The 72089-nt window shown below is 37.4% G+C and overlaps 1 pseudogene; it reads right to left on the bottom strand.

Annotated features, from left to right (window-relative positions):
* Positions 1–25702: 25702 nt before the first annotated feature.
* LOC101549170 (pre-mRNA-splicing factor SLU7-like) lies at positions 25703–57870 on the bottom strand (annotated as a pseudogene).
* Positions 57871–72089: the final 14219 nt, after the last annotated feature.

The raw sequence follows: 72089 nt of genomic DNA, 5'->3' as shown, positions 1-72089 counted from the left end.
CTTTCCTTGTTTTTCCAATTATGCTAAAAACCTCAAAGAAAAGTATTACTCAAGGCTTTGTCATTCTACATATTCTTGTTTTTCCAAACTATAACTCTATAACTGGCTTTGTCGGCAATGTCCTCTTTTACCATGGAGTGTATATATATATATATATATATATATATATATATATATATATATATACACACATTTTTGAAAAGTGGCAGGAAATGCCCCAAAGTATGTTGTTTTGGTCTATTGATTTCTTTGGGCTTTAGACACTTGAAAAATAGCAGGGAAACAGGTTTTCACTTTCTGCAGAATTTCTCTTAAAATGCTTTTAGTTCCACAAAAGGAACTCAATAGATACCAATTTAGATATCATAAACATCTTTTGGGTTATAATCAGAAGATTTGAAATTTCATTCATTAGGGAAAACAGGCTCATTAGAAGATGAGAATAGAAGTGAAAGCTACACCCTAATTGGCATGAACTAAACTATTATTTACTTCCACATAAGAGCGATCATTCCACCAACAAAATGGGTCTATGAATAAATAGAAAAGTTCTTTCGTGGCAGATGCACTTTCCAAGGCTATTTTTTTTCTTTATATTTCCTATGGAGGCCTCCTGCCTCATTTTATAGAAAGCAGAAGCAGCAGCATTTCCTGGGGAAGTGGTTTGGTGGTGTAATAGTTTGCTGACTGTTGCAGTAAAGCTTTTCTAGGATCCTGACCTTATGTTCTTCATAGGAAAGCTGTATTGAATCCTGAATTATAAAGTTAGATCTTTTGGTTACTACCGTCCTCCTTGATACTTCTCCATGAAGATAATGATGTCATTCTAATACTCTCAATAATCTGTCTTTTATTACTATAGTCTCAGCCAGGAACTCAGAAAGACAGAGGGAAAACTATTTCCGCTCTCTTATAAAACCAACAAACACCAAATTTATAACACCTGAAGATCTCTGACACTGAGATCTATCTACATGCATCTGATTTCCTATTGAGCATTGCTACAAAGATCACTTCCTGTCTATTTTCACATATTCTGTGCAAATTAAATATGCGGTGCTCTTCATTGCTCTTCCAATTCTATTCTTCCTTATAATATTTTCTTTCTCCACTGATATAACTTTTTGGCACCACTCAATGATCATTCTCCTCATATTTATATTCAATTGCTGTGCATTATAATCAGAAGCATCAAACAACACTGTTTCCAATATGGCTCCAGTGGCCACTGAACTGCCTTCCACCATTATTTCCTATCTTGTTTTAACCCATTCATTGCTCTTAATCAAGACAATCTTAGCAAAGCAAGAAGAATTTTAGAAAAATAAAATTTGTAAAGTTCAGGCTGCCAATTTTCATCTAAGTTTGCTTTGACTTCCATTGATCTTAGGATAAAATTCAAATTAACCTAGTAGATACAACCAGATGGTCTTCACCACTGTCTAGCTAATCCGTTTCCTCTTAATTCTTACAGTAGTGTTACAGATACGCTCTAGTCTCAAGTTCTTTAAAATATATAAATTTATCTATATAAGTATAAATTAAAACATAAAATATATCTAATATCTATATTAAATACTCATGAGTTAATTGCATTACTAAAATATGCATGCACCTTATGAAAATAATAGGGTTAAAATTCTCAAACACATCCTTTTTCATGTTAGTTTTATAGGAATTAAGATACATGTCTTGCATGTGACTCACTCTGGTTCAATTCCCAAAAATCCATATGGTTCCCTGAACATTGTCACAAGCAAACCCTGGGAACAGAGCCTAAAATGGTCCCGGAGTACCACAAGGTGTGTCCCTGAAACTCTTCAAATAAAAAATAATGTGCCTCTTATATTTTCAGAATAATTAATGCTTATATTAATTGATATTTTATAAGCAAATATGCTGTATATATAATCATATTCTACTACTATATAAAATCTGTAAAATGGGATTCAGTAATAAAATAATCTAAATATAATATAGCACAGTAGTATGGCGTTTGCCTTGCACGTAGCCAACCCGGGTTTGATTCCTCTGCCCCTCTTGGAGAGCTCGGCAAGCTACTGAGAGTATTTTGCCTTCATTGCAGAGCCTGACAAGCTACCCTTGTCATATTCGATATGCCAAAAACAGTAACAACAAGTCTCAAAAAAAAATGGAGACGTTACTGGTGCCCCCTCTAGCAAATTTATGAGCAACGGGATGACAGTGATACAGTGAAATGATATTTTATGTGTTAAAATAAGAGATCTTAATTTTGCAATTAATGTTAATATTTTCCATGTAGATATCTATCAATTTAATAGTTTAGTACCTATCTCAAAACATCTTTTTTATAGCACAATAAACTAGAAAATAGGGTAGTAGAAACTCATTGGAAGTGTGAATCTATATTAAATCTCTAGCCTTATTAAAGACTTTAATAAAATAAATTAGAGTCATTGAACATGCTCTAGAGTCAATTAAACATACAAAAAAAATCTCAACACACAAGGTTTAGGACGACCTGCAGAATTTCACTGTACAGTCTATTTCAATACCTCTCCAGAATTATTCTTGTACAATACAATACTTAGGTTTATAAACTCAAATGCTTCCACTTACATTGAATTATAGGACTCTTCACATCTACCGCAATATGCTCATTTGAAGATATTTATCAATTATAATTCTGTTAGAATCGTGGATCGAATAACAACATTCTCTGAAAACATATCTTATTCTCAGAGAAGCATGAGCAGGTGAGTATTGAGTTTAGGAGTCAAACTTTGAAAAAGATTTTTGTCCTTGTAGCTTATTTTCTACATCAATGTATTTCTTAAGACATACTATGGAAGAGACAAATTTGGCATTCTTGAATGGATGAGTGGAGAACAGGTATGCCTGAGACACTATACTCCTTCCATGCAATAATTCTAACACCACAATGTTATTTCAATTGGAATCGAAACAAATAACCAATTTAAAACGGAAAGCTTCAGTCACTCAAAATTATTTCAAACACGAGTTCTCATCAATGAATAGTGGAGGAGTCAAATAAGTGATTCTATATTTTTTCCTGATTTTAGTATTTCTCGTCTTTAAAGTACCTAACCTTCTACTTTCAATAGTATGCCTTCTTTCACAGTGTGACTCATTAAACCTCTGTGATAATTACGCTCTGAAGCAAAGTTATGAGGATTTAGGATAATAAAAATAAGTTGATGAGCCATGGTTGGCCTATATTGGACACAAAATAAATGGTGTTTCCACTGGTGTTAAAAAGATTCTATATGTATCACTAAAAATGATATTTTTCATGTTTCCAAGATAGCAGAATATTTACCAAACAGAAATATTTGGAGACATTATAGAACAGAGAATCTTCCTCAAACAGCAAAATGAAAGAGTAGAAATATTTAAATTTTGCCAGTTTTATATTACATTATTTAGAACTTCTATGTGGCAAATTTTTCACAGATATCATAGGACAGATAATTAGACACTTTGGGGTGTCTATTCATAGGACACCCCGAAGCCCACATTCCTTCTGTTTCTGCCTATGCTCTGAAATCTCTGTAAAGTATACTATGGTTTGCAAAGGAGGATTTCACTTGACAAAATTTATATCTGGATTATTTCAGATTAGAGATTCTAGAGAGTGAAATCTGTATTTAAATTTCCCAGCAAAACTGACATGTGCGTTGAAGCAATGAGGGTTCTAATGAAGGTTCAAATTGTTAATGGGGCATAGCATTGTGGGTAGAGTTTTAATAATATTCTGATTTCTCTTTCTTATTTTGCTGGTATTCAAGAATGTGCTAATAGTTATAAAATTTGAGCCCAGTGTAACTCTTTTTTTTGAGTGTTCTTATATATTCGCATGGACATACAAATACTTATACACTAATAAAGCTCATACATTTACACACACATCACTTTCCAGTGTATACTTGAATGGAAGGAATCTGGACCAGAAGAGGAGCAGATAGAGTTTTCCTGTAAAGTAACTTTAAACTTTTGAATTAGATGAGGGAATATGAAAAAAAATGGTGTAGGAAAGATTTTAAATAAGACAATCTTGTGTTTCTGAAGAGGAAAATATACCTTAAAATCTCTATGTAGATTTTCTTGAGATCGTCAACTTCCTAATAAACAAGAAACTTAGAACACTACTTCCAGCTAGTTACCGAAGCATGCACAGAGAACAGAATCCTGAACTTATTTCACTTTTGTTCTCATTAATTAAGTTCAAAATACATGTTACCTTACATGCGCCTCTCATAATGAGAAACTAATGATACATGATATGATGAGTAAAGAAATTATCCTTAATACATGCCCAACTTTAATACCATCCGAATCATGCCACTTATACCTCACCCCTCAGTCATTCCTATTTTTATCCCTTAGTTAGCTCAAACCTTAAAATCCCTTAGTTCGAATCAATGGTTATCAACTATTTTTTCTTTGAGAGGACCAAACCCTAGTCCTAGGTGTATTCCATTGGCTTAATAAATCTTTCAAGATTAAGACGGACTGTCTTAATCTTGAGTTTTTCCCCTGACAAAGGCAAATAACCTGGCTTCCAGATAGAGGCTACTCTCACATCTCTTTCTGAACCTTAAAAATTAAATCTGGGTCCTGTTAGGTTTTAAGGATCCCCTTGGTCACAGAATGGCAAGGGTTAATTAGCTGGGCCAGTGAAGCAGAAATAAGTGTGACCAACTATGGCAGCTTTGTGAAACTGGCAGAGTGATTATCCTCACATGGTAAAAACTCAAGGGTGTCTTACTTGAACTCCATAATCTTCTTATTTCTGATTTCCAACAACATTTTGATACAAAAAACCCCACAAGATTCTAGCTAAAGTTAAGGAAAGGAATGTGTATAAAATTGCATAGAGGTTGAATAAACGTTCAGCAATAGAAAAGAGAGACTTGGAGTCTCACTTGAGAATCACAAAAATCATCTGTTTTTCATGCAGGTATAGTGTTTAAATCTAATAAGAACAGGCATTAAACATGTACAAAACCAATAAATTTTACTAGCAGGCATATTTTAAGATATCACATCTTAGTTAATATTAGTCATAACCCAACTTCTTGAAGAAATTCAAGTTATTTTTGATTATTAAAATACTTAAAGGGAGGTCTTGCTGTGCGTAAAGTTTTTTAATTGGTTGTTTTCTATGTTTTGTGAAATTCACTTTTAAGACTTTAGTCTTTAGAAGCAAAATTGACATTTTGCAATATATGTGAAACCGCTACTTTTATAATGAAACATAGTTCCTTTTTTGAGATAATGCAAACAATTCTTTTGAAGATTAATAATTTAGTTTTCTTAATAATTAAATAAGAATTGCATTTCTCAAGTTCAGTCAAGTCTCCTGTTGTCTCTTATTAAGAATTAGTTAGGAAGAAGAATAGGGATATAATTAAAGTCTAGACTATCCTGTCACCCTCATTTAAGGCAGTTATTCTCAAGTTGTCGTTTACTCAGCAGCCTCAGGACCTAGGAACCCATTAGAAATAAAATTTCTTAGATTCACTCTAGATCCCAGAACTCTGTCTGTCCTTGTCTCTGTCTCTTTGTCTCTTTCTGTCTCAGGCTCTGTCTCTGTATCTCTCTGTCTCTCTGTGTCTGTCTGTCTGTCTGTCTGTCTGTCTGTCTGTCTGTCTGTCTGTCTCTCTCTCTCTCTCTCTCTCTCTCCACACTCTTCCCCTCTCCTCTCCAGAAGGCTGTGATAAATTCTGAGAACCAGAACTTGAAAGTTTCTACTTTAATCTTACTCTAACTGGGTACTCTACAAAAAGAGGTCAAATACATCTAGGAGGTCCCTAAACATACTAATCATATTTTGGGTAAGGCTTTTGCAATGCTGTTGGTATTCCTTAGAAACCTGCGTGTTATGTCCTTTCTCCTAAAACACAATTTTTTGTCATAATCCTTGTCTCCTTCATTCTGCATCTGCATTACCTTCTTTTTGTTTTTTAACTCATAGCAATCTAACTTCCAATTCTGAAACTTGGTTTCGCTGCGATAATTTCAGTGATATTTCAATTATGTCAATATCAAAATATGATCTTAAGTCACATGATTATTTGCTACAATATGTTGTATTTCTCTTTCTCCTTCTAGAGCTTTATCTCCATTAATAAGATTATTTTCCTCTGTGTTGTTCAATGCTATATTTTTAGCACCAGAAAGAGTTCCAGTGTTCCTAGTGTAGATCTGTCACTTGATGGGTTTTGGTTTGATTTAATGTTGTATTCTTTATCCTACACATGCTTTATTCTTTATAGGACACACTTGCACTTTGCAAGGTTAACAGACTATTAAAACCAATATCAAAACTATTAAATATCAATCTTTTACTCAAAGCACATATCTCTCCCACTGTCTTAATAAAAATTTTTCTATAAAAATTCCTATGCAAATAAATGGCACAGAGGGAAGAAGAAATTATTACTAATTTGTATAAAACACAAATTAAACACTGCAAACTTCAAAACAACCTACAAAAGCATGCAAATAGAACATAAGTATTTTTGGGAGGGCAAACTCATCAATTCAGAGCAACAGAGAATGATCATAATTAAATAATAGGACTTTGAAATTTGAAGTCTAAATTCTTCCCCACCTGGTTTAAAATGTCATTTTTTTGTCTTGCCTTTACCTCTCTCTTTAGTTTCATCATGAAGTCTATACCTCTGGCTGTGTTCTGAGGTCATTACTGCATTGTTGTACTTTGTCAAAGAGGAGAGGCCCCATTCCTACCTATGGAATCCCACACACTTTTCCCACATGTGAAACTCTTTACAGTTAATCTTTAATGCTCATTCTGAGCTTTTACTTTTTCATTTATCTACATGACTGTGTGACCAATGAAAGTTACTATTTTATACTGTAAAGGCACAATGGGTAAAACAGTAGCACTGTAGTACTATCATCCTATTGTTCATTGATTTGCTCGAGCAGGTGCCAGTAACGTTTCCATTGTGAGATTTGTTGTTACTGTTTTTGGCATATCAAATACGTCAAAGGTAGCTTTCCAGGCTCTGCCATGCGGGCGGGATACTCTCGGTAGCTTGCTGGGCTCTCCGAGAGAGACGGAGGAATCAAACCAGGTTGGCCGTGTGCAAGGCAAACGCCCTACCTGCTGTGCTATTGCTCCAGTCCAGGTAAAACAGTAAATGCTCAAAATATTTTTTATGAAATTAGAACTAGTCAAGGCCTTAATAAGTAGTTTTTGTTGGGTTGGTGACCTAAGTGTAGAGTTTTTGATTTTCTCATTTCTCCCTTCTATCCTCTATACCTGCTGCTAAGAAAGGAGTTTTAATGCTTGCATTCTTTGCTCTGCCAACAAACATCTTCACTTGAATTTTCCAATTAACTTATATTTCCTAGTAAACCCAAGGTTAATTTGAAAATGACAAACCGTGGCTCAATTATTTTTTGTCCAAAATTCTTTATTAGTTTTCCCAGGCATAGAGAATCAACACATATATCTTTACATGTGAAGTATTGTCTAGTTCAAAGTCTCTTTATTCACCTACTTACAGTATATCCACAAAATGCCTCTAGTGTATAAAAATGACTAAAAAATGTTGTTAATCCACAGATAATCACGCTCCCTTCCTGAAGTTTTAAAAGCTAGAAAATGATTTTGATTTTGAAAATGAGTATGGTGCAGAATCAGAATTAGAGGGAACAAGAAGACATAATGTACCCAATGTACCAATGAGAAGTTTTCCCTGGATACACAGATTTTGCTCTTCTGTGTGTCTCTTTCTCTATTTAACATTATTTTGAATTTGTCTGAGTACTTAATTGCTATTTATTTTTACGCAGTGTAAAAATATCTGTATAAAATATCTACAGATCAGTAATGGTGTCTTATAGGAATCAATAGGCAAATCAGAAAATGGGAAACCCAAGTTTATGATTTTATGCAACTAGATGATAAGAAGAAGAAGAAGAAAATATTTCTTTACTGGTGCAACTTAAAATTACTAGAGCTAAGGAGAAAAGGTGTATAGAGTATTTGATTATGCAGCATTTAATTATTTATCACTTAAATACCTGTATACTCTTAAATGAAAGGAAGACTTTAAAGATAACTAGAAGTAAACATATCGTCCTCAAGAAGCTTCTCATTGGGCATGGACAAGTATAAGTTGCTTTACTTAATATTAGGCACATAGCATAAAGAGTCACAAGTTCAAGAAAAACTAAGTGCTTGGCAGAGTCAGAGAAAGAAATAGATTAATTGTTCCGAAGATGACTGGAGCTGACTTAATGGTACAAGTGATCTCTGCCCTGAGTTAAAGAAAGAGGACGCTTTCATTAGTCCGAAACAGGGAAGGAGGTCAGTTAAGGTCCATGGAAAAGTATGAGGTAGAGCACAGAGGCTCAACAGGGCATGATCTCCTTGGCAAAAGGCAGCTGGAACAACCGAGCCAGGGTTCAAGAGGTCTTTTTGCTATAAAGAGGTTCCTAATATGAGATGAGGCACAAAAGACAGATTGGGAAGTCAGAACTATCATGAAGAAATTTTTATGAGTGCAGGAAGGGGCACCGAGATATGTGACATTTTCTTCAATATTATTTGAATAGCACAAAGGAATTGGTTTAATCATATCTCAAGGTTGGTCATTCTGCGTTTACAGGTTATATATTCTTTTCTGTTATTTCTATGTCATTGGGAAGCACATGAAATTTCCTTTGACTCCATTTGTTAACCTAGAAAATAAAATTATATTTATTAAATGAATTTTTTTGAACATCTACTCAGTGTCACACTCTCCTCTGAGTCTCGTGTTATGTAGTAAACAAATGAATCCCATTCTTAAATTGAGATGGCAATCTTTTTTCTTTTTCTTTTTGAATCACATCCAGCAATGTGTAGAGATTACCCCTGACTCATGCACTCAGGAATTACTCCTGGCAGTGCTTGGAGGACCATGTGGGATGCTGAAAATTAAACCCAGGTCAGGTGCATGCAAAGCAAACATCCTCCTCACTGTGCTATCTTTCCAGCCCAAGCTGGCAATTTTGAAGGATGAAAATGATTTAAGAATAAATCTTTATAATATGCATTGCGGAATATAGCTAATGTAGGTCTAGAGAAGACTATTTTGATTTCATTAGGATGAATCTCACCGAGAAAGAACTTTGTAGTGTTGCCTTTGTAGTATTGAATGTTTAGGCAGAGAAGAGAGCAGGTGAAAACTACCCAAGGTGAAAGTGGTCTTGGCCACTTTACAGATGAACCAATAGAGCAGTGTGGTTGAGAGTGACGTTTGAGAGTGAGAAGGCTTAGATCCGAGAAGTTGAGGGGGAAAATCTTATAGATCGTAGAGAGGACTTGGGATTCATTCTGGTTAATACAACACTACAAGTATTGGATATAGGTTTGATAGATTCTTACTTTCATGTTAATAGGATTACTCTGACTATTCTGTGAAGAATAATGCACTCACATAAATGAATGTGCATGTAGCACCTCTATTGGAATAACCAATGTGAATGATAGTACTGACCTGCTTCAAAGTGATAGTAGAAGTGTTAAAAGTGGTTACATTGTGAAGTACAAGAAAAAGAAATTTCACATACAGGCCTATGAGATAAGAGAGAAAGAAGAGGATCTAGGGATAACCAAAGTTTTCTTGGTTTCAACATTTCAAGAAATGAAATGATTTTAAGAAATGAAACCTCTTATAGAATGAAGAATGTATTAAAGAGAACATTGAACAGAACCAACACATTTATTTGAGATATTTTTATTATTAATATTTGCAAGTAGAGATTCCAAGTGGTTAACTGTAATAAAAGTTCAAGAGAAAATTCACCAAATGCTATTCTAAACAGTCATGAGTTCACCCAGAGTTATAATGTAGACAACTGGGACTAGAAGGAACACAGGACATTTTAGTTTCATTTTAGTTTCTCTCAGTCTCCTGTCACCATGCCTGGCTGTCATCACCGGGGTCCCTTGGTAGGGGGGAAGGGTTGAGTTTCCCTCCCTGACCTGAGCAGAGCCCCAGCAGCTGAAGACCTCTAGAACGCAATGCTCAAGGACACCCTGGCCACTTTTTTTTTATTTGGAAAGTAAACATCTTAGAGGGATTCTATATTGTTCACTAATGTAGCCTTAATGTTTTACACATAATAGGTGCTCAATAAATGTTTATGAAAACCAATACATCAGTGAATTAATAACTATACGAGCTTGGTCTTAAAAGATAAAATTGAGTTAACCAAAAAAAAAAGGAAATTTTCATTGGCTAAAGTATGAAAGTGAATTACCATTCTACCTATCGCTACCGAGTGCTATTGAAAGTACAGATTTTGGCAGAATCTCCTGACCACACGCCAGGTTGTCTTCACCAGGGTACCTCGGAGGGGGGCGGGTTGACTTTTCCTCACATTCCCAGGCAGAACCTTATTGTCTAGCCGAAAACCTCCAGAACCCAGCCACAGCCTTGCTCAAGGCCACTCTCCAACACGCTCGGAGGAGCCTTACGCATGAAGGAACCGGCAGAGGAGCCCAGGTGTGTGAAACCTGGGGCTGAGTTCTCCAAGCCTGCTCTTGAAACTGGGACTGGGCCTCTGTCAGGGTCCTGGCCAGTCGACCCCGGCACGCTGGAGCATGAGCCCCGAAGTCACCGGACTTACTCTCTATGTGAGAGGGAGTAGAGGGAGTGGGAAGGGGAGAAGCCTCTGCCCTGGCCGTCTGCTCGCCGTGGGATTCCTACTACCGAGAAAGAGGCCGACCGAGAAGGTCACTGAGCAGAGCGGGGAAGCCTGGTGGTCAAGCAGACTCCGTTTATTGATTCTTACACAGGGGATTTTATACACACAATCTGGGGTAGGGGGACATTTCACGCATATATCACGTTTATCTCGTGGAGCACAGGACAGATGTTAGTTAATGATTTGTATTCCCCAATCTCAGGGCCGGGTTAACTAGCTCAGGCAAATGTTAACTGTCACACCCCTCATGCCATTGTCTCCTCAACCAGAGTGCCTGTGTGTGGAATGCAGGAGTGTATGGAATGCAGGGCCCCTGGGCCCCTATACACAGGGCCGGCTCTTGCTTTCAGGGGCAGGGGATTTAGTCAAAGTCTCAGGCTGGCTGCTGAGATCCCAACAGGCCTCCTCCACCCAGACCCCCTATTTTCCAGTAGCTTGGCTGTCACACACACAAACTGCTCCAGTGCCCCGTAATCCCATCAATGGCCAAGATTCAGAGACTATAAAACAAAACTCCTGGAAGAGAGTGGCTGCATTCACAGCTGCACAATCTCTTATTGTCTAGTTTTCTCTCTTGGAGAACCCGACAAGCTACCAACAGTATCCTGACTGCACAGCAGAGCCTGATAAACTCCCCATGCGTATTCAATATTCCGAAACCAGTAACATTGATGGGTCTCATTCTCCTGACCCTGAAAGAGCCTCCAATGCGGCACCGTTGGGAAGGACAAGTAAAGAGAAGCTGCTAAAATCTCAGGGCTAGGACCAATGGAGACATTACTGGTGCCTGCTCGAGCAAATTGATAAACAACGGGATGACAGTGATACAATGATTAGTTTCTCATGTCTCAGTGGAGATGACTGGGAGGATCCAGTCACCATAGGAGTGACCACTGAGGAAGGAAGAAGTGAAAGAGAATTCTTATCCTGGGAGAGAGGTGGAGAGGCAGTAGAATATGCATTATTTCCTTGCATCTGCAGGCCAGTAATTTTGGCCTCCAGGGGAAAAATGATACAAAACCAAAACTGAAACCTTTCTTGGGCTAAAAGCACTTGGATTTACATCCCAAAGACAAGGCTGGGCTGACACATGAAATCTACATGTCAATTACAAACTAGGCAGCACCTGAAATCTATATCCCAAAGACTAGGCTGGGCCAGAGTTTACAATGTACAATATCAAAGGTCAGGCCTGGCTAACACCTGGGATCTGCATATCAAAGACCAGCCAGGCTTCTGTGAGAGAAGGAGAACTGATCCTTTCAATATACTCAAATTATTTTCTGAAGGCAGCTTGAAGGGGGAAAATGTTCCTGTCTGTAGTACAGTCTATGTGGGCTCACCCTGATAGCTCAGTCCATCCCCAACAACCAAGGTTATAAAATTGTATGGAGTTTATTAGAAATACTGGAATTTAGCTTGAATCCCTGAAAATTTTAAAAACTGATGGTAAAGCTCACATATTTTATAACCTGGAAATATTCTTCTCAATTAGATCCTCAGCATTAATCAGTATTTAAAGTAATCCTGAGTGGGAGATGTCTTCAGACATTGAGATGGTGAATTTTGACAGGAATCTAAACATGGAAGAAATCCTATACATAAAATTTAAGGATTCGAGTCATTTATATAGAGAATTAACTTTTATTAGTAGCATGTAGTTGATGGAGAAAATTATCTCCTTAATTCAACTATAGTAAACATTTATTTGAAGCTAGAGACATCTACATCTTGATCATTCTTATCCTGATATTTTAAATAAAATCTCAGAATGTTTACTAAGCTGCTACTTATATAAGCCCTGAAATCCAATTTTATCCACCAGATATCCACATGATAGATTCTTCTCCTCCTTTTTAAGTCTGTGACTACTGGTTAAATAAAGAACAATGTTGAAAAAGTCTAGAATACTTGGTTCAACTCTCTGTGCTTCCTTTGGAGTTCTCTGCCTTTTTTAGCATTTTAATCCTTCCAAATTGACTTGTTTAAAATTGTTTTCGAACTCTTGTGTTTCCTTTTTCTATCTCCTCTAGTGGAATTTTGAAATAAGATATGCTGCTCTTTTCAGAAATAGAAATCTCAGGATATATCTGTGTCTCTAAAAGACAATTGGAAATAAAATCATAAAAGAGTGTAATCATAAAATAAAAATCCCAAGATCGTAAGATAATTCCTGATGCTCTGCTCTATTGCCTAACCTAGGGGACAGGCATTAATTATATTAATTTGATGCCAAGTATAAACATATTAACATTATATATTCTTTAGTGTGAAAGCTATTGCTTAAATAATAATTATTAAATTTTATCAAAAAAGTTAGATAGTGTTGAAAGACAGTTATGAAATCAACAAATATGGAGAAGTTGTTTTATTGTTTTCCATGGGAAGCAGATGATTTAGACATTATGAGAAAAGATTTGGAGTTGAGGGAAAAAGCAAGATATTAGATAATTAAAAAAAATCCATCACAAATTATGTTGCTGTGTGGTGGCACAATTACTGCATTGTTTCACAATGCACAATTGTGAATGATAAGCTTTTTTTCTGGCTATTTTGTCATGTAAAAATTCGAGGTCAGGGGAAATGTGATGGGTAGTAGTAAAAAGAGTGGAGTTCCAAAAACCCATTATGTATTCCTAGAAAATACAGATATAAAGATGAGAAAAAAATAAGCCAGGGAGAGAACTCAGTTTGCTGGAGTGCATACTTTGCATATAGAACATCAGGGTTCAACTCTTGGCTATAATAAATGAACCTTGGGTGTATGGCCAGAAATAGGCCTTACGCATTGCTAAATGTAGTTCCCAACTCCCCAAATGATGAAATGGTGTGCATGATAAGAACATGATGATAATTCTTGGATTTGTAATCTAATACTTGAAAAGAAAGTAAGTTAACAGTACACATCATAGGAAGTGCAGTATCATTTACTATACAAAAGCCCAATTCCAGATTCCAATAAGGAAATGCAGATCTATTTGGGAAATGACACTAATCCAGTTTCTATGTTGGTACTTGTGTTCATTGTACTTTTAGGATCCAACCTACTAAAATGGTAACTAAATCAGTGCATGGCCTTGGGAAAACTGTGTGCTACTTGAATTCAATATGGACAATAGTGAATCATGATTCATATAAGAAAAAATGAAAAGCAAAAGGATTCTCTTGCTACCATATTTAAATAGGCAAATCTCTATCCTTTAAAGAGTTCAATTACCCCAAATTTCAATTATCCAATATTGCAGTTCATATCTACATATATCACGAATCATGAATCACAAAATCTCATTGATTGTCGATTTCTCGAGCGGGCTCAGTAACCTCTTCATTCGTCCTATCCCTGAAATTTTAGAAGTCTCTCTCCACTCGGCCCTCCCAACAATGTCGCACAGGAGGCTCTTTCAGGGTCAGGGGAATGAGATCCAGCTTGTTACTGGCTTTAGCATATGAACACACCATGGGAAGCTTGCAAGGCTGTCCCATGTGGGAAGGAAACTCTCAGAAGTTTGCTAGTTTCTCCCTGAGGTAGAAGTAGGTTATAAGATATCTTCTGGGAGCTTCTTTTAAGTCTCTGGATATTGGCCATTGATGGGATTACACACACCTGAGTTCCTCTGCTGGTACCTTTTTGTGTGAGGCCCGTCTGAACGTGTGGAGAGGGGCCTCGAGCTTGGCTGTGGCTAGATTCCAGTGGTCTTCAGCCGCCAGGAGCTCTGCTCTGGCTGGGGAGGGAAGCTGGAGCCCATCCCCTCCGAGGGGCCCTGGGGAAGACTGTCAGGCTTGCGGGCAAGAGAATTTCTACATATACATAATGTATATCTATCTAAATATATACATATGCATATAATGTGTACAGATTCTCAGAACTAGGTAAATAATACTAACATAATCCAGATGATTATCTTATAGATCTGCTTGAGATGGGGGTAATTGATTATGTTCTGGATCCATGTCTATGTACAAAAGTGGAGACAATGTCATCCAAATTTTAGGTTGAATAGGTATGAAAGTATGAGATAAAATAAGAAAAATAATATGAATAATCTATTTTCATTTTCATGAAAATTTTACCTACAATTATTACTTTAAATGGGATAAAGCAACATGATAAAAGTTTTATGAAGTAAAATTACAGTAAAATATATGTGCCATATCAGTTTGTAGTTAGCTGTATGCTAGCACTATCAGTCTTATAATATAATAAATACCAGTTGCATTTTCCTTAAATTCCTACAATAACATTTTATATTGCTTGTCTACTGCCTGAAGGAGAAGGGTAAAATGCTATTTCAATGTGTCTTGTGTACTTAAGGAGACAAAGACTATTTATCACAATAGTCCCATTTTTACTATAGAGCAATATTTATCAGATGTGAAAGAAAATGAGAAGGATTTTTTTCTCTTTTTCTTTATCCAAAAAAAGCAGGGAAGAAGAGATGGAAGGTAAGGTAAAACTGAGAGGAGAAATACATTACAAAACCCTTGCTTGGTTTCTAAGTTGACAATTTCCACACTTGAGGAAAAATGTCCTTTGGTCCTGAACGAATTTTAAGACTAATACTATTAAACATTAGACTTACAGTTTTCTTTGTGGTAGTATATTTATAACCATGTCACCCTCAGATTTGCATAGAGCATTCTTTGAAACTATATGTTAAAGCAATAATATATTGTAAAAGCACAAAGATTTACTTATAGAATTAAAACAGTCTTTTAAAAGAAGCATTTCTATGAGGATAGAAATACACTGCACAGGATAGGAAAACATTGTAGAAAATGGAAGAATAGAATCAAGTGCATTTATATAACCTATTTTTCTTGTAAATTTGCATGGAGTAATTCACCATCAGCCATTCTTCTTGGTCCTCCACCAAAAAAAAAAAAAGCAACTTACTTAATTTTTACATTAAAAATGTTCAGCTAAAACTTGGTTAAAACTATATCACTGTTGTCCCGTTGCTCATCAATTTGCTCGAGCAAATGTCTCCATTGTTCCCTGTCGCGTTCACTGTCAGGGGAATGAGGCCCATTATTGTTACTGTTTTTGGCACATCGAATATACCACAGATAGCTTGCCAGGCTCTGCCATGCAAGATTCTGCTTTGCTCTCTTCCAGGAGCTTTGTTTCATAGTCTCTGGATCTTGGCCATTGATGAGATTACATGGTGCTGGAGGCAGTTTGTGGGTGTGACTGCCAAGCAACCGAAAAACTTGGGATCTGGGTGGAGGAGGCCCAGTCCCAGTCTGAGCAAGCTTAGAAATCTCAGCCATGGTCCGTCATACCTGGCCCTTCTCTGCAGGTTTCTTCATGGGACACTTGTCCTAAGGTGTGGAGAGTGGCCTTGAGCATGGCTGTGGCTGTGTTCCTGAGGTTTTCAGCTGCAGGGGGCTCTGCTTGGGGCAGGATGGGAGACTCAATCCTCCCTCCTCCAAGGGGGATCCGGTGAAACAGCCTGACATGGAGGCAGGAGATTCTACCACCGAGCCGGATTAAAACTAAAAGAAAAAACAAAAGTATGTGGGACTGGAGCTATAGTATAGTGGGCAGGGTACTTGCTTTGCTGAGCTAGAACATGAATTTAGAAGCAATTTCAGAAGAGATTAAGAGGAGGACCTCACAGAAGTGTGTCTTTCCTTAGTGTCCTTTCGATTACCCTTAAGATGGAGTTTGCTGGTGGGACATGGTAGATTGAAAGCTCTGAAAATGATATACACTACACACACTTTTTCCTCCCCCTTTTGGTGTATATTGTATTTTATTGTTTTGGTGATTACAGAGTAGCTCTTCAGAGTTCATGTGTGAATATTGTGTAAACTAAGTTATAGCTGCCATCAGATAAGTATTTGCAATAGCTCTAGAAAGTTTCTATACAATGTTCTCTATTAAACTTAAAAAATTTCTAATTGAGTTCATGACTTGTCCAACGATTAAATGCAAAAATGTTTGTGATTTTTCAAGTTTAAAGTAATCCCCTTACTTGAAAGGTGTAGTCTATGGGAGAAACACTTCCATAATTAAAGTTATTTAGGATCAAAAGAATTTTATGCCTCAGAACAATTACTTTTTTAAATACTTTAACAATAGTTTAAGTTAAAAGACACTATTTTCAAGACTTTTAAAATTTTTTAAAAGGCAGTTTTATGCAAAGATTTTATCACTACTTTGTCTTTTGGCAGAAACTTGACTAACATCTACTTTAAAATTATTTCTTTTTATCAAGTATAAATTCTCCTTGGTGACTGTATTTGGATATAAACTATATGTTATTTTGATTAGCTATTGAATATTTCTAATTTTTAATACTATGAATATAAATAAATGTGACTTTGAAAACTAATAACTGATTATAAGTTTTACTTTCAAATACAATGTCCAAGCTTCATCTACATTTTAAGGTGTAATTTATAATCACAAACAAATCACTTTATAGCCATTACAAACTACAATTATTTACTTGAAAATAATTATTTTAGACTAATTATCAGGTACCTTCTACATTTAAAACTTAATGCATCTATATTCACTTCATAAATATTCACAAATATCTTTTCTAAACTTTTGAAACTGCAAGAGTAAGAATCAGATATTTTCCAATTAATACTAATTTCTCAATATTCCATATATGTTTAATATCTAAAACTAGGAGGCAGAGGAGATAGTACAAGCTGGTAGGGTGCTTGCTTAGCTCAGTCAACCAGTCAACCCAGGTTTTATCCCTGGCACCCCAAATGGTTCCCCAAGCTACAGCAAAATCAATTCTTAAGCAGAACCAGGAAAAAGCAATAATATTAATAACTATAATAATAAAACGTTATGGAGCTGGAGTAATAGTCCAGCTGGTAGGGCGTTTGCCTTGTACACAGCCAGCGTGGGTTCAATTCCCAGCACCCCATATGGTCCCCTTGAGCACTGCCAAGAGTAATTCCTGAGTGCAGAGCCAGGGGTAACCCCGGTGCATTGCTGTGTGTGACCCAAAAAAGAAAAAAATGTAATAACAATAATAAAATGTTAAGACTGGGTTTCCAACAAATGTCCAAGTTTTAGCTCTTTAGGAGCAAATATACCAACCAGACGATTTTGCTCTTTTCTCTTAAAATAACAATAAGCAGAGTTGTGATTATTTATTAATCTATATAATGTGATTATGAATTTCTATATTATTTCTTTTAAAAAATCAAAGAAGAAAACATAAGATACATTTTAATGTATTTAAATATTTTACCCAATATATTAATTTATAGATGTTAGGATGTATCTAAAGGAGTAAAATTTAGATTTCCTTGCTCCCGTCACCTTCTCACTCCACTTCCACAATACTAGATGAGTTTAAATCTTTGCTGAGGATACTTGTAAAAAAATAATGAAATTGTCATATATTGAATTTAATGATCGTTTGCCTAGGAAAGTTAACCAAGTGAGATTAAACAGTGCAGAAGATAATATAAAGCTAGTGAAGAAATAATTTACATTTAATTTTATTGCTCAAGGGCTGAAATGATAGCACAGCAGGTAGGGTGTTTGCCTTGCAAATGGATCACCCAGGTTTGATACCCCTGTCCCTCTCTGAGGGTCCAGCAAGCTACCGAGAATGTCTCACCCGCACAGTAGAGCCTGGCAAGCTGCCTGTGGCATATTCAATATGCCAAAAACAGTAACAACAAGTCTCACAATGGAGACATTACTGGTGCCCACTTGAGCAAATTGATGACCAACGGGATGACAGTGCTACAGTGCTACATTATAAAATGAGAACTTCTAGTAATTTCTACTCAATAGATTAGATTTAAACTTTAAGTTACTAGCCTTTAAAATAGTAATTTAACTAATTTGCTAATTTATTTTTTGGACCCTGACTGTAGTGCTCAGGGCTAATGTCTAATTGTGATCAGATATCACTCCTGGTTACTTAATGCAGTGCCAGGGAACAAACTGAGGTGTATCCACTACAAAGCAGGCATCTGAATCCCTATAGTATCTCATTGTCCCAACATTAATAATTTCTCTCATTGGATCTGTGGCTTGAGAAGCTCTTTGTGTCAGAAATTCAATTTGTTACAACAAAATGACATTATTTTTAAAAACTGTTATACAGTCTCCTAACACAGGAGTCTGAATACTTTAGAAGGAAAAGGTATTTTGAAGGAGATATTAAGTACGTAGCTCCAGAAATGATGTACCAGTGATTTATTTTCTAGGTAGGAATTTCTTATTTAACTCCTTTCATGTCCTAACTTGGGTCACTCCCAAACTGTTGGGGTTGCATTTATCATTCCTAACTGCACCCATGGCTGCAGGTACAACGGTACAAGACAGGCTTGCATCTAATTAAATGGGAGAGTCAGTTCCAGTTCCCAGATTTAGTTTGGATGGACTCCAACGAGGAAATAACTTCAAAATTGCTGCCTTCATTCCAGGCCAGAGAAAAATGCTGATGCTGATGGAAGCCATTAGCAAACAAAGGACAGGGATGCAAAACAACTGCACAACTTGAAATAAGCACTGAGGACCTCCCTGTGATTGAATTGAACATCACAAAGGTACTACTGCTGACAATCTAAGCGATCTGCCAAAGCAGCACTGAATGTTCCAGAGCACTTCAGAAGTCACAGAAATCGGTAGACAAGAGCAATATGAAGCCCAGAGAAGAGTGTTTAATAAATAAAGTTTAGACTGAACTGTGATCCTGATGTCAGTGGGCCCCACATGTGGCTCATGTGAAGTGGAGAAGAGAAAAAGAGTCACTTTCTCCCCATCAGCCTCTGCCACCCTGGGCCCAGGGTTACTGGGTTCTTGTCTCGCCTCACAGAAAAGAATTTTAGGAGTAGACAAACGGTGAAGTAAACAAATTTTATTTGGAGGTTTTGAAGGGAAGGAGAAAGAGAAAGTGAGTTAGGTGCTTAAGAGAGAACCCCGGCTTCCCCAAGGGCGGAGAGAGCCCCTACACACATCCCAGCATTAGACATGAAAGCATGGAAGTACACACCTGGAGAGGGGAGATGAGGACCACACATGGACTCAGGCAATGCGTGTGCTCAGCCACATGGGTGCTAGGAGCACAGGGGCTCGGACAGCAAATGTGCTCCCTTGCTTTATTCAAGGTGGCCTTTATAGGGTTTTCCCAACCTGCCCCCACCTGGGGCTTCTATCTAGGTCAAAGAATGTTGCTAAGGACATTGGCTAGCAGGGTAGGGTTGGGAGTGGTGATGGTCTTCTTTGAAATTTCTTTCCTGGCCTTTTGTTCCTGCTGGAGCTTCTGTCAGAGGCGGGTCCAGCCTCTTTGGGGTTTGTTGCTGATACTAGGTGAGAGTCTTATCAGACTTTAGCTCCTGTTTTCTGCAAGGTTGGCTTCAGACCTATTATTTCCCAGGAAATTTACTGCCATCGCCTTGGGAGGGGGCCTTCCCTATCTGCCCACCTGCCTGCACCAATCCCACCACCACTCCCATTCCGATGTGAAGTCCTTACTTCTAGGAGCACAGAACATGACTGTGTTTGAAGATAGGGCCACTGGGAGTAATGAAGGTAAAGTAAAAATCATGCAAATGGGCACCATCCTAGGCCACAGAGATGCTTTTGAATAACGGAAATCAGAAGGACTTGCTATTAGGAAAATTTAGGAAAATGAATGACCCTGTGGAGACATAGCTTAAAGGTGAGAGCCTGCAGGCCTAAGGGGACGCATGAATGAGACTGATGCAGGCGAGGAAGAAGCTGCTACCTGGGGTCTCTGTGTTCCTTCCTGGTGCCCAGGTTCTCAATAGTTTCAGGAATGAAATAACTGAACAAAAAAGATGCTCAGACTCAGACTTGGAAAATGAAAAGTTTATTGGAAAATAGAAAAGAATAGAAGCTCCCCAAGTGGGGAGGAACTTAGTATAGACTAAGTTAATATGGCATTTTCTGTGAGATTTTTTATAAGAAAACTGAGTCTGTGTTAGAGAGAGTGCAGGGAATCTACAGGGTGGTCTGGCTGGTTTGACTTTCTGGTTATCTTCCGGGTCCTGTTCATTATCTTAGTCTTTTGACTCCTACTTCTGGGACAGAAGAATAGGGGCCTGGGGAACTCCAGGAATGTTAAGATAAGGCCTTGGGGAAGAGATGTAGTCAGTCAATGGGGAGAAATGGAACTGCTGGTGAGGCAAAACGCTGAGTGCCCCTCTCGTTGACAAGAGGAAACTGAGGATTCCTCTCTCAACACTATTCTGCCAAGATCTGATCTTAGACTTCTAAGATTCAGGACTGTGAAAACATTCACTGCATCACTGTATTTACTGTCATCCTGTTGTTCATCAATTTGCTCGAGTGGGCTCCATTAACGTCTCCATTCATCCTAGCCCTGAGATTTTTGCAGCCTCTCTTTACTCATCCTTCCCAACAGTGCCAAACTGGAGGCTCTTTCAGGGTCAGGGGAATGAGACCCATCATTGTTACTGTTTTTGGCATATCAAGTACACCACAGGGATCTTGCCAGACTGTGCGGTGTGGACAGTAGCTTGCAGAGTTCTTCGAGAGGGAGAACTAGACAATAACATGTTGAGTGGCCGCATTCCCATTCGCTTCTGGAAGCTTTGTTTTATAGTCTCTGGATCTTGGCCATTGATGGGATTACATGGTGAGGGTCAGTTTCTGGGTGTGACCACCTAGTTACTGAAAAATGGGGTATCTGGGTGTAGGAGGCCCAGTCCTGATCCAAGTAGGCTTAGAGATCTCAGCCCTGGGTCCTGCACACCAGGGTTCCTCTGCCGGTTCCTTCATGCGTGACGCTTGTCCGAGCATGTGGAGAGGGCCTTTGAACATGGCTGTGGCTGGGTTCCAGAGGTCTTTGGCTGCTGGGGTGGGGAGGGAAATATGAGAGGCCCCAGTGAATACAGCCAGGCACGGGGACAGGAGACTCTAATTATATATATATATGTATATATATATATATATGATATAACAATATATATTAGTCCTAATATCACTTGTATCACTCACCATCCTGTTTTTCATCTATTTTTTTTGAGTGGGCATCAGTAATGGCTCCATTTATCCCTGTTGCATGCTAGTGTAGCCCAAATGTCATCTGATCTCATATTTCCTAAGTAAAACTATTTCACTCGTCAAATAATTAAGGGCTGGAAAGATGGTACAGCAGGTAGAACACTTGCCTTGCACATGGCCAAGTCAGGTTCGATTCCTGGCACCCCATATGCCCCCCACCACCTTCCCCAGCCCAGCCCTGCCAGGAGTGATCACTGAACGTGGAGCCATGAACAATCTCTGAACACTGCCTGGTGTGGCCCTCAAGCCAACAAATAAAACAGTGAAATAAAAAGCAATCATATTCCCAGATCAGATAATTTGCCAAATCTCTCCTCTCCCCCATGCACACCCCAAAGCATACACAGTCTACTTCAGGCCTGCAGGGGAAACTAATATACAATCTGCAAGGGTGGGGTGAGCACTGGAGGTGGCCACTCAGCAATGCTCAGAGGCCAGTGGCTCCTTGAAGAAATTAGGGGGTGACCACAGCCAGATGGTCAGCCTGAGGGGGGGGCAAGAGAGCAGTGGAAAAGATGATGGAGATGGAGGATGGGTAGTGGGGAAGGAGGATGACCAGCCATGGAGTTGAATGGTGGGAACTGTGAGGGGATCATAGAGATGGAGATGGGGGAGGAGAAGGTAGTGGAAGATGGAGCTGCTGGATGATGGAGCTGCTGGATGATGGAGTTACTGGATGATAGAGCTGCTGGGTCATGGAGCTGCTGGGTCATGGAGCTACTGGATGATGGAGCTACTGGATAATGGAGTTGCTGGATGACAGAACTGCCAGGTGATGGAGCTGCTGGGACATGGAGTTACTGGATGATATAGCTGCTGGATGATAGAGTGGCTGGATGATGGAACTGCTGGGTTATGGAGCTGCTGGATGATGGAGTTGCAGGATGATAGAACTGCTGGATGATGGAGTTTCTGGATGATGGAGATGCTAGATGATGGAGCTACTGGATGATGGAGTTACTGGATGATAGAGTTTCTGGATGATGGAGCTGCTAGATGATGGAGCTACTGGATGATGGAGTTACTGGATGATGGAGCTGCTAGATGATGAAGCTACTGGATAATGGAGCTGCCAGATGATGGAGCTGCCAGATGATGGGGCAGCTGAGTCATGGAGCTACTGGCTTGGGATTTCCTCCTGGCAGTGCTCAAGGACCATGGGGTGCCAGGGACAGAACCCAGGGTTCTTGCATGAGATCACAAACATTTACACTTTAATTCACTGCCCTGACACCCTCATTTAAAAAAAGAAATTTTGCTTTATTTTTTAATGCTGAGGATTGAGCCCACGGCCTTGGCACATGCTGGCCATGTGATTTTCTTTAAGTAATATCACTGGCCCTCATTTTGTCTTAGAGGAAAATGACATGAATGAATTGACGATGCTCCTCAAATCCCCATAGATTCAGGGTTCAAACTCGCATGATGGTCCAATTGCAACTCCAGGTGGTCGACCTGTGGGCATCCGGCCATGGCCTATAAATCAGTAGTTCCAAGACACTCTTCTTGGATGCAATGAACTGGCTGGAGGAACTGAGAGCTGCTGTATTATCACTCCAGCTGCTGCCTCTGTGTGTTTTAAAGCAGGGGTGTTCAATCGCTGAGACCAGGTGTAAAAATGTTGAAAAACACTGCTTTATTGAGTGGGGGAGGGAAGGAGGGAAGGAGGGAAGAAAGGAAGGGGGGAGAGAGAGAGAGAGAGAGAGAGAGAGAGAGAGAGAGAGAGAGAGAGAGAGAGAGATTAAATTGTCTATTTAAAACTTGTCTATTTAAAACACCCAGACACCCAGTGTCATTAGCAGGGTTTTTCCGTGGCAGCCCTAACAATGTAATTCCATTCCACTATTAGGAGTTTGGTAAGAACAAATTTCAGGAAAGATGGCCTAAGAAGAAAATGCTTTTTAGCTTATTTTCTATGTCTATAGTTCATGAAAGGTAGTTCTCAATGCAAAATGTGGGATCTCACCTTTTTATTTTTAGCTTACTCTTACTGAGAGCTAAGTTAGATAAGACGAGTAGAATATATTTATAGAATTTTGAGTTGCTGGGTGAGTAATATTTGCTTCAATATATTGATGTCTACAATGAAATAATAGTGCTTCGGTTTAGAATTCTGCTCATCTATGTGTAATGATTTCTTTCAATTTAAACAATTAGTATATTAAAAAAATAAAAATTGGATTGGAGAATTAACCTTTGTCAATATTTTAATGAGAGCCACTGATGGAAAGGTAGTACATATTAATGCTATCATGACCCTGTTAAAGAGTTAGGGGTCAATGAGATTGAATAGCACCACATTGACACAAAGGTGATGACAATGAAGATAATCGTGTTACCAAAATTACTTTGCATGTGAAAGTCAAGGATAGATGAAGACCCTTATGAGATGACTTTCCTATATGAAATTAACAGGTAGTCCTGATATGCACCTCTGAAACATAGTTTGAAATTTGGAATATATTCAAGGGATATGTCTCAAAGAATATAAAAGTGTTAGCTCTTTGAGCACATCTGCAAACACCACAGTCAACTTTGTGAGCATCACAACCAAGTATGTGTCACTGGTCATTGCAACACACCTTTATTAAAGGAGAGGAAAGGGAATACACTGTTTAAATAAAAGTTAAAGTAATAATTAAGAATTAACATAGAAGAAAATAAACAGAGTGATATACTTGTTGATGATTTCCTGTGGCTTATTATTATTTTCTGGAATAGAGTATCATAAAAAGATTAAAAATGAACTTGAAAACATTTAAAACATTGAAGTGGTTATTAGTTTTGGTTTTCCCAAGAGTCTTTTCCAGAGACAACATCAGTTGTTTTGGATATTTTTGTAAATATGGTTGTATGTAATACTTGACAGAGAAAAGGAAGAAAGTGGCAATAGGCAAACAAAAAAAATGACTTTTCTCTTTTACTTTTTAAATTTATTTATTTACTTTTTTATCGAGTCACTCTAAGATACACAGTTCCAAAGTTGTTCGTGATTGTCTTCAGTCATACAATGTTCTAACATTTGGAACAGTGTGTGAAAGTGAGTTTTCCATATATTAAATTTTCTTTGCTCACTCCAAGTGATGCTCTAAAACTGTCATGAATCTTAGAGTTGTCCCTTGTTGGAGCAATAAGGAAAGGTACATGTTTCAAAATGTCAAATGGTCATTGGGTGAAACTTAGAGAGAGATCCTGACCAAAGTTAAGACTGCTCTCTTCATCTAAGAGGAATTTCCAGAGGAGGATGATATCAGAGAATTAAGAGCTAAACAGTCTTTCCAGCAGTTTCCTGGGAAATTGATCTTTTAGTCCTAAAGGTTAATGCAGTTGTGCCCCACTAACGTGACCCTATGCACCATTCTGACTCAATCGTAACATATATATAAACACATATATGTACACACATATATGAGATATACATATGAGAGTATATGAGATATATATCTATGAAATTCTACATATATACCCATATATATGCATATATGTGATATATATCATATATACATGCATATATAGCACTGTAGCACTGTCATCCCATTGTTCATTGATTTTCTTGAGCGGACACCAGTAACGTCTCCATTGTAAGACTTGTTACTATTTTTGGCATATTAAATACACTATGGGTAGCTTGCCAGGCTCTGCGGTGCGGGCAGGATACTCTCGGTAGCTTGCTGGGATCTCCGATAGGGAAGCAGGAATCAAATCTAGGTCTGCCACATGCAAGGCAAACGCCCTACCCACTGTGCTATCGCTCCAGTCCATCATCACTGCGGATAGGAATGTATTTACTATGCAACCTCTGGAAGTCTTATTATTTAAATCAGGCACCATGAAGGGCAGACACAATTTTTTCTGTTTCTCATCTTTCGCAAGAAGCTGAGAATAGTGAGTTCACTGTTTCTCTGGGGTGATGTCTGTGACTAGTCTCTACTGCCCTAAGGAGGCCATAGGGTCCTCTGGCCTTTGACGTTTCATTCTGTAGGCCTCTATTTCTTCCTCTGTGGGCTCCTGGGTTTTATAGATGCTATTGTACAGCCACTTCCACTCACCGATCTGCATGATCTCCTTGACATGAAGAAGGCGGGCCTCCTCCTTCTTCTTGTTCTTGTTCTTGTTCTTCTTGTTCTTCTTGTTCTTCTTGTTCTTCTTCTTCTTCTTCTTCTTCTTCTTCTTCTTCTTCTTCTTCTTCTTCTTCTTCTTCTTCTTCTTCTTCTTCTTCTTCTTCTTCTTCTTCTTCTTCTTCTTCTTCTTCTTCTTCTTCTTCTTCTTCTTCTTCTTCTTCTTCTTCTTCTTCTTCTTCTTCTTCTTCTTCTTCTTCTTTTAGTTTTTCCTGATATATCTCCATAAGGGTTTAAGGCTTTTTCACTGATTTTTCTTCAATTGTATCATTTAGAATATATTCCTCTGAATTAGCAACCTCCTTCCCAGCCTCTCCAGTACAGTAGGAATACTTGAAAATGGAGTGACAATACATGTATCCCCACCTGCCATCTTTCCAGGTAGATCCCCAAATATAAGTGTGGTTGTGGATCTTCACATCCTCCTCATACTTGGAGCAGGCGACAGCCCATTCCTTGCCTTAGAAGGAATGGTCCCATGTCTTGAGTATTCTACATAGTCTTCGGTTTGAGCTAGCGCAGTTCTGCTGGAGGGGCACCCAGGTGTTCTTAGTCACCATACTTCTCTAAGATGCGTGCTTTTTCTTGCTCTTTGAAGTCTTCTATTTTGACTTTGAAGGATTTATACAACAGTTCGAGTTTGGTAGGATCAGCTCGTAGATGCACTTCTGATCCTTGGTCAGAGGCTTCCAAGCAAACCACTGTGTCTGAGCCACTGAAAGGGTATCACCCGTGTATCTAATGAAGTTACCTCCTGCATAGCTCACATTGTCTGGATTATTTCCTGCATTGGAATAGGGATTCTCTTTCATAGTTCTGGTTTCGGGATCTAAATTCCTCAAATATTTTGCAATATCTTCTCAAATTGTGGACAGTGATGTGTCTCTTGGAATCAAAGTTCTGTCCAGGCATGTCAGTGCCATCTGCATATTTATCTTCATCCTCATCTTCATTGTTATGTTTTCCATCTGAGAATTTGGTTTGTCTTCTCCCCACTGGTGTTTTGGAGAATTAGCCTGTTCCACTAATTTTCCCGAGGATAATTCTTCTCGGAGTTTTTGAACCTTCGGTCTTCGCTTTGCTAGATCCACTTTGGCATATTCTTCTACAATTTTCATGTGTTCTTCTGGATTGTAGCCATTCCACCGATTCAGCTTTTCATCATAATAAAAAATCATATATATGCGTAAATACATGAGATTATCAACATAATATTGGACATTGTTTCCTAAAAGAAAATTATAAGAGGAAGATAAGTATGAATAATGATGGTTTGTCTGTAGGCCTTGAGAGTACAACTCATATTCATCATCTCTAACCTCCATTATCCAGTGTATATTTTTTTCACACTTACCTCTTCTGGTTTAGATGGCTTACTTGCCACACACACACAAAAAAAAAAAAGAAAGAAAAAAGAAATAGATAGTCGTCCCTAAAGTCTTTGAAGCCAGCATAACTTTCTCAAGATGCAGCAGTAACACTTGTCCATTTACAATTAAAACAAAAGAAGTGAGGACCAAACTATCTATTTGGATAATTTGGTTGGAAATATTTTCCTATCTCCATGGCAGAAGAGCAGGCCTGCCTTCTCTTGATGTCTTGGGCCAGCTTCTCCTGCCAAGATAATAAACTATTTCCTTGCTTTCTATTTACTTGTCACAGAGTTAAAGTATGTGAGAATTAAAAGTATCCTGTTAAAATTCAATGGAAAACTTGCTGTATCTCCTCTTGATTCTCTTTAAGAAAGTGGAACATAGAAGCCTGCAGTATGCTATTTCTCCGCGCCCGCACCCCCAGAATGACTGACGAAGAGGAAGGAGCTGCTTGGGACACCAGCAGCCCACCAGCAACCTGCAGTATGTGACTTGAGAGTTTCCGCCAGGTCCCCCGAGCGGGGGACCGGCGTTTCTCTTTTTTTTTTTCTTTAATCTCTCTCTCTTTCCCTCAACTTTTCCTGGGCACAGCACAGCATCTACCCCACTTCTGAGCACAAAATGGAGAGACGCACCCAAACGCGCAGTGCGGCTGGCGGGGGATCGAGGGCGGGGAAGTACCGGTCTCCGCCCACATCGGACACTTAAAGAGAGTGCAGCCACGTGGGCTTTCCCATTTCTCCGCGCCCGCACCCCCAGAATGACTGACGAAGAGGAAGGAGCTGCTTGGGACACCAGCAGCCCACCAGCAACTTGCAGTATGTGACTTGAGAGTTTCCGCCAGGTCCCCCGTGCGGAAATCTCTCTCTCTCCTTCAACTTTTTCCCTGGACTTTAGACAGAAACCCAAAACCGCGCGGCCGCTGCCGGGCGACCTAATGTCATCTTAGTATCAGCAATATGTAATGGTTCCTTCTTAATGGGTCGGACTTTTGTGGGTGATCCTTACAAGAATAGTAAGTATTTTCTTGAAATATTGAAGGCAATCAAAATGGTAGCCATCTCTCTAGACTGAACTAAGCTATATCCCCACGCCGGCTGAGAAGAAATATCCTTCTTTCTAGGGAAGAAATGTGGTGTGGTGTCAAACATAGTGTGATGTCCATTAAGCAAACAGACCTGGTGGCGTGGGAATGGGAAATAAGGGGAAAAATTAGGTACATGGACCAGCGGGACGCTGGTGGTATCTCGAGCTGGAGCCGATATCAGCGCAAGAGCTTTGGTTCCAGAAACTGCTTGCAGACACTCTACTAGACTATCAACTAAGCCAGAGCCCCACGCCTGCTGATGACGGGAAATAATCATCCTCTTCGTTTTTTTTCCCTTTGTCAGAAAGCGTGGCGATTACTAAACAGGCGTGAACTCGGTGGCGTGGGGCAAGGGGGAAAAAGAAAAGTTATGTAACAAACAGCAGGACTTAATATCTCTATATTCTTAGCAATGGAGAACTATCAAATGCCTCATTGGCAATAGGACTGTCTTTTTCTTTTTGGGGGGAAACCCCAGCAACGGTAGTGAGTTGTGTGTTGAAACATGGAATGTAATCGAGATAAGCGTAAATGAAGTGAAACTTATCACGTACAAGGGTGGGGACTAGGGAGGTGGGAGGGGGCGGCAGATATACTGGGGGGGTTGGTGATGGAAGATGGGCACTGGTGAAGGGAAGGGTGTTTGAATATTGTATAACTGACATAATCCTGAGAACTTTGTAACCCTCCACTTGGTGATTCAATAAAAAAAAAAAAAAAAAAAAAAAAGAAGCCTGCAGTATGCATTTGCAGGGGAAAAAAAGCCTTTCCCAAATAGGTTCCTGGGAGTGATGATCAGGGGCTTTTTCTAGTTTCTCTCCTTATTTTTTGAAAATGTAAACTCTCTTTATTGTAAGTAGAACTTCATGTAATCCTTAGTGATATAGGAAATACATTGTGTCGGGTAAAATTGTCTTCTCAGAATTTCCTCTCCAAACTGTCCCCTAATCTATGACAGTTTCTCTTTTATCAGTGCCACAGGCTCACAACTTCTGAGAGTCGGAGTAAAAAACAAAACAACTGGATGTTCATGTTGCTGTAAAATGGTTTCTTGGACCATTGAAAGGTTATGTGTAATCTATTGATGATGAATTTACTTAAAAACACTTGGAAGGACAAGCCAAATCGACATCCTTAACATTGCAAAATAAATTTTGTCCTAGTCACTGAAGTGACTTGTCACCAAGTGTCCTACAGCAAACTCTTCACAGAGGATGAGAGCAAAAAAAGACTATCGTGCTGATTTTTCTTTCTGACAGGTTGTCTATTGAACAGAAGCAGTAGATTCGATTTGGTGATCAGTGACAGTGTCTGTATTCAGGCTTCACAAAGACAGAGATGAACTGATTTGAAAGTATAGGGCCTCATCGATGTTGGATGATCACTGTTATGCACTGGCATCAACTATAATACTATCCAGAATATGTTCTATATCCCTCGGCAGAGTCTGGTAAGCTCCCTGTGTTGTATTCTATATGTCAAGAACAATAACAATAACAGGTCTCATTCCCCTGAACCTGAAAGAAGCCTCCAATCAATGGGACAGACAAGTAAGGAGAGGCTGCTAAAATCTCCAGGCTGGGATGAATGGAGACATTACTGGCATCTGCTCAAGTAAATCTATGAACAACGGGATGGCAGTGATACAGTGATACAGTTCTGTCTCCCAAAGTTCCATCTATGTTCCTCTACCTCAAATATTTTTGCCCTTTTAATATAATTACCGCTCCTGGCTAAGTCCTTCACTATGTCATTGGTGTCTCCCCACTAGTATGTTTGCATTTAATTTATTATTTATTTTTGATTGCTTATTTTATTTAAGAAATTTTAAATTGAAGTAAGATTGCAGTTCTAATGCTATATATGTTGCAGGTGTGCATCACTAAAAATCAACACGTCTATATTGTATTCAGTACAACACTGGAAGCTCCAGTTTTGGCTCTCACCATCCATTTCTCCCATTTGTCCTGATTTATGACCCCAGCCCCCATTTCCTTCTGATAACCCTTAATTGGTCTTGTCGTCCAAAAGTTTATAACGGCTTTATTTAGTTCATGTTTGTTTCTCTGTGTGCATATATGCAGCATATGCCTGAAATCTTATGGCATTTATTTGTCTGTATCTAGATTATTTCACTAAGCCCACATTCTCTAGGTTCATATGTGCATTGTAAATTTCAGGATTTTATTGTTTCATAAATGAATAGTGTGTCTGTGTCAACTTTTTTTGTTTGTTTGTTTTTTTCATTCATTCAGAAGTCAATAGGCAGTTAGATTGTTTCCACAGCTTGGTTATTGTAAATGAAATAAGTGTGGCGGTACAAAAATTTCCACAATTTAGTGTCTTTCTATTTTTTACTGCCTCTGACAATGGGATGGCTGGAGTCTTTTCAGGAATCTCTCCACATTGGATTTACCTAATGATGACACCAATATACATCGAGATCATCACTCTACACGGGATCCCTTCTTTCCAAATCCTCTCCAACTCTTGCTTCTCCTCTTTGGGATACTGGCCATGTTCATAGCTGTGAGCTAACCTTCATTGTTTTTATTTTCCTGGAGCAGTGTTTGTGTTTTCATAGTGGGTCAATTCTCTTTCCATGCAAGAAGGAAGACTGATACACTGCTCGAACTTCTGTTCATTGAGGAGATTTGCTTGCAGGGTCTGTCTTCAACTATGCTGCTGAGAATTATATTGAGCCTATATTTTACTTCACTGCACTTCCATATCTGAGCCTCCTTTTATGTGTACTGCCCATTTGTTCAATTTTATCCAAGATTTACCAGTTAACTTTTACTCCTTTTCAAATAAGTGATCTGTTCCCATTAGAGGAAAGGGCCTATATTACTGACTTGCTTTGCAAAAAAAAAAAAAAAAAAAACTGAAGCATAATACATATTCAGCCACTCTCTTCTCACTACGGAGCCTTTCTATGAAAAAAGTACCGCAGATTAAATATTGAAAGCAGTTTTTGAAAATAAAATAATGAAATGATCGTCTTAAACTATTGTTAACTGTGCAATAATTGTAGTTTGAAGGGTTATCTGAAAAATAGACTTATTTCTGTTTTTCATTCAAGGTCAATATATATATAATAATGTTGTAACAGAATTCCAAGGAAAAACTAAGTAAACATTCTCTTTTGTTTTGGTTTTGGAGGCGACATGTAGTAATGCTCAGTGACCATTTACAGTGGGGTTCAGAATACTGCATACTGATATAAACTGTATTTGTCACATGAAAGATAAGCTGTCTACTCACTGTATTATCTTTCCAGCCCCATAAGTAAAATATATATGTATATGTACAATTTAAATGATATATGATGTACTTACTCTATTTCTCTACCTTTTTGAATTCTTGAAATATATTTATGGAATTATTAATTCCATTAGCTGTATTACTCTAATTTTTATGTCTGTGGATTTTTTCTTTTATTATGGATAAGTTCCTTATTACCTGATCCCTAGTAAATTACTATAGGGTATTATATACTCAATTTTTATATTCATTTGAGGTGAATGTTGGACTTTGTTCCAGTATTTTGTTAAATTATTTTTAATCAATTTGTTCTTTTTGAATTTGTTCTTGTAAGTTTTGTCTACATACTACATCCCTTAACATAGGGCTAATGTAGCCCACTACTTAGATGATATCCTTTTTAAAATTCTAAGTATTATATTATGACTTAGAAATTTTTTGTGGTTAAATTATTCTAAGTTTTGTGTCAGCATTAGGAATTGTTGATCTATGGTTATGTGTCAAGTATTAGGTAATTTCTGATATATATGTATATATCTATATCTATATATGGATATCTATATATGGATATAGATATAGATATATATAGCACTGTAGCACTGTCATCCCGTTGCTCATTGATTTGCTCAAGCGGGCACCAGTAACATCTCAATTGTGAGTCTTCTTGTAACTGTTTTTGGCATATTGAATACGCCACGAGGAACTTGCCAGGCTCTGCCGTGCGGGCGAGATACTGTCCGTAGCTTGCCGGGCTCTCCAAGAGGGACAGAGGAATTGAACCCGGGTCGGCTGCGTGCAAGACAAATGCCCTACCCATTGTGCTATCACTCCAGTCCCATAGGGCAGGTTGTAATATATTCACATTAAAAAAAAATTTTCTAACTGGGTCTACTACTTGAGCAGTTTTGTGTTAAATATTGCATTTACTCTTCAGACCATCCCTACAGGAAATTTCTCAACTCATAGATGAGACAACTGTGACTCAGAGAGTTTAGGTGGTTTGTCAAAGCCTCATAATTAAAAGTGACAGACAGGATTTGGACCAAGATTTGTCTGACCCCAAAGTGTAAGATCAGGAAACCATACGTGGCATTGGGGATCAGACTCAGTCAGCCACATGCCCTCCACAATACATATTTTCACGTATTGACAATTCTGCAGGCATCCCCCAAATCTGATAGCTCGTTTTCCAGAACCATTGGCCAAGAGTGGTTCTTTGGGTCTGTCTAGGGTGGCTTTTTAAATTTTGGTTATATTTTTCTGGTTTGGGAGGGTAGCCTTTGAGTTACTCCATGGAGTTGTAAATGATATGTGTGTGTGTATATATATATATATATATATATATATAAAGCATATATTCCATCAATGTGTCTCATGCCCCTGACCCTGGGAGAGCCTCCAATGCAGCACTATTGGGAAGGACGAGTAAAGAGAGGCTTCTAAAATCTCAGGGCTAGGACGAATGGAGACGTTACTGAGACTGCTCAAGAAATTCGACCATCAACAGGAAGATGATGATGATGATGATGATGATGATGATGATGATGATGATGATGATGATGATGATGATGATATTCCATCAGAAACTTAAAGGATTTACTTTGCAAATAGGTATACTTATCTCTATATTGGTCTATCCCTTCGAATATACTTTCCAATGACTTCCAAAGCTAACGTGAATCTCATCTCAGTCTCCTCATTTCAGCACTTATCCTACCACTGGTACAACACTTGTAGGATACCACAGTTTTGCCTTCTCTCTATCTGACATCTGTCTACAAGTAGCAAGCTGAGAAAGCTAGAGAGCTTGGCTCATTTATGTTCTCCTCTCCAAGATCACGGCCTTGTTTTGATGTTTCCAATGTAGAAAATAATTCTTTTACCCAGTTCCCAATATATTTGGAAAGCTATAGAAGGCAAGTTTAATCCATTTGGACTTAAAACTAGAGCTTAGAAATTAAAATTTAAATATATTTATCACAAAAAGTCAAGGAAAAATATAGGGAAATATTTGAGAGTTTTTACATAAGTCCTGAAGAAGATCTAATCAGTGGAATAATGTATAATATTGCACTCTTGGAAGATTCAAAATTATTAGTTATCAAATATCAAGTATCTCCAAATATATTTCTGGTTTGCAAAACTATCATTGACAGTCCCAATAATTTCTGAAATGAAATGACAAATATCATTCTAAGAGATGTGTTAAAATGCAAAAAGAACAAAGTAAAATAGGGACTTTCTTGAGGAAGAAAAAGATTCAAAGTCTTAGTTTTTCCAGAAGAACAGAAGAGTTAAATTTGTCTTAATGATATCAAAGAGACCAGTGGAAGCGTATAGACCCATACATGTGTGGATATCTAATTCATGACAGGAATGGTATTGAATTATATTAAAAAAAGGATTTTTTGATAAAAGACTTTGAATGAATTAGAATCTCTTATGAAATGAATGAAACTTGACTTTTATCTCAGACATTCACAAAAATCTATTTCATGTTGATTGCATATCTAAAGTATAAAAGAAAGATGAACATTAAAGGTATAAGAACATGTTATAAAATTCTTATGAAGTTTCTTTTTTTTTTTTTGAGTTTTTTCCAAGCAATGCTTAGAAGACATGGGAGTCCCTCCCTGCTATTCTTGGCTGATTGAACCATCTTTCTGGTGATGGCTTGGTGATAATGATGCTACTTGGGCAAAGTGATGCTAGGGATCAATCATGCTATACCTGGTGATTCTCAGGACCCTGGCAGACTGTATCCTGGGATACATAAGGGGTCATGTAGTGTCACAGATCAAGTTTAGGACCTTGCACATAAAAGACAAGAGCTCTAATCTTATCTCCCTGGCCCTTGCTTATGAATTTGTGGCAGGAAACCAGGTCACTAAATCCCTTCACATAAAACATCATTAAATTAAGGAATGTTAAAATTAAGAGTGCTATTTATAAAGCAGTTCCTTGAAAGGAATGAAAAAGAAAAAAGTCACAATGAAGAAAATACTTTCTGTGAATATAATCTGAAAACTGGCATAACCAAATACATATATGGATATACAAACTCCGAGTGACCAGAGAGATAGCTCTAATCATACACAGGGCACATGTCAGTCCCTGAGTTCAAACCTTTTTCACTGAGTACCAAATATCATGTCTGCACAGCCAGTGAAACCCACAACTCTGGAATATTACTGGACTGGTGGCTTAGAATAAAGTGAAGGAAAAGAAACTTCCGTTCATCAGTACAAAGAAGGCAGACATCTGAGAAGAAAATTGATAATTGATTTGACCATGGGATTAGCAAAAACTGGTGTCCAGATATGCTATAAACTTTTAAAGCTAATCAAGAACTAACGGGAAATATGCAAACCATTGTGACAATGAGATACTCTAATACCTACCAATATAACTAAAAATAATCAGCAATGACCTGCTGCCACATTAAAAGCATGGTGTTATCTCATTAAACTAATGTTGGGTGAAAGATGTTAGACATATAAAGATAAATATTGTATGTTCTTTTTATAAAAGTTTGAAGTACAGAACATTTTTTACTTTTAGACACTAGATCAAGGGTTACATTCTACAACACAGGAAATTTAGTGAAAAGAAGTCAGCATAAGGAAGACTTGTTTTTTATAATCTTTTATATTTTAGAAGATGTGAAGATGAGGTATGTTCATCCTGGGACCATTCACTGACTAGTCTATTTATTGATTTATATACTTTCTATGTGTCTATTAGACTTACGTTAATCAGAATTTAAAAGCGAAAGAACAAGAACGGTAGGAACCAAGGGAAAAACTTTCTCTGAGCTGAAATGATTTAAAAGGTAGGTGTTCACAGATTGGAATGCAGAAGAGACTTTAAAAGCTTCACATATTGACTTTCTACATTTTTAGTGTACTAGGAATAAGGAAAGTTCTAAAGAACTTCAAAACTAAAAGTGGAAAAAAACAGGTCAGCTCCAAAGAGAAAGGATAAAACTTAAATTTTTTTTAATCAGTTATGGATTATGTAAGATAATGGCAGAATAAATTCCAAGTTCTAGGGGAAAAAATTATCCGACCTAGAGTTCTACAAATTTTATCACTTACTAATGCAATTTATTTTACCAATACACTTACATTTTTGTAAGAGATAGTTTTTCAAGAAAAATTATTGAAAAAATTATTCAACCTGGAGTTCTACAAATTTCATCGCTTACCAATGCAAGTGATTTTTTTAACCAATACATTTACATTTTTATAAGTGATAGTTTTAAAAGCAACTACTCTTAGTTCACTTTTGAAAGGCACTTGCTTAAAACTTTTTTTTTAAGTAAACTAAAACAATAGGCCAGAGGTTATGAATTGCAGGAAAGGTTGTTCTCATTGAAGAAATAAAATACTAGTTTGGTGGTTGTTCAAAAAGTCTTGGTTCTTTTTTCTTGGTTCGTTTGCTTTCTTGTTTGGGGGCCACATCAGACAGTGCTCAGGGCTTGCTCCTGGCTCCTGTGCTCAGGGATTGATCACTCCTGAAAGCCTTGTTTTGATACAGTTTGGACTGCTACGAGAGCACCAAAGCTTAGGTGGCATATACAAAGTAAAAATTTATTTCTTGCATTTCTGGATTTGGAAAGTTCTGGATGAAGAAAAATGCAGATTCAGTAGGGTGAGATTCCAAATCTGAATCTCTTGTTGGCTATTTCTTTCATTGTTCTCATTTGGCTGCAAGACCAAGGTGCTCTCTGGGGTCTCTCTCTTTTTACTTAGATTGTATTTATTGAAGCACTTTGATTTCCAATATTGTTACACATACTTCAATGGATGCATCAGTCCAACACCACAGTCATGGCCAAAGAGCTAGATTCCTTCCATCAGTGTCCTAAGGACCCCTCCCGCCACACACCATGCGAGAGCAGTTGTGTAGACAAAATCTTCAGGACCTTGGCTAGCTTTTCCTCCTTGTTATAGTTCTCTCTTCCTGTTTTTTTCTTTTTTCTTTAAAGAAGCCACTGAGACTGCATCCTCTCTCTTTAACTCTTCCAAGATAAGAAACAACATCAATGGTACATGGCAAAAACAACACCTAGAACTGAATTAATACTCTGGCTTCTCCTGGTCGTTTCAGGTGCTCTGCATTGCCAGAGACAGTTCTCCAGTACTGGAAGCAAAGTCTTGCTACGGTTCTTTTTGTCTTATCTCTTGGAAATCAATAATACATTGGTAAAGCCTTCATTTTCAAAACTCTTTGTCATGCACATAGAGATATTGCAATCCTTTTCTTAACAATGCATCCATGTGTTATTATAATATAATATTTTCTATGTAAAGCCAATATCCTTGTACTTTATGTTTTTTTTTTTTTTTTGCTTTTGGGGTCACACCTGGCGATACACAGGGGTTACTCCTGGCTCTGCACTCAGGAATCACCCCTGGCGGTGCTCAGGGGACCATATGGGATGCTGGGAATCGAACCCGGGTCGGCCGCGTGCAAGGCACACGCCCTACCCGCTGTGCTATCGCTCCAGCCCCGCTTGTACTTTATGTTAAGGCATGGTTTTACACTTTTTTTAGGTCTACTCGGATTCTCTCTCTTAATTATTCCTTAACTCTTTATATTGTTACTAAATTTTATATTTATAAAACATCTTGTGTGAATTTTATGTAAATCTGTTTTATGTGAATCTCAAAATAAATCTCAAAATTCAAGCATATTGCCTTTCTTTTCTGTTTTTCCCCCCACCCTCCCATCATTTTTATTTTGGAAAGACTACTAAAAATTTGAAAATTCATAAAAAAAACATAAAAATTAAAAACTAAAAAAAGAAAGTCAAGATATATACATCTGAATCAATGTAAAATTATAATTATTTGGAATAATAAATGTGATTGAAGAAAATTAAAATGTTTTGATGCTAGGAGTATTTCTTTGTGTTATTTTTATATTGATATTGAACCATTGAGAAAACAATAAACTAAAGATGAAAATGCCTTTTAACTCTGCTGTATATTTTAATATATGAAATATTCATAAAATTAGATTGTTCTAGGTACTAACCTGTTTTTAATTTTCAGATATTATCTGTGAATAAAGGAAAACATATGTATACTTACATACACACAGGCATATAGATGTGTGTGCATATATTTACATTTACATATGTGGGTGCATGTATATAATATATCTTCTGGACTGGAGCAATAGCACAGCAGGTAGGGCATTTGCCTTGCACGTGGCAGACCCGGGTTCCATTCCTCTTCCCCTCTTGGAGAACCCGGCAAGCTACCGAGAGTATCCTGCCTGCACAGCAGAGCCTGGCAAGCTACCCGTGGTGTATTTGATATGACAGAAACAGTAACAACAACAATGAAGTAGTCTGGTGCCCACTCAAGCAAGTCGATGAGCAACAGAATCACAGTGATACAGTGATACAGTAATATAATATATCACTTCTGGTGGTACTCTGTGATCAATGATCAGTCCTGGAGGGATTTAGGTACCATATTGCATGCCATGGATAGCCCCAGATTGGACATATGCAAGACAAACACCTTACCCATTTACTATTGCTCCAGCCCCTAAATACACAATTGTTTTAAGGAAAAATTGTTTAATTAGATAAAAAGTGTAGGGAGCAACATATGTTGAAAACTTTACTATAAAGTAGGAAGAGACAATGAGTGGGTATAGGATAGTTTTCACTTTGCAGTAAGAGGTTAAATGTCTAAAGGAGGATAAATTAGAAATATAGAATATTTATCATTTATGTTTATAAAAAATTGAAGCACTAAATGTAATTTAAAATTTTGTGATGACTGGATGAGACAAATTAAAAATAAATAAGTTATACCCACATTTAATAAAGGAAGTAGAGTATGATGGAAAAAACCAATGAGTTTTCAAAGAATTTTGTGGGTATATGATTTTATATATATATTTATATATGTGTGTGTATCACTTTTGAACTATGTTCATTACTATCATAATAAAGAGTAACAAGTATAGTTAAATGCAGTTGTTTTGGGGAAATTGACAAGATTATGATAGGAGCTGTAAGTATTGATTCTGAATGTACATTCCTAGACACTATTTTCATGTTTAAAGTTAATAAGAGTTTACAATTAAATTTATGTCTTTCCTTTAATTTGAAATATCTACAAACAATTTTTAAATCCTACCTCTTTTTCATTTGAAATAACAATCTTCAGTCTAGAAGGAATAATAATAAAACTTTTTTCAATTTGATCTTTAAATTAACTACTTTATTATTTTTCTGACTCGGGAAAATCTTTTTTATCCTTTACCTTAACTGTATTTCTAAAGACTTTTTAGCGTGGAAGTTAATATTTCCACTTTCAACAGCATCCAATTGGGGTTTAGTGGTGGGGTAAAAAGGTCTGGGAGAATCAGTCAAAGTCAAAAGCAAAGAGCTATGTGGTGATGAATTTTTCTTTTATATGATTATGATTTCTGGTTGCTGTATATACTTTTCTACAAAATTTAATATATTCAATCTGCATCTATTTATGTGAAACAGTGAGTTTTTGGGAGCCAGTCTGGGCAAATATTTTTTTTTTCCTGCTTCCTCAAAAAAAGTCTGAGGAGATGTAATTTCAGAGGCAGTAATGATGTCCTTTCCTCTTATTTTGTTTCAATATTTAGTCAAGCAGGAATAATTTTAAATAAATATTTTATATAATAAAATAAGTGTAAATGTTAAAATATAAATATATTTCAGTAGAAGTTGGGATTTTTAATGAAATCAAATTTAGTACATATCTATGGGGATGAAACAATATCTGCAACAGTTTTCCAGATTCATGTGTAGCATATTGAAAGGATAACACTAAATAATTTCCCCCATAGAGTTGCTGTTTTGTTTTTTTGGTTTTGGACAGGAGACATTTTATTGGCATATTGTTTCAAAGAGACATATCAAATTTCTATAAGAAAGAATAGCTTTTGTTTTAAATTTAGATTTTTGCTCGACTATTTCTTTCACATGTCACTTGTCTTGCATACTACAGAGGTAATTCTTAGGGTCAAACACAGTGTAATACTGCTCAATCAATGGCATTTCAACTAATGTTGTAAAGTGCATTTCTGACACATTTCCAGTTGTTTCCGTTTCATAGAATGGCACTATGCACATTCAGCAGAATAGATTGCTCATTAAATTTGCTATCAATCTTTGGTTAGGTACATTTTAAAAATGTTGAGGAAATTATATCCATAATGATGCAATCTCCTAATTGTTGATTTTTCTCTTCCCTATGATATCGTTAGTATTGACGTAGACAAGCAAACTTCAATTTGCATGGTCCATATAGTATCTTAGGAGCCAAAATCCATGAAATAAAAGATACAACATATATTTTATTTAATTTTTATAAGTGCAAGATGGACTAATATTTAACTAAATAGAATTAAATATTTCATGGAAGATGACTATAAATTTTAAGAAATTATGTACTTTCAATTAGTCATTACTATGGTCATTAATTCATATTTCAGTTGTGTCTGGACATTCATATTAGAATATAATAAAGTTATGTGTACAATATTAATTTACATATGTATTTATTCAATATCTAGTTTTTAGGAAGTTACTGTGTACCCAAAGGAATTTGGTGATTTCTAAAAATTTTAGATATTTCAAGAATATCAGGCACATAATTTCAATATAACAGTACAGATTTTAGAAGCAATTCACTATAAATTGACTTTTATGTATCTAATAACATTAGATGTTTGGGGATATCAAATATATTTAGTACATGTTACTCCTGTAGAAAAAAAACCCCTGATATTTATCATATTAGATAAATGAATTATAATACATCAAATAAGGAAAGAGTTCAAGGGATGAAACAGTACATTGCATGGATATTTGAATGAGAAAAAGTTGCTGAGTATTTTAGACAAGGTAATAATGACTGATTATTATTATTTCTTCTGTGTCTCAATTAATCTTTTTGACAATTATTTTCTATATAATTTTTCTAGTGGTTGTTTGGGAAACCATACGCAGTGCCAGGGATCAAATTGGGGTCAGGCATAAGCAATACAAGTACTTTATTTCTGTGCTATCACTCTAGTCCTTTAAAGAATATTTTTAGTTATAATTTCCATGAATAATCAAAATAATTAGGCAAATTCCTAGAAGCATGCAAGGAAACATGACATAATAATGAAACACTAGAAACTCTTGTTTATGCCAATTACTAGATTGAACAACTTTTAAAAATCTCCACAAAGGCAAAAGCCCAAGATTAGATGGGATCACAAGTTAGTGACCCCAACATTTAATGGAAAATTAATACCAATCTTTCTCAAAGGCATCCAAATACTTCTCAACTCATTTTATAAAGTCATAACTACCTTGTTATCTAATACAAAGAAGAAAACTCAGAGAAATGAAAACCATAAACAAATATATTTCATGTAAACATTCCTATAAAATATTAGCAAAATGAAGTCAGCAATCTATTGAAAGCATCATGAATAATAATAAAGTGGAATATACTGCCATGTTACAAGTATGAGTCTACAACTGCAAATCAACGTGATATACCCCATTAAGAGAGTGCAGGATTAAAATAGTAGGATCATCTCATTAAAAAGAGCATTTGACAAAATACTGTCCATTCATAATAGAAAGTCTCAAAGAGTATATATCGTGCAGTATACTGAAATCTTCAGGCTCTTGTGGAGTCAGAGGATGGGTGACTTTCCCCCCTGCTCCTGTTCTTCTGGGAGCCTGACAGTCATGCCCACAAACTGTCTCTGGCTCCGTATAAACTCATTTACCGGCCATGATCCAGAGACTCACAAATAAATCTTGGGAGAGATCAACAAGATTCAGAGATGCCTCAGACCCCAAAGTCAACATCCAGTTAAAAATCTAACTCCAACCATAACAACTTATTTAAAATTTTAGAAATCCTGGAGCACGACATCTCATACTCTACATCTTTGATGTACCAGGAGTAGTATCCATTGGATAGGATGTAAGGTAGAAGGCAACCAATATCAGTTAAAAATTATTAGCACACAAGTTCTAACCCATAACAACATGTTAGTAAACTCTTATACAGGGCTCAATGGCTCCACAGTGAGATACAACAATCCCCACACACTTTCTTCTAAGGAAATCTTTTTTGATCATTTTTTAGAGATTTATTCAGAACAAGCAATAAATTATTTAAGACCTGTAATAGGGGCAGGCTTGAGTAGTGGTTGAGAAAATCTGAAATAGTGGTGGTAGGAAGGTATAATGGTAGGGGATTTGTGTTGGAATAGCAAATGTAATGAATTATCGTGAGCAACCTTATACAATAAAATAAAAATTTAAAAAGAGCACATATGAAAATGAGCAACAAACACTGTGTACTTAATAGTACAAAAATTAAAACTTTCCCCTTAAGTCCAGGAATAAGATGAGGATGCCAGTTTTTGCCACTTCTTTTCAGCACGGTATTGGGAATTTTAGAGAGAAATTAGGCAAGAAATAAATAAAACAGAAATTTGAAAAGGAAGTAAGACACTCTTTTTGGACTAGAGAGATGTTTCAAAGGGATGGAATGCATGCCTGGGAAATGTGAGACATCGAGTTTAATTCTCAGCACCACGTGGAATCCCAGGCACCCAAACACTGCTAGGCGGAGGGACTTAACCATCAGGATCACCTAGCATCAACATGGATAGATCCAAAACTCTCAAGCATAGTCAGGGAGGCCCTGGACCCAACTCCAAAAACACTGTCTCTATTTCAAGATGACAGAGAAAAGCTAGAGATTCCACACACACAAATATTTGGTATAACCAATAAATAAATCCAGTAAGCTGCAGGTTAAAAAAAAAATCAGTATATAAAAATCTCTTGCAATAATGAACACTAATACACAAACTATTGGAAAAGGAAACTGAGAAAGCAATCACATGTATGAAAGTATCTAAACAATTAAAATATCTATGAATACGTTTAATCGAGGAGGTAAAATCCTGTACAACAAACCTATAATGTTGAAACAAATAGATAAAAATAAATCTAAAGATAGTCAATGATGGTTGGTAAAACATTAAGTATCCATACTAAGGATGGCATGCTAAGTGAAGTGAACCAAAAGAAAAATAGTCACTGAATTATCTTTCTCAAATGTGGGATATAAATATGCAAATATGTAAAAGCTTGACAAACTACCAGGAGTTTCCTGCCCACATGGGAGAGCCTCACAAACTCCCCATGGTGTATTCATATGCCCAAACCAGTAATAATGCTGAATCTCATTTCCCTGACTCTGAAAGAGCCTCCAATGTGGCATCGTTGGGAAGGACAAGTAAAGAGAGGCTTCTAAAATCTCAGGGCTAGGACGAATGGAGACGTTACTGAGATCGCTTGAGAAGTTTGATGATCAATGGGATGGTGATGATGTAAAAATATAAAAATAAAGTATTTATGCTCACATACAATATAGATTAATATATGCTTCATGTATAAACATATATTTACAAATATATTGACGTATAGTTATAGATAAATATAAGGTTTATATTAAGTATATAAAATACATATATAAACACACATGCATACGTGTGCATGTATGTATACATACATTATGTACATGTATGCCACATATAAAGCAAGGGATATATATGTGTGTGCATATATATATATATATGTAGCACTGTCATCCTGTTGCTCATCAATTTGCTCGAGCGGCACCAGAAACATCTTCATTGAGAGACTTGTTGTTATTGCTTTTGGTATATCGAATATGCCACAGGTAGCTTGCCAGGCTCTGCTGTGTGGGTAAGTTACTCTCCGTAGCTTGCCAAGTTCTCCAAGAGGGATGGAGGAATCAAACCCGGGTCGGCCACATACAAGGCAAATGCCCTACCTGCTGTGCTATATATAAAGTAAGTAAAGTAAACAATAAAACATCCTAGAAGGGTCCAAGTGTTCAGACAGTTCAACCTATCAGTGATCTGTGGTCTCAAAGGGAAGAAGGAAAAGAGGATCTGAGGTCAGTGGTGGTGTATAAATATATAAACACACATAATATGCTACCTATTTATTGCATAATAGATAATATATTAAAATAAGTAATAAATACAGATTTACTAAAATCATATCAAAACTCCAATGGCATTATTCACTGACAAACACTATTGAAATTTGTACGGAATCACAAAAGTCCACAATTATAAACAAAGTGATCTGAAGTAATGCTTTACTTCATGATTTCAAACTTTATTATAAAATGAAAGCCATTGAAATAATTTTATATTAAAATAAAATAAAAGAAGATATAGTATAGAAGGATTAGTGCTTGCTTTGCACCCTCCTGTCTCCGGTGCAACTGGACTCCATGTGGGTCCCTAAGCCCCACCAGGAATAAGCTCTGAGCAACACCAGCCATGGCCCCCAAACAAAAACGACAATAATAAAAGAAACAAATATTAGATCAAGGATCACGGGAACAGAATGGAGAGACCAGAAATAATCCCATTAAATATATGGTCAATTGATTTTTAACAAAGGAGCCAAGACTTTGTTAAATCTCTTCAGTGAATGGTGGCTAAAAATGGGCCACCAAATACACCCTCCACAAAAACTCACACAAAAAGTATTGGGGACTGGAAGACTTCTGTGTTAAGACCTAAAATCATAAAATTCAAAGAAGACAGCATAGGCCTAAAATACTTTGATATTGGCCGTAATTTCTTTGGATTAGACACCATAAGGAAAGATAGCAAAAGCATAAATACAAAAGTAGGATTCTATTAGGTTAAATAGAAAAAAAAATAGGAAATCTTCTGCCCAGCCCAGAGAATTCTTAACAATATAAAGCATTCACCTTCAGAACAGGAGAATTTTTTTACTAATACATCTAAAAAGAGGGTAGTACTCAACATAGCAAAAGTCAATAAATTCCATACAAAATCCAAACATTTAAAAGTAGGCAGAACGTTTGAGTAGACACTATGCCAAAGACAATTAGAGGTGATCAACAGGAATGATTATGAAAACTGTTCATCATGTTATCATTAGGAAAATGCAATGAAAAGCACAAGGAGGTGTCACCGGATGTGTCTTGAAAAATAAATATTATTTTTAAAAAGAACAAGAAATATTTTTTGGTGGGAATATGAAAAATAGGTATCAATTGCACTTTCCATGAAAATGTATATTTTGTAGCTACCAGTTATTGTGTGATACCTATGCTCATCAAAATATTAACAATAGAAATATTCCCTGATCCAGAAATTTTACTTCTGCCTCTCTTTTTCCCCCTCAAGGGAAGAAAAAGTATCTATGGAGATATCCCTCATGTTTACAATAGCCAAGACATAGGGATTTTCCTAGTATACATCCATGATTGATGGATCAGGTGTACATTATCTACTAAAGGAAAAACGAGTGCTGTCTTATCTCATTTATAGTGGATTCTAAAACAAACAAAAGCTTGATCTTATTGATGCAGAGGATAGGTTGAGGGTTGCCAGTGCTGGCTCAATTAAATTGGTTAAGATAGTCAGAAGGTAAAACCTTCAATATAGAAGTCAAGGAGTTCAACTTGGTGGAAGCCACAGGTGTAAGAATGCACTGAGAAGCATAGAAGAATTAGAGTTTATGCCAGCATTCACTGAGAGAATTATAAGCAGAGGAAACATTTATTAGTAAAGTAGGGTGCTTGCAAAGAATAAACACATTCAATGCTTGTTTATCCTTTCCCCTTTAGTAAAAAGTAATACTTTCTTTTGAAAAGACTAGCCTCGTGCATGGTTCGGAATTGTCTACCTTTTTCTTGAATGTAAGTCCCCACTTGTGAAACGCTGTGTGTATGACTGAGGTCTGGGTGTCAGGCATGGGATAGTTTTTCTTAGTGTTCAGATGGTGCCTGCATCCTACTGATAAGTATTTTGCTGAGTAGCTCTTCATTAGCATGTGGGCCTTATCTCAGGGGAACAAAAATAAGCTGAACCACGGAGGAGGGGCGAGAGCAGGGACTTATCTAACCATTGTGGTCGCCTGAGAAATTTATGACTTTCATCTCTAAGTTCTTATACTTGTGCCTGGGAAAAAAGAATCTGTTGAAGAGTGACATTTTTCAACGGGGGCAATCCTGCGCCTCAAAATAGAGGTTTTGCTCTCCAACTTCCATCAATTATCACATGGTGACAAGAGTTAGTAACACTGCATAGCATACTTGGAAACTGCTATAGAAGTTCATTTTAAAAGTTCTCCCAAGAAAAGCATATTGCAGCTCTAGTGTAACACATTAACTGGAGTTATTGTGGGGACCACATAGTGCTGAATAGAATTATATAATAATCATGTTTAACATCTGAGACTGATGTTTATGCAAATTATATATAAATAAAACATTCCCATGTAATTAAGCTGTGGATGTTTGTGTTCTGGTATGTAATCGCATGGGAAAACATTGACATACAATGGACCATCCTAGAGGTTTTCTGTCATGCATTAAAGAACTATTTTATTTTTTGCACTGCAATGAACAGATTTGTTTTCATGTACTAGTCTTTATCTAAACACAAGAACCACTAAAATGGATTGGGAAATATTCAAGAAATAAATAAGACCCATGTTTGCTCTTTATGTCGCATTATTAAGAAATATTTTTCCTTTTCACTCTTGATAAGAATATCCATATGTAGAGGACCAGAGACATACAACAGTGGAATGGGTAAAGAGTAAGAGTAAGGAGCCAAGAATAAATCCTGAGTACCTATCATGTGGGAAATATTAAAACAAACAAATAAACAAAACCAACTTGTGTACCATCTGTATATTTTTTGTCTCTCCTAAAGTAATTTTACCTCTTCCCCTGTCTACTATTATTAATAGCATCATTCATTTGGGGGCTTTGGTATACGATACTTCTCTAGTCACCTAACTTTTACTCTTTTTTTTCTTAGTCATTTTCTCATGAGTTTTGGTCAACTCACAGTTCTTCGTGGGTCTCAGAAACATGACAGTCTAGGGAGGAACATGCTGGTGATAGCAGATAGCAGCAGTTAAAGTATCAAGTAACTTTAAAAAAGTACTGATATTTACTTAAGAGAAGCCATATTATATAGATAGATGTAAAAGTTTAAATTTTTTGTTTTGGGGCCACACGTGGTCGTGTTCAGGCCTTACTCCTGGCTCTGCATTCACTGATCACTGCTGAAGACTCAGGGGACAATATAGCGTTCTGGGGAATTGAACACCGATTGGCTCCATGCAAGGTAAGCACTCTACCTATTGGATTATCACTCCCACCCCCACAAATGTCTAAATTGAAAGAAAGGTGATACTCATGAGACTTTCAAATACAGACATTTGAAATGAAGAATATTTAGTAAACACGGTATTAACTTGACTTCTACTATGACCATCAGGGTAGTATTTTCCTTGGTTATGTTTAGAAATATGATATTTCAAGGAACATATAGAAAGCCCTACATTCTATTTAAACATTTCAACAATTTGCTTTAAATATGCAGTGAAGTATTTTTGCTGTTTATTGGGAAGTAGGAGAGTAGTGGACCGCAATTGGCAGTGCTCAGAGTTTAGTCCTGACTATATACTCAGAGGATCGCTCTAAGTAATGCTCAGGGGATCATATGGGGTGCTGGATATGGAACTCAGTCTATCGCAAGTAAGGCAAGTGCCCAGCCCACTGTACTATCTCCAGCCCTCCTGAGCAGTTTTTGCAAATAACCTTTTCTCTGACAAAATAATATATTTTTTTCACCTCACTCAAAACATACCTGTCTTCAAGAGCATTTTCATTTTAATTGTTTAAAAAAGCTTTGTTAAACATATTCTGAAATATTTCCTCACTATGTTCCCAGAATATAGATACTCTAATGGAATCTCACAGGTACTAAATGGAATCTCTCACGTCACTGAGAAATGCCTTAGACATCTTACTTGCATTGATGCTGTGTGACTCACCCTTTCTGTGTCTTATTTCTCAACTAGACAAAAGTGCATAATTTGGGAGACTGTATGTGTTGCAAAAAAAAAAAAAAAAAACTAACTTGCAAGGAGAGACAAGCTCTGCATTCCCTTAGTGATCTTTAGAAAGTGATAAACGCTAAGCCTCAATGCCCTCTTACGTAATGATTAAATAGGATATCTACCTTTACTGGACTAGAGCGATAGTACAGCAGGTAGGGCATTTTCCTTGCACGCAGCAGACCAGAGTTGGATTCCTCTGTCCCTCTCAGAGAGTCCTGCAAGTTACTTAGAATATCCTACCCACATGGCAGAGCCTGGCAAGCTACCCGTGGTGTATTCGATATGCCATAAACAGTTACAAGTCTCACAATGGAGACATTTCTGGTGCCCACTTGAGCAAATCGATGAACAATGAGAGGACAGTGCTGCAGTGCATCTACCTTTACAATTACAAGAGGTAAGAAGGAAGCAATGGTGATCATGCTCATGGTTTTTTGAGATCTGTGATCATACCTGATGTTCTTTTCTGTACTGCTTCCGTTTGTGTCTTGCCATTTCCTTTGGAACTCCAGTAAAATCTGGGTATTGATTTTACTTAAAAAAAAGAAAAAAGGAAATGTAGCTTACTACAGCATGGCATACGGATATTTTGACATATAATGTGAGAAGCAGCATCCCCACGCTACTGAGTGTTAGAAGCAGCGTGAACACCGCCGCTAGTTTGCTCGTGCCCATCACCCAGCGATGGAGTACATTGAGGAGCTCAAAACCATTAAGCAGCCAATGAGGAACGAGGCAGAACATTAAACAAATTTAGGTTTTGCCAGCAGTACTTTGAGTCTCCAACCAGAGGACAAATTACAAGTATTCTCACTGCTGAAAGAACTTGAAGTCCTGTCGTTGTCTTTTAAGGCTCATTTATTCACACAAGCCTCACAATCAATGATAATCCTATTGTAGGGAGAGGGATGTAGATCTTCAAAAGCGGAAACTTATTCAAATGCAAACGCGAGTGCAGTTTTGCCTTAGGCAAAGCGGAGATCTTGATTCAGCTCAGGCGGCTCACTCCCACATTAGATTATTTCTCCTTGTGCTCGAGATACTCAGGGAGAAGAAGAGAAGGAAGAGGCTGAGGACAGACCTAATTAGAATGCGGAGGAAAAGTATTCGGATTGGGGGTTCAGTTATTTCAAGCAGCAGGCGTTGTCCTGGATGCAAACACAGGAGAGTTTTCTCCTCCGTTCCACCCTCATGACCTGGGAAAATCAATTATTTGACAATTAATAGGCAAACCCAGGGCTGATCAGCAGAAGGTATTGACAGGTTGTGACGAGATACCCAACTGCAGCTATTTTTCACCTCCCTTTTCTGGCACTGATTATAGTGGAATTTAATTTCAATGTTCAGAACAGAAAGAAATTATATGTTTGGATGGGAAATAAACGTGGAAAAGTACACTCTCCTGTATTTAAGGTGATTTTTCAGCACACATCACACAAGACTGCAATAAACGTAAATACATCCTTTTCTTCTAATGTATGCCTGAGGTTAAACAGTCAGAATCTATTCTTTAGGAAAGATCCTGTTTTGCTTTGTTGTTGTTTTTTTTTTAAGTAAAACTGAGTTATTCCAAGCATCATACATTTCTGAAATATAGGCTTGGCCTTAAGATCAAAAGGAATAAACATTTTGATGGGACTGTGGAAAAGGTTAATATGATCTTGGACTGGTGAATGTTATGGCACAATTGATGGTGGATGAACGAGATGACCTCTGGGTACTGTGATTTCATGGCTGGAGAAGAGGGAAGTGACATCATTGTTATTAATAGGTCAGGAATGGCTGAAAATGCCAATGTTGTCTAAGCTGTACATGAGTGAAGAATTTCTTTGTTCAGTAAAACTGCTGTGTGCAGTCAGAGGTGGTTAACATACATAGCAGATTCTGGAAACCTGAGCTCTATTCTGCATTGGTTCCTAACAAGCGATGTGACCCCAGTGGCTCAATTAACCTCTCCCTATTCCTTTCCTTGCATAGCAAATGCGCATAACAATACCTGCCTTTCTAACTTTCAGGATTGTTTTCCTATCAACTGAGATAAAACATGAGGAAATGTTTTGGACCGCATTGTGTAGCATACAAATGGAAGTTAATAATCATTGCTAATTCTGTTTATGACTCCCTTTCAAAGGCTGTCCTTGCTTAGAATGACTCATTCTTCTCTCCTTGCAATTACTTCAGCGGATTATGTGTTCATTCTCTCCATCCCCTCCCCAGCATCCTCTAGCTCCAGCACACAACACTGACTACAGATTTCTCACCCATCTCTACACTTTTTTATATATTGTTCTGTGTCTGGACCAGTCCAATTCACCTATTCAGAAGTTGTTTGTGAATATCATATTATTCATTAGATAGATTTTCTCAGCTTAATAGAATCAAGGTAGTAAAAGAGCCTACATTTCACAATGAACTGTTTCCCCAGAGCTTGTATTTAGTCATGTGGTGATGTAATTCTCTGAGTGTACCTGTTCATACACAATATTCATAAAGTTTTTTTTTATGAAATTGAACATGTTATGTGAATTTCATGAAGAGACATGAGCCTTATTTAGCTAATAAGTCAGTATCACATGATTAGAAGTTTGATGCTTTTTTTTTCTACATTCAGTCCCTTGCTAGCACTTACAAAAAAAAATAAAAGGCTAGAACCAATGCCTTATTGTTTATAATATTGGAATTGGGAAACTTCAAACCCTGTCTATATCAATTTCTGTGTCTCTTTTTTGAGTGAGCGCCATCTAGTTATATAACCTCTAGGAAATTTCATGTGTCTAACTGAAGTAGATATCTTCCATCACGAAACAGGGCATGATCAACTCTTGCCCATAAGACTCTTGTCTAGCTAAATATTCAATATTTTGGATAAAACATGCATTCCATTCAACTCCATTGCTTATCCTTTGAGAACCTGACCATTCCACCAGAGCACATACCTGTTTACCTGTCTCTGATGTGAGTGGCCGGGCATGGATGATGAAAATAGCTGTTGAGTGAGTTTGATCCCATAACTAGAAATTAGAATGGGAAACCACAGAAGCCGCCTGCTGTTATTGGTCATGAAGACTTTGTTCCTCACACAAACGTCACTTCAGATGGCAGTTACCCATTCTCCCTCAGAGCTTTCACACAGGTGGTCCCAAGGAATCCTCAGTAATATGTAGCATGTGTACCACAATCCTGTGCAAGAAGCTTTATCTAAGCACTTTGTAACTATGAGGAGAGAACAGTTGTTTCTTAAACAATAAATAGTCCCATGTTTATTGGTAAGTGGTTTTCAATTTCCAACCTTTGGCTACCATCACTGTCACTGTCACTGTCATCCCGTTGCTCATTGATTTGTTTGAGCGGGCACCAGTAACGTCTCTCATTGTGAGATTTATTGTTACTATTTTTGGCATATCCAATATGCCACGGGCGAGATACTCTCTTGCAGCTGCATTCCCAGCTGCAAGGCGAAGAGGGGATTCCGGGCTGCCAGGGTGGACGTGACAAGGATTCTCCTTTTCTCCTAAAACTCATGCAGAGGTGAAGCTATGATTCCCGCACCCATCTGCTCTTCATGGCTTTTCCAGCGTTTAGAGGCCACCTGTACAGTTTGACTACCGACCCTTGCTACATCTTCAGTGCCAGAAGAAAACTTTGTTCTCTGTTCTCTTCTTTGCCACTCCTTTCCTCTGGCGATTTTCTTATAGGAAATTACCATTAGCTCTAATTTCCGAGCTGATTTTCCCAGCAGAGATTCACCCCAAGTGTTTCATTTCATTTGGAGACAGTAAGGCCCTATTCCTTTCGGTCTTCAAATAAAATTAAATGCATTATACCACACGATGTAAAGTTGGACTAAGAGCTGTTCCTTAGGCTATAAAACCTGATTATTTCAAAACTCCAGGGATCCATATTTTTCATCCCTCACTGAGTCGCACAGCCTAAAATTCCCTGTCTGGGATTGGTGCCACACAGTCACATCTCTGATGGTGCTAGAGACAACGGAAGAACTATCTTCTTGGGTACTAGAGAATTTTATCTTGATCGTTCCAAGAGATACCTGAATGAATATGGATCCTCTTAGCAAAGGTGACAGCTTTTTTAGAACCAACAGCAGTAGACTGCCATAGCTGCAAACCAATTTTGTTTTGGGGCTACACCTGGCCATGCTCAAGGACCATACCTGACTCTCTCTCTTTGTGCTCAGGGATGATGCCTGGAGGTGCTCAGGGAATCATGGGGTTCTGGGATTGCACCCAGTTCAGCCACATGCATGGCAAGCACCCAACCTGCTATACTATTTTTCTGGCCACAACAAAATACATTTTGTGATGTTTCATTGATGGTTACCACAGAATTTGCATTACCAGTGTAGGCTCTGAACACATTCTAAAAATGGAAGGATGAGTGTGTCTGAAGATAATTCATAAGTATTTTAGCAGCACATATTCTAGTCTTATACCTGTCAGGTAGGACTTGTCCTATTTTAAAACTCATTGGTAAATTGTAGAATTTTTCAAATAATCTCTGGAACAAGACCAGTCTCCATTTTCTTATACTTCCAGCAAATCTTCTGACAGATAGATAGATAGATAGATAGATATGTCAGAAGATGAATGCATATACATACATATATTCATCTTTGGACAGTCTTTTTTTACTGTAAATCTAGAAGCTAAAAAGAATAGATAATAACCATCCTTCATCAACTACTATTACTTTTACCATCAAACATCATTTATTGGAATAAGATAAAAAAAATCCAAAAAAAGTTAGGAGATGGTTAATTTTGTATACTAGTTAACACTGGAAACCTGATATTTGTTCAAACGTTGCTCTAAGTGTTTGAATGAAGTTATTTTTTAGGTGAGAACAAACAAAATAATATAGTGTAACTAAAGCTATGACTTCTTAATTCGGTGGGGCTTCATCCCATAAACTAAAGACATTCAGAGAAAATGGCTTATAAATCAAGGAGTCTATCCCATTTAAAATAGTATATAGAAACACCAAGTCTCTAGTAGTAAGCTTAACACAAGACACAAAAGATCCATACAATGATAACTTTAAATCACTTAGAAAGAGATAGAAGAAGACCTCAAGAAGTCGGAAAATATCCTATGCTCATGAATTGGAAGAATCAATATTATTAAATGACTATCCTAACTAAGTTACTATAGTAATTCGATGCAATTACCTCCAAATGCAGATGACATTCAGGATCTGGAAAAAATCAATAATAAAGTTTGTATGTAATCATGTATATAAATATATATACATATATATACACACACATACATACATACATACAACATGGAGTACTATGCAGCTGCAAAGAATGATGAAATACTGCAATTTGCTGCAACAAGGTTGTAATACTTCATGCTGAGCTAAGTAAACCAGAATAAAGCCAAGCACAGTATGATCTCACTTATGTGTTGAATATAGACTAATGAATGAGCAACTGTGTAGGATAACATTAGATTGTCCTTTTTCCTGGTCTCAGGAAGCTTGGGTTTGTTGGATTGCACCCATTCACAGTGCTCCTGTGGCACTCTCATTCCTCTGTGCTTATCTTTAACTTCTCTATGTTCTGCTTTCTCTACCAGTTAATCACTTATTTCCCCTAAGCGGTGCCTATGACTTGCAAAGTCAAATTCCTCAGAAATCTCTGATTTTATATTTGTAAGTGAAATATTGCTTTTCTCCTTCCCTTATGTTCTTTATATTGTTTACTTCAGAGCAATGGTCTTTTTTTTATATAGATACAGAAAGACAGTTAATTCTATATTTTCATTTCTTGGGAGTTAATTGACTCCAAATAATATTCACTCCTGGGCATCCATTTGCTCAACTTATGCCTCTGTTGCCCTTAGTTCCTAGGATCCCAAAAGCAGTGTCCTGGTCAGGGATTGGATGGACCCAAGACAAGCTGTGAGTTATGCTGGCATTGAAACAGGCTAGGCCAAGCACCACAATACTTAACTATAAGTTAAAAGCATGGTCATGGACAAATTCTGTCATGGTCCAAAGAGTAACAATTGAATTACATTAGGAAGACCCCCAACTGAATTAGGCTTAGGAAAGACTAATCTGGCCTGAGCACTGTAGTCTGGGGTCTATAGGAAGATGTCCCCAGGAGAGCTATCCTTAATGTATCTCTTACTGTGTCCATAAAAAATGACTGTATCACTGTCATCCAGCTGCTCATCGATTTGCTCAAGCGAGCACCAGTAACGTCTCCACTGTGAGACTTGTTGTTACTGTTTTTGGCATATTGAATAAGCCATGGTAGCTTGCCAGGCTCTGCTGCGTGGATGAGATACTCTCGGTAGCTTTCCGGGCTCTCCAAGAGGAGCGGAGGAATCGAACCCCGGGTCGGCCACAGCAAGGCAAATGCCGTACCTGCTGTGCTATGTCTCCAGCCCATTCTTTCTATAATTATTTGTAAAACTATTGAGAGCCTTCTTGGTGGTAGCAATTATGGGTAGTCTTCACTTTTTCTATTTTACTTTTTGAGTGATTTTAATTGTTTCCAATTGGCTTATATGTCACTTTTTAAATAAAAGAAAATGGCAATAAAAAGATGCGGCATATTATTAAAAGACGCAGGAAGCAACAGAACTAGTGAGGCCCTGTCAGCTTCTGAGTGCAAAGGGAAAGTGAATGAATTTGAGGTCCAGATTTCCAAATAGCGTTCAGTTATGCATGAAGGGATTATGGTAATCAAAACAGAAAAAAATAAAGTTAGCATTTTGAGAACTAAACATGTTTAATTTTCCTACCTGCAGTTTAATTTAATGGTGTGTTCTAATAAATAACAAATGATGGAGACTCAACTGAAAAAGGTTTAGGGATTAGGGAGTATTTCATAGTCTGGGAACTCTGAAGTGCTCAAGAGTCAAGCTGGAGGGAAGGCAGGAATATAGCAGAAGCTTGGGAGCAAATGGAACGGGCAATGAAAGAGCCCATGGTATTCTCTTCTTCTTTTTGCAGTGTGCTTATTTTCTCTCCTCTAGCCTGGTCTCCCTTGAAAACCCAAGTAGCATGGCCCTGTGCAATTACATTCTGAGACCCCACACCCGCAGCTTCCCTACTGTAGAGTGTCTAAAGCTCATCTCTGGATGAGAAAGGCTCAAGAAACAATGAACTCAGATGAACCAAATCAACCATGTCAAAGAGAGAAAATGACATATGATTGTTAAATTCAGCTGGAACTCTGTGGCTGGTATGGCCAGGTGACCTGTTTTCAGAAGGAATACTCCAGGAGGAATTTACTCTTCCAAATAATAATATAATTCAACTTCGAATCTTGATCACACCTTCAGTTTTTCTCTAACAGTATGCTATATAATTTACCTCAACTGCACCTCTGCCACACAACACTTTTTATGAGTACGGTGTGGTAGAGTAATATTAAGAATTAGAATTAAGGGGCTGGAGAAATAGCACAGTGGGGAGGGCATTTGCCTTGCACACGGCCGATCCGGGTTTGATTCCCAGCATCCCATAGGGTCCCACGAGCACCGCCAGGAGTAATTCCTGAGTGCAGTGCCAGGAGTAACCCCAGTGCATCGCCGGGTGTGAACAAAAAAGGCAAAAAAAAAAAAAAGAATTAGAATTAAGATGAATGTTTCAATGGCTGTTGGACTAAGGAAAGGAGAAGACACACCCCTGGATGGAATTTGGCCCCTGCCCTGACACATATCCTAGCTGCAGGAGATCTTTGTCTTATCTTGGAAGAGCTTCCCTCTGAAGGAAGGGCTTTCCTATGTTGATTGTGCTACCTGACCTTAGTGTAGTTGTCACCTAGGACAAGACTAAGGCTGTGAGACGGTACGGTACGTGGGGAGACTAGCATGGGAGACAGGAGGAGACAAGAATGAGGGGTGGCGTGAGACTGGAACAGGCGTGCGGGGAGAATGGAACAAAGGCAACTGATCACCAACCAGCCTGGCAGCCCTGTTTCCTCCTCATGCGTGTCTTAGTGGTGGCTGGAGACCTGGGTGGGAGAAGCGGGCTCAAGGCCACCGAGTGCACCGAGCGCAAGAGAGACCACTCCACCACTGCCAACATGATCACTCATTCATTTTGTGATTACACAGAAATGTATTGTAGTAAAAGGGGGATATTTTGATCCTCTTCTTCAACCCCAATATTTAGGGAGGAGACAGACAGAAGAAAAGAAATAAAGGGGAGAAGACAGGAACAAGAAGAAAGAGGTTAACCGGCATCAGGGCTTCAGTTATACCAGGGATGTGAGTGAGGGGTATAGTCACATACCCAAATCACAGGTCCAACAGAACTGAAAACGTGAGATCTAAGTGGCAACTGTTGAAACTATGCGATGTGCCTGTCAAGGTGACAGATGGGGATGGAGTGAGGGTTGGGATGGAGAGGGACTCTGGGAACACTGGTAGAGGAAAGGTAACACTGGTGGAGGGATTGGTGTTGAATTATTGTATGCCTAAATGCAACTATCGGTAACTTTGTCAAGCACAGTTCTTTAATAAAAATAAAGGAAGAAAAAAAGAAGAAGACCTTTATACCTGGTAAATAGAGGAAGTAAAGGTGGTATTTGCACTGGGGAAAAAGAAAAAAGAGGAAGAGAAGAAAACGCCTGACTTCCCCGGAGGAAGAGGGCCTTTTGTCAATAGATGATCTTTGGACTTAAACTGGAATATTGACTGTTTCAGGAAACTCCAGCCTGCCAGCTTCTGTGAAGGGGTTGAAATTGCCAGCTAGTATTTTTCTTCAAGTCAATTTCTTAAAGTATCTTAACATAACTAAAATAAAATTCTTAAAAATAATATTCACCCTCATCGCTAGAAGTCCAATGAGCTATCCATTAGGCATTTGCCTTGCACATGGACAACCCAGGTTCGATTCCTTCGTCCCTCTCAGAGAGCCCAACAAGCTTCTGAGAGTATCCCACCCACACGACAGAGACAGGCAAGCTACCTGCAGCTTATTGAATATACCAAATAATAGTAACACAAGTCTCACAAGGGAGACGTTACTGGTGCCCACTCAAGCAAATCGATCAACAATGGGAAGATAGTGCTACAGTGCTACAATATTCACCCACACTCTCAGTCATTCCCTTTGTATATGCCTCCAATGTGTTTATTTCTCTGGAGATCCCTAATTATGGTCAGGTTATTTCAGAATTTTCCACAGATAAGAGAGTATATTTATAGTTTATTGAAATCATGCTCTTTATTAAATTGGAAGGTTTGCAGTCCTTGAAAATGTGTGCATCCTCACAGAAGCCTCTCTGTTCTTTTTTTGTTCTACCACTTAGCTTACCTTCCTTACTATATGCTAGAGCTTATTATATTCCATTCATTAAAATATAAATATGGTACAAAATCTCTACTCTCTAACAGTGGGCTTTTATGTCTAGAGTCCTTCCCTAGTTTATTCATTCAAACATTATCTTCCCAACTCTTTCAAAAGGGTTTCAGGTAAAAATGGACGGTTCTAGCCATAAGCAAGTTTGAAAGTAGATCATTTAATTTTAATTCATTCTTTTTATTGCTAATAGATCTGAACAGATTCATCTTTTCACTAAGTGACCTTTTGGAAAATGCAGCTAGCCAAATGATTTTTACATAATTTGGGTCAGGAGAAATGTAGTCTAATTCTGTATTGAGAGAAGTCGTGTTGGCAAGCATTGGCTGGTCTTTTCCAAGGATCAGACTCCCCACGGTTAATTCTGGATGTATGCCCACAAGCAGGCAAGCAGACCCAGCAAAGTTGATTTCAGGTCCGTCTTTTCTGTTGTCTAAAAAGGATGGAGTTGAGCTTCTTCTAATTTTAATCACTCTTCTGATAAAGAGCATAGCAATGCATATTGGCTCTATTTCTACAAACATTAAGTCCATCTGAGATACTGTCATCTGTTCTCTTACAAAGGTTCTACTGAAAGGCATGTCTGATTGGACATAGACATCGAATTATTCTGTGTTCTACACAGATAGATCTCTGTCTCTCATATGCATGTGAGTACAGCAATGCGCTATTGTCATAGACAGAAAACTATTATGTATGCCTGTGCACACACATGCACCATGCCATACTGTGCTCAAATCTTACTCCTGACTCTGTGCTCAAGAATCACTCCTGTTCTTGCACCATATGTGGTACAGGGACCAAACCTGGTCTTATTCTAGCCAGGCCAGTGACTTACCTGTTGTAGATGTTCTCTCTCTATCCACTAGAACTTTCTTTTCTGTGGTCATGATATCATTTTATTAGCTTCTGATTCTTTCTACCATCATTATCTATCATATCTATCATGGTATCTAATGAATTGTACAGCTTTGGTGTAATCAAAACCAACCATTGCTTACACACTCTGAAGCTCATCTTGGTCTTTGTCTCATTTACCAGTGAACACAAGGCCATTGACTTTACAGCCATTTTTAGTGAAAAATTCAAGGAATGTCCTTCTTTAGCTAATAATGCAATAATTCCTCCCTACTCCTCATTACTACTTGTTCTAAAATTAAGTCTCTTCTGATCACAATCAAATATTTTAAATTAAAACTTTACTTTAAAAACAGTTTCAGGTTCATGGTAAAATGAGTGGGGAATTAGAGAATTCCTACATTCTCATGTCCCCAGCCAACCATCACATTCCCCACTTCCAACATGCCCCACAAAAACAACATTTTTGATCACATATAATCCTATATTCACACAACATCTTGACCCGAATCCCTACTATATTATGATTCAATCTTGGCGTTTGATATTCAAAAGGTTTTCCTTTTTTTTTTTTTTCTTTTTGGGTCACACCTGGTGATGCACAGGGGTTACTCCTGGCTCTGCACTCAGAAATCACCCCTGGTGGTGATCAGGGGACCATATAGAATGCTGGGAATTGAACCCGGGTCGGCCACGTGCAAGGCAAACGCCCTACCTGCTGTGCTATTGGTCCAGGCCCCAGGTTTTTTATAAGTATCTAAGGAATAACATGTATCCACCAGCGTAATATCACAGAGAATCATTTCAGTGCTCTCAAAATCTTCTGCATTTTCCTCTTTTATTCCTCTATCCTCACTTCCCTTGGAATTATATTGTATCATATTAATAAATAATAATTTTCTGGTTTTTGAACTATAAAAATTTTATAAAGCTAATTATGCATTATTTTCCCACCTAATTATTCAGTATTCTATAGAATTTTAAGATACTTTTACATTTTAAAATGTTTTTATTTAATTAAAGAACCATGATTTATAAAGCTATTGATAGTAGAATTTTAGACGTTCAGTGTTTTTGTACCAATCCTATCACCATTGCCACTTTTCCTCCACTAGTGCTCCCACTTTCCCTCCACCAGTGCTCCCAAGTTTTCTCCTGTACCCTACACCATCCCAACCTGCCATCTGGACAGGAAGATTTTAGTGTTGGGGGTTGTAGCTTGGATGTCATGTTTTCAGTGTTCTTGAGTTTGTAGTTTATACATATAACTATATCGCTATCCCAAATTATCAATGTACTTGAGATCTCTGAACCCTGCTCATTTATTAGTTCCCTTTCCTGTTCTCCTCCTCACCTGAATTTCTCTTCTTTTTTATTTTTCTTCTCCCTGTATTCAGGAGACCAGGGTAACACAGGCATCACCCTTTACTACATTTCATTCCATCTACCAGTTGCTCTCTTGAATTTTATATGTTACATGCCTCCTATTCACCATTTTCCTAAGCAGCATTTTACTTATCCTTTTAAAGACATGCAATATTGGGCGTATTTCTTCAGCTTCATTAAAGCTATGGTAGAGTGTACTCTGGAATTGTTACTTCAGTTAGCTTTGTTCAGAAAATAATGTGACTCACTACTTCCCTGCGTATACCCTTACGTTTCATAGAATATATATGACTTTTAATAACAAATTTAACAATGTATTTGAATGGTCTGTAGCATGTAACCTGGATGTGTCAACCTCTTGAATCTATTGTCTATCTGTGATTTTGTCTTTGTATTTTAAGATTATCATATAGATTCATTTTGGTTTTTCAAGTACTAAGAAAAGATGAATTGTCTTAAAATAGAACTTGATAGCATAATTTTTTTCTATATCTCAATGCAAGATTCACAATTTTCTCTTGTTTCATATCTTATTTTCCCTTAATGTAATTGCTTATCAACTGTGAAGTAATAATTAATAGAAGGTTAGTATTATTATAAAGGTTGGAAGAGAAGGAATACATTTTCAAATTTATGATACATAATACAGAAGGTGAACCTTAAAACCCATTGTCTTCCTATCACATTTTCTATATTTCCTTACATAGTTTAATAATACATGCAAACACAAAGCATATTGTGTCAAAGATTTCTCTGTTTATTTTTTTCTTTGTTAATTTTTATTTCCCCCTTTTTACTTCCCCTTGTAACTCTTAATATTTGTTCATCTAATTTTGTAATGACTCGGGTTAAAGTAATGGAAATTCTCTTGTGGTTTCCTACAATTTTTGGTCATTCTTAAAATAGTGGATTTGTGTGTAATAATATTCATTCTTCTTTTACAAGGTAACCATAGAAACAAGTTCTGTACTGAATGTACAGTGATCTTTAGAATTTAAATTATTTGAAACAAGAAAAAGTACATTTCCCACATGATGGAGAACACTTTTAACTTTTTCTCTCTCAAGTAGGTTAGGGAAGTAGGATTTTTGTACATAATATGTACAGAACACTTTTGCTCAATTCTATAAACTTTGAAATCCACTAAGTACATAAACTTTTATAGCATTATTTGATACTAAGTATGGAAATTTTTATAACATATTTGATACAAACTGACATAAGATTATCATTAGCATCATATTCCTGGCAATAAAATGTGAGAATTTTAGAAAATGGGATGGATTTAATAATTAAACTAAGTAATGGATTGAAATTTCAAAAGTATTTTTCAAAAATCACTATTATTTGTAACAACTTGAATAGGCAGTTGATTGGTGCAAAAATAATTAAGAATTGCTACGGAGCTTAGCCTTATGGCTTCAAGCTAAATTGTCATTGATCTGTACCCAAAATGTGCTTTGTAAAAGAATTTTATTAATTATATATGAAAGTCTACTTCATTCATTTAGGTGTTCTACCAATAATCTGCTCTTGTTAAATATGAGGCATTCAGAATATTGACATATATTTTGCTTGCAACAAAGGTTTTTATTTAGGTGTTTGTATTGGAACAAGAGTTTGTCAACTGCCAGGCCCCTGTTCTACCATGTAATAGAAGTAGGTGTACTTAGTTGAAGCACAAAATAAAAATAGAAAGTGTCTTCTCTCTCTGGGTGAACACAAGTTTAAGATATGACTGGCCTGCCCCATAAATGAGACTAGTTTAGGCAATATTTGAAGCGTAAAGTATAAGAAGGAATAATGTGATATTAAAGACCATAAAGATAATGTCTCATGATAAAACTGTAGTATTTTACTTCCCAGTGTATCTATTAATATATATTTAGTCTATTTCCAACCATTTCATATTACAAATGGCACTGAAAATATATATATTTCCTTGTAAACATGCATGGTACTGAAAGCTTTAAAGCATTAAGTAGACAAATGTTTGAGCATTTATTATATGGTTTAAGACATTTCATGGTCTGTGCACTTAAAGCAATAATACCTGTTTCAAGGGCATAGGACAGGCATGCATCTAATTCAGGTTGCATGACTGGGACCATGGGCTTTCTGGACACTCAGGTGTAGTCCTAGAGGCCTCATGTATTACCAGTGTGGCCCAGGTGGTCCCCCACACAGTCAGGCCTGAACAACTTTCATGATGATCCACATCGTTAAGTCATCACAGTACCTTGGTGAGTATTGTCAGGAAGAACTCACAGTTCCCTGGCTACCCTTTGGGACTTACTCTTCACCCCTAAAAAGTAAAACTATATAAATTTTAAAAAATTGGTATGGGAGATGCCCAGTGAATAAAAATGGAAACAGACGCTAAGCCCCACAGATACCCAAAGACCAGAAATAAATGAGATATAATAGTAAAATAGTCGAAAGAAGTCTCATAACTTTTCATTTCCTAATTCCAAATTCCTGATGTCAGCTATTTTAGTCTCTTAGACAAACTTTTCCTATAATAACTTTCATATTTATACTTAACATACTTATACCACATGTTTTATTAACACAGTATATGATTTTGCTTATTTAGCTCACAGTACATACATACATATACATATATACATATACACATGTATATATATAAACATATTATCACTGTCACTGTCATCCCGTTGCTCATTGATTTGTTCAAGCGGGCACCAGTAGCGTCTCTCATTGAGAGACTTATTGTTACTGTTTTTGGCATATCCAATATGCACGGGTAGCTTGCCAGGCTCTGCCACTCGGGCTCCATACTTTCAGTAGCTTGCCAAGCTCTCCGAGATGGGCGGAGCAATCGAACATGGGTTGGCGGCATGAAAGGTGAATGCCCAACAGCTGTGCTATCGCTCTAGCCATAAACATATTATACCAACACATATATAGTACACATCTGTACTACTTCTGTTCTTGAAATAACTAAGTCATAATATTTAATTAATATTAAATTAGAATAGTTTAAAGAGTATTACATTAGAAAGGGTACTATTCTCTTGCTTTGTTCGTATTTGGCAGTTTAATTGGCACTAATTGCCCCAATGTATGGAAAACTTTTCAAAATATGTCTGATGTATCAAATGCAGACACTTTTATCTGGATGCATTTTTTCTCTGTTTTATCTAGACTTATTTTTCTGTAGGATCCCTACAAAATATTTCCCTGCTTTATTTTCAGTTTAAAACTTCAATATCCTTTCTTTAAGGTTCCCTCTTCCATCTTGGTGTAGTACATCTCAAATAGTAATCGGAGGATAGCAACTAGAATGTCTTCTTTTATAAATATATTTCTGGAACCATCATGTATGTATCCTAATATTAGATAATTATCTTTCTTTCTTGAAAATAAGTCTAATTTCTGCCAGATTCTATATTTATTCCTAGAAGTTCTGTGTCTTTTGCAGTTCTTTATAGAAAAACTTCTTTTTCTTTTTTTTTTTTTTATAAATTTTATTGAATCACCATGTGGAGGGTTACATAGTTCTCTCAGGATTATGTCAGTTATACAATACTCAAACACCCTTCCCTTCACCAGTGCCCATATTCCATCACCAACCACCCCATTATACCTCCCGCCCCCTCCCGCCTCCCCAGTCCCCGCCCTTGAAAGTGATAAATTTCACTTTGTTTACGCTTTATCTTGGTTACATTCCATGTTTCAACACATAACTTACTATTGTTGCTAGGGTTTCCCCCCAAAAAAGAAAAGACAGTCCTACTGTCAAGGAAGAATTTGATAGCTCTCCATTGCTGAGAATGTAGAGATATTAAGTCCCACTGTTTGTTACATAACTTTTCTATTTCTTCCCCCTGCCTCATCCCGCGCCACCGAGTTTACGCCTGTTTAGTAATCACCACGCTGCCTGACAAAAGGGAAAAAAAATGAAAAAGATGGTTATTTCCCGTCATCAGCCGGCGTGGGGCTCTGGCTTAGTTGATAGTCTGGAAGAATGTCTGCCAGCCCTTTCTGAAACCAAAAGTAATACGCTGGTATCGGCCCCAGCTCGAGGATCCACCAGCGTCCCGCTGTTTCAAGTACATAATAATTTATTCCCTTGTATTCCAATTCCCACGCTACCAGGTCCGTGTCAGCTTAATGGACATCATACTCTGGTTAACGCCACACCGCGTTTCTTCCCAAGAAAGAAGGATATTTCTTCTCAGCCAGCGTGGGGATATGGCTTAGTTCAGTCTATAGAGATGGCTACCACTTTGATTGCCTTCAATATTTCAGCAAGAGACTTACTATTCTTGTTAGGATTTCCCACCAAAGTCCGACCAGTTAAGAAGGAACCATTTCATATTGGTTATGATTAAATGACATTAGGTCATGGCAGCGGCCTCGCAGCTTTGAATTTCTGTATAAAGTCCAGGGAAAGTACAGCCAGAAATTACACATCACTACAAACTTTAACCCTATTATGGTCCCCCCAAAGTCCAACCCGTTACAAAGGAACCATTTCATATTGTTGATGATTAGATGACATTAGGCTGTCGCGGCCGCGCGGTTTTGTATTTCTATATGAAGTCCAGGGAAAATTCTTTTGGTAATTGCATCACTCGCTGGCGGTTCAGTTGCCTCTGGGGTCGATCTCGCGTGGCGGCAAAAAGGAGCGTCCCCACATGGCTCTGTGCTTAAATATCATTGGCACAGGGCGGATCCGGATGTCCCGCCCCATCGGCTTTCCCGGGCTTCCTGCATAGTCTAAAAACTGGCTGTTGCCTCGCTGCGTTCAAAAAGAAAGAGTTGAGAGAGAAAGGACCATACCCTGATGGCCGAGCCTGGGCCAGTAGCTCTGAGCACAGTTTGGAGGCATTTTGGGGCGCCGCTCGTGTCCAAAGTGGTTCAGTTGCCTCTGGGGTCGATCTCGCGTGGCGGCACAAAGGCCTTCTTTTTCTTTTTAAAAAATTTTAAAAAGATAGTTTGGTAATAATGATTATGATAGTATTAACACTTATGGTATTAATGTATCTAGTAGCTGAATTTCACCATCAATAATGTTCCTGAGACCCTTTCACACTATTTATGTCACTTCTTATTTTTCTCTCTGTTTTATCTAAACTCATTTTTCTGTAGGAACCTTATAGGATATTCGACTGCCATATCTTATAGAAAAAGAGTCTTCTTTTTCTTTTCTTTTCTTTTTCTTTTTAGGTCACACCCGGTGATGCACAGGGGTCACTCCTGGCTCTGCACTCAGGAACCACCTCTGGCAGAGCTCAGGGGATCATATGGGATGCTGGGAATCAAACCTGGGTTGGCTGCATGCAAGGCAAATGCCCTACCTGCTGTACTATTGCTCCAGCCCCAAGCAGTCTACTTCTTTACTCCCTCTTGCCTACTGATTACTTCACAGCTGTGTAATATATATGTATTATGAGCATTTGTAAATCAAGGCTAGGCGTTTATCACTGTTTGACACTATATCTATACTATATCTATCCCTTGCCACAAGTGAGTGAGATGGTATTAGTTCTTCTCCATCAAACTTATTTCACTTAAGATGATAACCTCTAATTTGGGGCATGCTGCATTGTACTGCAAGATTTCATCTGTTCTTAGAGTTGTAAAATTTTATTTTGTTTTCTTTATTTTTTATTATTTTATTTTAATAGTGAATCACCGTGAGACAAAGTTACAGACTTACAGGTTTTCATGCTTATGTTTCAGTCATACAATGATCGAGTGCCCTTCCCTCCACCAGTGCCCATTTTCTACCACCAATGGTCCCAGCATCCCTCACACCACCCCCACCCTGTCCCCTTCACCCCACCCTGCCTCTGTGGCAGGGCATTTCCATTTGCTCGCTCTCTCTTCTTTGGTGTTGTGGTTTGCTACAGATATTAAGTAGGCATCTTGTTTGGTCTATAGTCTGTTTTCAGTCCGTATCTCCCATCCCTAGTGGGCCTGCCTAGCACCCTTTGCTTGGTGATCCCTTCTCTATCAGAGCTGCCTCTTCACCTAGCATGTGAGGTCAGCTTCCAAGCTGTGGAGTACTCCTCTTGATACTTATCTCTACTATTCTTGGGTGTTCGTCTCCCATTCTGTCACTTTATATTCCTCAAATGAGTGAAATTTTTCTCTGTTTCCATTTCTTTCTGACTCATTTCACTTAATATGATACTTTCCATGTTGATCCACCTATATGTGAATTTCATGACTTCATCTTTTCTAATAGCTGTATAGTATTCCATTGTGTAGATGTACCAAAGTTTCTTTAACCAGTCATCTGTTCTTGGGCACTCGGGTTTTTTCCAGATTCTGGCTATTGTGAACAGTGCTGCAATGAACATATAGGAGCAGATGACATTTTTACTATACTTTTTTCATCTCCGGGATATATTCTCAGAAATGCTATTGCTGGGTCAAATGGGAGCCCGTTGGACACTGGCTGGAGATCGGGTCTCTGGGCTGCCCGAGGAGTGCTCGGGCACTGAGGGCTGGGATGCTCAGTGAGGGGATCAAGTTTTGTTTGATGCTACATCTGATGATTGTTCAGGTCACACTTAGAAGTGTTCAGGGGACTATTTGGTGTCAGCGCCTGAATCTGGGACTTTGCATATAGCACACATGCTCTAGTCCATTAAGCAATCTCCCTGATCTTGCAAGGAAACAATTTTTTGGTGGTGTGTCATTTGCTTGTTTGGAATTTTTTTTTCTTTTCTTTTCTTTTCTTTTTTTTGATGTGCACTGCAGGCCTTGGGCCAGACCAGAACAACTGTGCTCAGGACTTACTCTTGGCTCTCCACTATGTCTCTTACCAAGAATACTTCATTCCATTGTTTTGTTTTGGGGCCACACCTGGCATCCATGCTCAGGGCTTTTTCTTAACTCCGTGCTCAGGAATTACTCCTAGAAAGGCGTAGGCAAATACATGCTGAGTCATGGTTGAACCCTGGTCAGCTGTGTGCAAGAAATTGCCTTGCCTAGCTTACTATCTCTCTAGCCCCTGAACACGGAGGCACAAGAATGCAGATATCTCTTCCAATACTCAATACTGTTTCAATTCCTTTGGAATGATGATTGAAATGAAAAGCTAGGTCACACAGTAATTTTAGTTTAATTGTTGTTGTTACTTGCCTGAGGACCATGTCTACTGGGCCTTAGGGTTATTTAATATTTTAAGAATCTTTATGCTGATTTTTTTCAGAACAGTTATATTATTGTAAATTTCCATAAAAATGTACAAGACTTTCTCTTTCTTCACATTCTCTCAAACTTAAATGTTACACTAAGAAATGCTGTTTATTTATCAGGTGATAAATTTGTTAATTGTCTTATTGTGTCAATTATTGCACAAAGTATACTTATAGCAAAATATAGGATGTTGTACACTTTAAACATATATAATTATTATGTATGTGTATATAAAGATATATATACACGCATATATCTGAGGAAAATAACAAACTTTTAGAGAGGACAGATTACATTTCTCTGATTATTGTTCTGATGATGATTTATTTATAGTAAGTGTTGAGGTTATATTGGTTGTTTCTGAAGCCAGAAGTGCACACACAAAAGTCTACCTTTGAGACTCACATCCTATTTTTTCTTACCTAGTGAATCTTCTGACAAAGCAATGTAAGATTGTTTGCACCCTTCATTGATCTTTCCATAGACTTTGACCCTGAGAGCCCACCAATAGCTAAGTTGTTTGGTGTCAACAGAGAGTGGCAGGAAATGATGTCTATGAAGGCCTGAATACCCCCAGGGGACCTAGGGTCAAGAGCAGCAATCTCTGGCAGACAAGATAAATTTAAGTCAAAAATGAGTTTACCTTTTGTTTTTTTCTGGAATGTATCTTCACAATTTGATAACTTCAGGTAATTTAGAATTAGGTATTTGTGTAGCTATTCATGCATAATTAATTCACATACACATATACGCATATATATATTCACTTTCAGATGTAGAAAAAGTAGAAGCATATATGTCTTGTCTTTTATGATATTTTCATCTTTTCTTTAAAAACTTGAAAATTAGTCCCAACTTGCAATTGATCCCACATGTTAGTGATAGAAATAAGAAATCAATGGGGTGGAGAGATAGCACAGTGGGTAGGGAGGGCTTTTGCCTCACACTCGGCCAACCCGGGTTCAATTCGCAGCATCCCATATGGTCCCCTGAACACCGCCAGGGGTAATTCCTGAGTGCAGAGCCAGGAGTGACCCCTGTGCATCACCAAGTGTGACCCCAAAAAAAGAAAAAAAAAGAAATAAGAAGTCAGAAACAGGGACAGGTATGTAACTAAAGCAGTAAAGCATATCGCTTGCATATACAAGGCCCTGAGTGTGATTTCTGGTACCACATAACCACTGATAATGCTGGTTATGGCCTAAGTGAGGCCTCAATAAGTACCATAAGGCTCATGCCCTACATATACACACAATTCTTAAATATAGAGTTCATGATCAATTCTTAAATGTAGAGTTCATGATCTTTTCTTCTTCTTTTTTTTTTTTTTTTTGGTGTTTGCGACACACCTGACTGCCCTCAGGACTTACTGCTGGCTAGGTTCTGAGACATCACCCCCTATATGCTCTGGGGACCATATGTAATGCAGGGGATTGAGTCAGGGTCTTCCCGAAGCAAGACAAGTGCATTAACCTGTAGATTTTCTCTCTAGTCCAAGAAGATATTTTTGAATTGAAATTTTGAAACATTTTCCTCCAAAATCTATCTTTAGTATTAAACAGGTTAACCAATTGACATGAAAATGTATATGTGCAGTTTAAAAACTATAGCTGCTTTTTATCTTGACATTTTTACTGACTACTTCTTTCATTTTGTGGTCATATTAGAAATTTAGAATCACTCGCTTTTAATTTTTTCATAATTCTAAATATAGGGTTTGACTTTCTGTCACTAGAATTATGTACCTTTATGACAAATATACTTGTCCAAATATGAATACTAAATATTTTCTAAAATCTGTCTAAATTTGAAATTGTGGTCTTCCTACTCAACTAAATATTCTTGTTAGCTCCTAAATGGTGTTTTAAGTTGTTAACTCAATTCCCTGCTTTTTAATATTTTAAAATGTGCACACACTGTTAATCAGTAAAATGGGGACTGCATGTACTTGCATATGCAGTTGAATGTGATTTTCAGGCCCTTGATACACATTTACTGTCAAAAGCTGGCATCTGAGAAATAAGGGTATATAATCACTCTGCTTTTACATCTCACTGCTTATCACGTATTAACAGGAACAAACATATTTTAAAAATAAGTGATTTGGAATCCCAGACCTAATCCCTCGATCAGAGACTTCATAATCAACACCTTGGATATATCATTTTTCAAAATGACTTTGTGTAGTTCTTGTGCATACTAAATCTCAGAAATTCCTGTCTTGGGTAATTCAAAATCTGTCTTTAGATCAAATTAGATGTTGAGAAAGCTGTTTGCTGGGATGTCTCTCTGTAGTCACCCCCTATTTCTACTATGATGAATTCAGATAATGGACAAAATATAATTTAATTTGATTTTATGGTAGAGGGGATAACATTAAATGCTATACAAAACTTGCTGTTGTCATTAACCTGGCAGTATAATGGATGCCATTAACTCTTCATGTGGTTTTTGAAAAAATGTTTTCTTATTTATCTTAAGATTTAAAAGTTCTTCCAAAAATTTTTAATATAATTTTCACTTGATTATGATATGCAATCATTCATTCTAACAAAAACGTTTTTAAATATATATACTGTGGTAAAGTTCTATGTTAAGTTTAAAATAACATCCTTTTACTTTTTATAATTAAAGTTGATATTGGTTTCTATCCTCTTGCCTTTCTCCCTTATTGACCATTTCAAAATGGGAAAAATACGAGTTCTAATATATCATATAAGATCTGGATGTTTTAATATGTACTCTGTGTGAAACAGGAACAGGCCATTTTAATTTTCACAGTGCTAAAAGATTTTCTCATTTTTAAGATGATATCTGTATAAATTTGATTAAGCTGACTTTTTCTTCATTTTAACAAATTCTGGTATAATTAATTAAGTTTAACTTTCAAGGTAATACAGATTAGATGAATAGAAGTTTGCAACTAAAAGCATCTGCAAGTCCCTGTATGCTCACAGACATGTACATAAGCAAGCATGCATGGTTTATAGGTTCATTCAAAGGCTTGCTTGGAGGCATTTTCAAAGTGTAAAATATAATGCATATCTTATCTGTGTGAGAAGAAAAATCTTATTTACCACTGCTGATTCTAGTGTTGAAACTAAGGTTTACCAGACAACCAAATAAATATACAGGTATCATTAGCACAAGAGGTACAGGTAATATTCTCTCAGGCAATCCCAGTTTTATGTAATGTATCAACATTGTATTAAGTTTAATAATTAACAATATCCATTACTTGAGGAATTCCTTTCATTAACTAAGAGTTACTATTGAGTTTGTCTTTTTGTACCATTTCATAAAACTATGTTAATCCACCCCCATAATTTTTTAAAAACTCTATTTCCTATGTTATTATGATTTTGTTGTTTTTGTTGAGGTTATTCTTTTTTTTTTAAGTTTGGGGAAAAAAAGTAAGACCAATCCATTATTTCACAAAAACGCAAAGAGAAAAATTCACATAAGCCCTTTTTTTCTGATTCACATATACATGTAAAATTTTAGGCATTTCTGTTATATAAAATATACTATATATAAAATTAATCCTCAGAAAATGGAAGACTGAGTTCAAAATGAAAAATCAGTGCACTCTTCTAAATAGGATCCGTTGGCCCAATCTTGTTCTGTCCATCCCTGCCACCTGAGCTGAAACTAAGGACAGGTTGTACACTTACTCAGAAACCTTTGTTGGAGATTGCAGGAGAGATGAGGTATGTCTCAGAGCCTTCCCAGGAGACAGTGCATTGATCACTCTGGTACTTCCCAAAGCAGCTCATCCTTTCCAAACACATGTTTCCTTGTTCGTTTTTTGTTAAAATTGCTTCTTGCGACTCTGAAGACCAGATGGCTGGAGGAATGAGTCCACCATCCTACAACCTGTCCTTTGGGTGGTAACAAAGTGCTTTTCAGTGTATTGCTGTGTCTCTAAATTGATTGACCCTTCAGGTGGCAGTGAAATGAGATCTTTGTGTGATATCTATGTATATCTTTACCTACACCTATTTATATGTATATATATATATATAAATATAAGTATGTGCATGTATATCATTTTACTTGTATGAATTGTCATCCCATTGTTCATGGATTCATTCAAGTGGGCACCGGTAATGTCTCAATTTGTCCCTGTTACATGCTAGTGTAGCTCAATGGCGTGTGCTTACTCCAGGAACATGAAGAGCCTCAAACCATTCATTCAGTGTCTTGACGAAGAAGTCTGACCATCTTGTAGATGGGCGGCCATGAGTTCTTTTGGCGTCCTGTGGAATCCAGTCGGTAACAGCTCTAGTCCAGTGGTCGTCTCTAAATCGCATTATGTGTCCAGCCCATCTGACTTTCAATGCCTTTGCAAATGATACAGCATTCCTGATTCTTGATCATCAATGAATAAATGTACATAAATACATAATTTACATAGCTACATATATAAATTATATATACATATATATAACTTATAGAAAGTTTCAATGTTTTAAGAACAGGTTAGAAGCATTGAGAAGAGTTTTAGTCTTGTGGCAAGAAGCGAAAACTCCTTGGATTATCAAAGAAGAATCTCCTCAGGTGATTTTTATTTATTCCTTCTGAGAGACAAAACCAAAAAACTGAAGACCCCAAGATTTGTTTAGATCATAGGGTTATTGCTTCTCTGCAGACCTTTGGCTAGGAATTAGAATCTGAGGAAAAGAAAAAAATTTTTTTTGAGAAATACTTTTGAAATTACTGTCTTTTATATGACATTGCATTTGGTTTTAAGGGCTTAGTTTAAATATATATATAATATATATACATATATATATTCATGTGTTTCAGATTATTTACAGTGTGGGAAGGTAGCTGTATTTTATATGCTAAAAAACACACAGCAGTGCTTTAACACAAAAATTCATAAAACAGGAGAAAAACATTGCCACTTAATAATCTGTTCTTTGCAGATTTTCTAGGAATGTTCTCCAAACAATTTTGATGCTGCCATGTGATACAGTATTATAGTTTGGGTTGAATATAGTTCGTCTAAAACTTATAATAGATTTGAAAGTCCTTGCAACATACAATTTTATCTTAACCTTTGGTGGTTAAGCTTTGACGGCTTAACAACGTCCACAGGCTTTTGAATGCTATTTGTATTGTTTAACACAGGATCATTCCCTTTCAGACAATAGGGAAGAAACTGCTGTGAGTGTAATCGAAGACTTCATTCATTGTCACAGATCCTTCTACAACTTCCGAGCATCTTTAATATACCATGCCTTGTGCTGCTTGCTGAGATGAGTAATAAATCATCCCCGCTGTGTTAAAGAACCCTGAGGTTGGGGACGCTATGAGTAGGACTGCTGCGAACTCCCCAAATACTCATTATCTCTGCTTCTTGAGTAACAGGATCTTGATTTTATTTGACAAGGTTATTTTCATACAAAATACCATATTTCTCATTCTTGTTTGTAGTTAGGAATGAATGAACAGTTTTATGTCAGACATTGTAGAATCAGGAATCCAGGAAACTAACAACAAGGAAACATATTTTTGCCCTTGGCTGTTCCCCTTTCTCTGACATGGATAATAAATCCGTGCATTGTTTATAGCATCCATGTTGCCACCTTCAGGAGGGAATTTATGTTTAGGAGAAGAAGAAAAAAAGAGAAAGAAAAAGAGAGACAAGGAAAGGAGAGGCCTAATGACATGTGAATAG

Source organism: Sorex araneus, chromosome 1 (assembly GCF_027595985.1).
Source record: "Sorex araneus isolate mSorAra2 chromosome 1, mSorAra2.pri, whole genome shotgun sequence".
NCBI classification, from domain to species: Eukaryota; Metazoa; Chordata; class Mammalia; order Eulipotyphla; family Soricidae; genus Sorex; species Sorex araneus.
This window is presented reverse-complemented; position numbering and strand designations above follow the sequence as displayed.